At 39.5% G+C, this 72,089-nt stretch overlaps 2 protein-coding genes across 8 annotated transcripts; one reads left to right on the top strand and one right to left on the bottom strand.

Moving 5' to 3' along the window:
• On the top strand, positions 31,595 to 40,913 carry LOC109229353 (long chain acyl-CoA synthetase 4). The gene is made up of 19 exons (XM_019394769.1): positions 31,595 to 32,049; positions 34,069 to 34,132; positions 34,243 to 34,332; positions 34,809 to 34,865; positions 35,496 to 35,544; positions 35,791 to 35,867; positions 36,316 to 36,355; positions 36,443 to 36,537; positions 36,986 to 37,153; positions 37,245 to 37,355; positions 37,426 to 37,513; positions 37,636 to 37,702; positions 38,002 to 38,077; positions 38,164 to 38,281; positions 38,516 to 38,761; positions 38,853 to 38,992; positions 39,337 to 39,519; positions 39,780 to 39,899; positions 40,717 to 40,913. The coding sequence occupies exons 1-19, from the start codon at positions 31,898 to 31,900 to the stop codon at positions 40,747 to 40,749; spliced, it is 1,974 nt and encodes a 657-aa protein (XP_019250314.1). The 5' UTR covers positions 31,595 to 31,897; the 3' UTR covers positions 40,750 to 40,913.
• LOC109229351 lies at positions 47,632 to 52,284 on the bottom strand. 7 transcript variants are annotated; one of them, XM_019394761.1, is made up of 7 exons: positions 52,001 to 52,284; positions 50,960 to 51,114; positions 50,564 to 50,781; positions 49,366 to 49,975; positions 48,413 to 48,937; positions 48,228 to 48,325; positions 47,632 to 48,120 (listed from the first exon to the last, which is right to left on the bottom strand). In XM_019394761.1, the coding sequence occupies exons 1-7, from the start codon at positions 52,168 to 52,170 to the stop codon at positions 48,097 to 48,099; spliced, it is 1,800 nt and encodes a 599-aa protein (XP_019250306.1). In that variant the 5' UTR covers positions 52,171 to 52,284; the 3' UTR covers positions 47,632 to 48,096. The 7 variants fall into 7 exon arrangements, with proteins under 7 accessions (XP_019250306.1, XP_019250308.1, XP_019250310.1 ...); XM_019394763.1 differs by having other exon boundaries at positions 48,192 to 48,325; positions 52,001 to 52,178; XM_019394765.1 differs by having other exon boundaries at positions 48,203 to 48,325; positions 52,001 to 52,178.

Genomic DNA, 72,089 nt, shown 5'->3' with positions numbered 1-72,089 from the left:
GGCGCTGGAGACAAACAAAATGGAAAAGCTGAGTCCTCCCAGGTAAGGGACGAGGAATGATAATATTGACCCCCCAAGCTCGGCAGGCAATTAAAAGAGACCAGAAAGTCAATAAGGGCTGCTGATAGAGCTGATTCCCATTCAGAGGGAAGTGAGTATTTTCCCTCCCGGGAGGCGTCTGATTCTGAGTCAGTGCCGGAGTATATGCCTGATTTCCCGGAGAGGGTGTGATTGAGAGATGATCCTACCCCTCAGGGATCCCCCACTACTCAAGCTTCAATTCCAATTTCTTCTGAGTCGTCTGAGGGCTCAGCCGAGAGCAGTGACAGTGCCTCTTCTACCTCACCTACAGCTTCACCACCCGGTGAGGATCCCGTAGAAGAAGAAGGAGGGGGTGAGCCCCAAGTAGGAGGGGTGTCCAGAACCAGAACCAGAAGCATGGCAAGATAGATTTGTGAGTGAAGTGGTCTACCACAAGTTCAGAGAATGGTGGTCCGAGAGTAAGTTGATACCTGAACGGACTTTCATCGATAGAGACCTCTTTCCTCACAACCCAATGTGAGGAGACAGTTCAGAGAGAGAGTGGGCTGGGACTACTTCACAAGCAATGTTGAGGATGCAAATGAGCACCTAGTCAAGGAGTTCTACACTAATGTTGTCCACATCAAAACGGGCACGAAAGTGACTAAGGTGCGAAATCTGACAGTGAAATTTGATGGGAAGACAATCAATGACTACCTGGGCTTCATAGAGGAGGATGAGACATTGTACTTAGAGAAGGTAGCATTGGGGGAGGATGCCCGTCCGTGGTTAGCAGAGTATTTGGCAATCCCAGGTACCACCCCAACATGGTTGACAGCGGGAGTAAAAATTCTGAGGAGAACCCTGAACTTCGAAGCAAAAGGGTGGGAGACATTTGTATGCAACAGGCTAGACCCCACCACTCATGAGAACTCTCTTCCTATCTCCCGGGCAATTCTAGTAGCTTCTATCATGGCAGGGTACCCGATCAACATCGGGAATGTGATGTCTAGGGTGATCATACGGGTGGTCAATGAAGGAGATAGGTCGTATCCTTTCCCAAGTTTCCTGACTATGTACCTGGATGACTTGGAGGTGGAAAAGAGGAGGTTTGATGTGAAGGTGAAGCCAAAGGCACCTTTTTCCTGGTACAGCCTACAAAGTGACGACAACCCCAAAGGCAAAGATCCGAAAGGCAAATCCACTGTTTCTACTGGCCAGTCTGAAGATCCAGTAGTAGTGGTAGCTCCTACTCAGCCTGCTTCAGCTACCCCAGATATGCCCCCAGGACCCTCAGCTGCCCCAGATATCCCCTCATCTTCAGCCTACCCGTTGACTGCCCGCCGCTTGAACCAAACCCTTGCCAGTATCAACAACTGGATGCAGGCAGCCACTTCTAAAGCTATTTGTGTTGTCTACCTCGGTGGAAGCCCATTCTGTACCACCTCAGCCACAGGTCCCACAGTTAGTGGAGGACACTCTCAAGGAGCTTCTGGACAACCAGAAGAAGCTCCAAGAGAACCAGCAATTAATATTGGATGTTGTGGGTTCTCATGGAAAAGCATTGAAGGAGCTCACCAAAGAAACCAAGAAGCTGAGGAAGACTCGAGCATCCAAGGAGTCGGTGAAAGAGTTGAGGGTGAATGTGGAAAAATCGAAGGCTGATCAATTGCCTTTGGAATTTTTATTGCATGACCCGGTTCCATCAGCCCAACTTGAGCCAGAGCAGGAGACAGAGAGGCCAGCAAAGAGGAGGAGGGTGATTCCCCATGCTGATGATGCTGTGATAGAGTTAGAGGAGCCGCAGGAAGGTTTCTCTAGCCAGCCTCAGGACCCAATGCAGGCCCAGGACCCAATACAGGCCCAGGTCCCAGTGCAGACACAGATTGCAGGGATCCAGTCACAGGTTCCCGAGCAGTCCGAGGACCCAGGGACCCAAGCTCATGATCCCATGCAGACGGAGGTCCAATAGGGAGTTTTCTCTTTACTCTCTATCTTTTATTGAGCTTATTTTGGTTAGTTAGCATTGAGGACAATGCTAGCTTTCATTTGAGGGGGTAGCCCTATTTTGATGACACTGGGTTGTATATATGATACTACTTTCTTTTTATGCTTTGATTTTCACTTTTGGTATGTACATAATTTTAGCATTTTAGTTCACTTTTCGTACTTTTGCAACTTTGGGTATGTATATAAAGTTACTTTCTGATGTATATATTCATTCTCCCTTATGTATATTCGACTAAATCCCCTCTTGTACATATTCATTTTACTTTCCGCATTTTTTTGCTTCTGTACTAGCTTCTTCTTTTTAGTTTTTGCGTGCAATAAGCCTTTGGTTTTCTTAATGTCACGGTTCTTTTCAAAGGTAGAATTTGTGTGAACCGGTTGGCTCTTCCCGATGATGGATGGCATGACAACCTTCTTAAGGGTTTGAGTCTATTTTCATTTTCTTTTTATGTAAATAGTAGCTAGTGAGTAGTGGTACCTCAAGCAAAGCTTCCACTTGGGCCTAACACATTTGCCTTTGATCCTATGGTCAAAAACAAATTGTTGTGTATAGGATGGTGAAAGTTGTGACCTTGAGACTCTTATGTTGGCCGATAATTATCAAGTGGCTTTTCGGTACCATTGTGCTGCTCAAATCTTAGCTAAGGTCGTTGTGGGCCCCCGACTCTGCCTCGTTAGCAATCCTATAGCTTGTGTGGTGAGAATTTGAATTGCAAGTCCAAGTCCCGTGCCATTAGTCTAGAACTTGCCCTGAATGTTTGTCTAGGCGAAATCCTACGTGTAGTTTGACTTGAGAAGTGATTATAGGCTCTCCTTGATCCAAATGATATCTTGAAAGCAACCATAGCTTACCAATGATAATATCCCTAGTCAACCCCTTTGAGCCATAGCCCTTTTTTCCTTCAAAAAACCATGATACAAGCCTTTACCCGTTTTGAAAAGAACCTCTCTTGGCACCCAATCTTTCCTTAGCACATGGCAAAAACATAAGTTTGGAGGAGAGAGACGAGGAATGCAACAAAGGGGTAAAAGGTACAAAATCAAAGAAAAGGAAAAGCAATGAAAAAGAAAGAAAAATCAAAAAGTCAAAAAGAATGAGCAATATAGAAGAAATGAAGGGATTGAATAAAAGTAAAGTGATGAAAGGCGTGGAAATCCTAAAAAGGAGAAAAAAGGTTTGAAATGAACAAGAAAGAGTGACAGTGTGTCTCTCTAACCCCTAAGAAAGAAGTAAATGACTTAAAAAGTCAAGAGAATGTGTGCCAAAAATGAAGCAAATGAGGTGCTAAAGGGAAGATGGAACCTACTTAGACCAAATATTTCCTACCTTGAACCAAAAGCCTTCACTATATCTCCACAAAAGCCCTATATGATCTTGAGTTGAATGAAGCTTACATTAGTGGTGACTCACATAAGGGGCAAGCTTATGGTACTTAGAGCCGGACTTGTGACATTTCCTTGAGAGAGATGAGTGTGTTTCCACTATCCTCGTTCTGAGTGCTACAATCTAAAAGTGAGGTTTGCTTAGGGATAGTTGAGGATGTATGAGTTTGGGTTCCACAATGGCCAAGGTAGTAGAAAGAGTTTCTTTGGTGAGTCGAGTCAATCCTTGATGCTTTTGTGTCGCACTAAAACCATGGTGTTTAAAAGGTTGAATGTTGTCAATGATTCATTTGATTTGAGGGTAATTGCTAGTCCCAATAAATGCTAGATGAGGTCACTTTAGGTCAGCTGAATTTTCTTGGTTTTACTCTTAAGAGGTGGGTCTTATTTTGTTTGCTTGAGGACAAGCAAAAGCTTAAGTTTGGGGGAGTTGATAACTAGGGATTCTAGTTCATTTTACACTCCTTTTTACTTGAGTTTTGATTAAAAATGTATACAAAATAGTCCCAAAGGCTTACATGTCGTACTTGTTTGCAGGGTTTGGCCAAAAAGGTGACAATTAGTCAAAACCAGATCAAAAAGGAGTGTAACATGCACAAGTACCAAGGACAAGTCCAAGCACAGTTGAAACAGATCCACAGCGGCCGCAATCCATTTGTGCAGTCCGCAGTGATGAGATTCAGAGAGGTGATGTTTTGGGTAACTCAAGCACTGCAGCCGCAAACCATTTTGTGCGGACCGCAGTAGCCTCACCCGGCCGCAAACCATTTTATGTGGTCCGCGGAGATGAGATGTAGAGAGTTATAAAAAATGGAGATTGAAGCCAGCGCGGTCCGCAAGCCATTTTGTGCGGACCGCATTGAAGCCACCGCGGCCGCGGTGTATTTTATGCGGTCCGCGGTGGCCAGATTCAGAGAATGCAGAATCAAGCCAAAAAGCCTCAGCGCGGTCCGCGGTACATTTTGTGCGGACCGCATTACCTCGTCAGGAGTATTTTTGTTCAAAAAATTCGGCCTAGTATAAATACTTTCTTTTCACATTTTTAAGTCATCTTTTATAATCTGACTTTGAGGAGAGCACGTGAACGACTCTTTTGTTCCATTTTGAGTAATTTGTAGCTACATTTACGTTGAATCTTCATTATCTTAGTTGTAATTAAATATTATGAGTTATTCTTCATCTAATTTCTTGTTTTCTTCCATAATTATGAGTAGCTAGACTCATTAGCTAAGGTTGTGGCTCAACCTTAGTGTGGGTATTTGATGGGTCTTGTGTTTTAATGCTTAGATGTTTATGGGTGGTTGATATTTGGACTGATTTGTGTTTTGTATGTTGGATTAGTGGTTGCAAACATTAATTTATGCCTAAGTGACTTGGGCTCTTCTTGAGAGAGAGAGCTTAAGTCTAGAAAATCAGTTGTTAGCCCAAGTTCAGGTGAAGTTTTGAAGAATGACAAATGAACTCAGTCATGGACCAGGTCCATCATGTGAGACACAGTGTCTATCAACCTATACATGTGAGATACACGTGAAGGAGATAAGTCTCAAGGATAAAGCAGAAATATCTCCTGAAGTGATCGAAAAGATTGCATATTAGATGAGGAAAGAAAGTATCCTCATGGGAAGAGGACACAATCCGGATAAAGGATAGGGTTGGAGTTTGTATTGTTCAAGGACTCAACTTCGATGGAAGATCAGCAATTGAGCCTCAATCAAACTCTGATTACAAACTCATTAAATAACAGTGATTGTTCTCTTTTACAGGTGTTGCACAAACGCAGAAGTGAAACAAAATTGAGAGCAAAAGAGCGAGGCAATTTTGCAAGCAATTTATGTGAGATTCAAGTGTGCATTCCTGAAGCTACTTGGACAAGATAGAAGAACCAATTCCATTGTGTTTATTCTTATTCTAGTTCAATTATAGTTGGTGGTTTAAAGTTGTACCTTTCCAGCTTTCATAGAAGCAATTGTATTAGGTACTTTGAGTATTCAAGTTAGAGTTAACTTGAAGGTGTCGCAACAGTTGAGACTGTGTGCCACACTGGGATTAGAGTTTAATCTTTAGGTTTACAAGAGTTTTGTAAATGCTGTTTTGGCTCAGTGATTTTAGTGGAAGTTTGGAAAAATCCTACTGAGTAGTAGGTCGTGGTTTTTTTCACCTTTTGAGCCAGGTGTTTTCCACGTAAAAATCTCTGTGTTCTTTATTTTATGTACTCTTAATTCCACAAACAGTAGTAGTAAGTACACCTAGAAGAACTAGGTTCTTCTAGAGCAAAAATTAGGTACCACACAAATCAACCCCCCCCCCCTCTTGTGTGGTATTAACGTTTAGAACATCATCAGTCCAACACGAAATTGGGGTGTACTCAAGAGATTGATAGCCCCAGTTAAAGGTTAAATCTAGATATAGTAACAGCCGACTTGAGACTGCATTGCTTGCTTAATTTCGACACCCAATTGGTCTTGAGAAAGTCAATTCGGGCAAAGTCACTCAAGCTACCGAGAGGTATAGAGTGAGTAGTGTCGTGCAAATGGCTATATCGCGATCCCAAACATAACATCCTTACTTTAAACTTAGGAACCCGTCAAGTATTCACCTAGGGGGAAGTCACTTCCCTAGTGCCTCGTTACCTATTAGACAACCCTTTAGCAAGTATTCTTAGTTAAATTTAGCATCTCATAGTATAAACAAATAGAAGTAATCAAAAGAACAACTATGATTGGAAGTGTAATTAAGAGCATTACACATTGCTAGTTTAGATAGGAAACCAATTCCCAAATATAGCTCCTTGTGGATTCGATCACGATCTATTCGGGTAAAAGCTGCATCGACCGCTCTCGCCGCTCTATAGTGGTGCAGGGTTGGCATCGATCAGCAGTCCCGCCGGGTGTTGTAGCACAGACCGGTGATAGAGCAGCTATGTCTTCTGATGCCTTGTGGAGATTGGACAGGTTCAAAGCTTTTCACTACTACCTATAGCGGTACATCTTCAGAGGATCCCCGAGATTATTTGGACAGTTACCATGAGGTTCTACGGAACATGGGGATAGTGGAGACCAATGGGGTCGACTTTGCTGCTTTTCATCTGTTAGGTTCCGCCAAGAAATGGTGGAGAGATTATTGTTTCGCCAGACCAGCTGGATCACCAGCTCTCACTTGGGACCAATTCTCGCAGCTATTCTTGGAGAAGTATCTTCCTATCTTTACTTCATTCTGTTTTATTTTTCTCCAAGACAGATGTATATTTTTCTTTCAAACCAATACTTGTAGTATTCGTAGACTGTTCGTGAGTTGTAACACCAGTTTTTGGGTGGTATCTACTTCTATTTTTCGTTAATAGTATAAGTGTAACTAGTTAAATCAAGTAATTTCGTTTTTAACTCCGCTAATTTAGATCTTGTTAAAATTTTAATATATAAATGATAAAGGAAAAAGGCGTAATACTCTGTAACGTTGGCTTGCCTAGCGAGTGCAACGTTAGGCGCCATCACGGTCCCGAAGGTGGGAAATTCGGGTCGTGACAAAATATAAAGAAATAAACTCACCAAGAAACCAAGGGGTGTCATTATATAGTATATATACATATTTTAAAAAATAATCACCGAACTAAACGGTGTAATTTTCCGACGAAAGGGTTGTCGATTGACACCCCTTGGGTGCATGTGGCTCCGCCACTGTTCCTGGGTGCTTGCTAGCACGCGTCTTATATCAGTTTTCTTATATTTTTATATAACTATACATAATTTATGTGGAAGTTAACGAGTGCTAAAGCACCTAAAATTTATACATAGATCCGCCCCTGATTATATACGAATCTAAAAGGTTGAATCTGATATAGCTAGCTAGCATAAATACTGGATCCGAACTTGTTGGGACTTGTTGCAAAGATTCCAAGTTTATTTTATTTTTTTGTAGAGGAGATAGGTGATGTACTTTAACAACCAATGCATTACATAGTGTTGTGGTTTAGCTGAAAAATTATGTAGAGAGCACAAGATTTGTGTTGATTTGTATTAATTTTGACGGATAGTGTTACTCGAGACTTACTCTGGTGGGAGGCAATTACAAGCTGAAATAATTAAGGGACGCACGAACTGATCCGAACATGACTACCATGCATTATTTTTTAAGAAAAGGAACATATATAGTTGGAGTAATATGAAAACATTGGACAATTTACTTTACCATTTTGCTTGGTTTTTTGGTTGAGCCTTATCTCGCCTTGTTTTATGCAAGCTAAACTCTTATACAAGGAACTCAGGATTCAAAACCCAACGTGACAAAAAAATCGCTAGGTGACTTTTCTCACCTGCTTGAACTTTGATCAGTAGTGTTACCAAGGCCGGCTCCATAGTAATGAGGGGTAAGGCGTGTGCCTTAGGTCCCAAATTTGGGGACCCATTTTTTAAAAATAATAAGTTTATAAATATTTAAACAATAACATTTAGTATTTTTAATGCAAGAATAGAGTTTTTAATATAAAAGGAAAGAAAACTTTTTAGATATATAAATGAGGTAATAATCTGACTTACTTACAAATGGGTAGATGTATACTTTTCCCAATGCTTCAATTTCCGCTTTTTACACCTTCATTAAAAATTTTGCTCTCTCTTGAATTGGAATTTTTTGGGTAGAAGCTAGGGATTTCGAAATTTGAGAATTTAGACCTAAAATTGAGGTCGGATTTCAAAACCAATTGTATATTCGGGCTCGGTGGTGAATGGGTAATTGGGATTTGGTCCGAATATCGGGTTTGGACCAAGCAGGCCCGGGTGCTGACTTTTTAAAAAATGGCCTAAATTGAATTCCTTGCTATTGTGGGTAGTTCATAAGGCTTAAATGGAATCGTTTGGTTGGTAATTTGCTAGATTCTATTGGTCTGAGGCTTGTGTGAAGGGAAAAGCTGTGATTGAGCTTTGAGTTTGTCCGTGGGATCGAGGTAAGTGTTGTGTCTAACTTTGACTCAAGGGATCCTTGACTTAATTGTTGTGTGAAAATCCATGTGAGTGGCATATAGCTGAGGTGACGAGTACCTATGCGCCGTCAATTTATCTGTTTTGCCTGTTTTCTCCCAGTTCTTATTATATTGTCTTCCCTGCCTTAACAGCTACATGTTTTACTAGTGTTTCCGTACTAAATTGCTACTTGTCAGACATTGTTTTTTTCTCATTGTTGAAGGTATTAGCTATCTCGTAGTTTCATTGTCTCATATTATTGGCTTAAGTTGTTTTATGGATGTTTTATGGTATATTTTGGATTGGTTTCGGTGAGTAGCATTATTTGTGTGAAGTTTCATAATGTACAAGCTTTCCGTTTGCTTTGGTTTGAGGTTTAAAAAATGTGAAGAGTTTTGAGTTAATTTGTAAAATTTCTGTACTTGTTGAGTAATTTATGTTGATATGGTGGAATCCGGTTGCGCGCCGCAACATGAGGAATAAGGGTGATATATAAAGGAGGAATAAGGGTGAATTGCTATTATATGGTGGGATCGGGTTGCATGCCGCAACAGGAGGAATAAGGGTGGATTGATATGGAGTAATAAGGGTGAATATTCATATTGACATTGATATATGGTGGGATCGGGATGCGCGCAACATCACTTTATGTGTCTATGTATCTTTCTTCTACTGTGTAAGTTATTCGGTGGCCTTGCATATCACTTAAGGTTTGTTATAGCTGGATACTGTCAAGACACTTGAGTTCTGTGTTCATTGCTTGCAAGTTACTGCTTTATATTATCCTGTCCTTCTTTCTGCTTCTATTACACACTGTATGCAGGTTATTTTGTAATCGCCCCGCCGTAGCCTCGTCACTACTTCGTCCAGGTTAGGCTCGGCACTTACCAGTACATGGAGTCGGTTATACTGATACTGCACTCTGTACTTTCTATGTAGATTTTGGAGCAGGTAGCGGTTGATCGAGGGGTCGATTGCAGATATTTTCAATTAGGAGACCCAAGGTAGTCCTTGCTGGCGTCCGCAGGCCCTGACGTCCCCTTACACATCTCTATATTACTGTTTTCTTTATTTCCAAAAACAGTTATAATTTTCTTCAGATTGATGTTTGTAGAAAATCATAGTGTGTTCGTGAATTGTGACACCGGATCTCTGGGTAGAAGTATTATGTAAACGAAACCGATATCTACGCATCTTACTTTTAATTCGCTTCATTTTGCATGTTTAGTGATGATTACTAAAAATGAAAAGAAATGGCTAAATAACCTCTAACGTTGGCTTGCCTGGCAAGTGTGATGTTAGGCGCCATTACGGTCCCGACAGTGAGAAATTCGGATCGTGACAATCTGGATCCAAATCAATTTGGTTTCCAGCATAAACACATCTTTGAATCTAGTGTTAACCACACTGCCCATAAGGAAACCAATAGCTAGTGTTTTGGCATGCACAATATTTTCATTTATATATCTTTAAACAAATGCAATAGCTGTGGCACCACGTGTATTTGTATTCCCTGTATTAAAAGTAGTTGGGCAAACCTAGTTATTACTTTAACTACTCATTAATTCTCAAGCTATTCATCATTCAGTGCTGCTGCTCTCTGGAGAAAAAGAAAAAGGCAATCAATGACTCATTAAAATCTTGGCTTTGTTTTATTTGTTGAAGTTTAGCAGTACTATTATATGCCTTGTTGCTGTAATAGGCAATCATACATGCAATTGTGAGGCAAAATAAATTAATGCTATCTTCAGTAGTGAAAAGAAAGGTTGATTCTACTTCAACATTAATCAATGCATTTCTCCGCACGAGTTATGTTTTACTCCCTCCGGTTCACAATAAGTGTCCAATTTGCTTTTAACACGCCCATTAAGAAAATACTAAATCTTATACAAAATTACCTAGTATGACTAAACTATCCCTAATTAAACATTTAATGTGAGGAGTAAGAGAACTTTTTAGGGATATGTACATATGGGTTATTTTGTAAAAATAAATTGAATTTTTTCTTGATTACATAACTGGACACTTATTTTGAACCAAAATGAAAAAGCAAATTGGACACTTATTGTGAACCGGAGGGAGTAATTAGTAGAACAAATGATGTTGAGTTCGGGCGACCGAATCCAATAGCGTTGGTACAAACTTTATATTTATTTTTGAGAAATTCATTAAATATGAATAAATTATTAATTTAAAACTCAATAACTTAAAAAGACTAAAATCTCGAATTCATAAAATTCAAATCCTAACTCACTTTTGGTTGAGATCAATATTTGTGTTAGAAAATGTCTAGATTTTATGATATGCCTAAAATGGTGCAGAGTTGGACTAATTTGAAAACATTGGCAATCTTATTTCTACTCCATCCGTTCACTTTTACTTGGCACGTTTTGACTTTTAACATCCATTAAGAAATAATAAATGAAGTAAATAATTTACCATGATACCCATATTAATTGATGCATATTTTATTGGATTTGAGAAAATGATTTAAAATGAGCAATAAATATTGTGGGTATAACAAGAAAAAATTTTATCTTCTCTTGATATGCGTAAAGTGACAAATAAAAATGAAAATCTATTTTTAGTATACATGTCAAGTAAAAGTGAACGGAGGGAGTACTTATTTTGGTTTTTGTCTTGTTCTTTCTTGTTTTATTTAGGCTAAACTCATACATCAAGAAATTCTGTTATGCCTTATTTATTAGTACCAAGTATTTTCTCTCTTTTTCTCATGCTTACTTGTTTGCACCTCTTGTTTGCATAAAATTAAGCAATTTAATGTAAAGATGAAAATTAGAGTGACGATAAAAATTACTTAAACACGCAAGATACATATTACTCCTATGTATTTATCGGTCCATGCAAACTTTTCTTTTTCGTTTGAGAATTTAATGTTAAAATACAACCAATAACAAAAATAATCGTGTTTGGCATGCATATCTTCAGACTGTTGAGGACTTTTACTTGCACTCACTTTCATTTATGTCTTCAAATTAAAGTTCAAACAAATATACTCCCTCCGTTCATTTTTACTTGGCATGCATACTAAAAATGGATTGTTATTTTTCCTTGTTACTTTATGCATATCAAGAGAAGATAAAAAAAAATCCTGTTATACCCACAGTATTTATTACTCGTTTCAAATTATTTTCTCAAATCCAATAAAATATGCATCAATTAATATGGGTATCATAATAAATTATGCACTTTATTTATTATTTCTTAAGGGGCGTGAAAAGTCAAAACGTGCCAAGTAAAAGTGAACGGAGGGAGTAACAGTTTGGCACCACGTGCATAATTCATTTGTTGGGTAGACCTAGTGACCGCTTTAACTACTCCACCCGTCCCAATTTATGTATCGGTGTTTGACCAACACGAAGTTTAAGAAAAAAATAAACAAAAATCAAATTTAAGTTCTAAAACAAATCATAAATATTTAGTTTATAAATTATTTCATTAAGGATAAAAAGAATTTAATGTTAATTTATTTTTAAATAAGAAAGTATGATATTATTTTGGAACAGTGCGACACATAATTTGTCAGAGGGAGTAATTAATTTACAAGCATGTTCATAATTTAATGCAGCTGGGCTCTGAAAAAAGGTACTGAATGGCATATCACACATATTAAAATCTTAGCTTGGTTGTATTTGTTTAAATAGTTAGAGGCGATAGGAACAATGTGAAATGAAGTTTTAAAAAAATCCCATACAGATTGAGTAAAATAATTATATCTCTAGTAATCTATTTTAAAGCTCGGTTGTAGTAGGCGACCTATCTTATTTTTCAAGTTAATCAATTACCATAAATATTTTTGAAATGATCTAATTGAGTAATTTTTTTATACTATATCAATGCATCAACGTTAAACTCTTAAAATAATATGTGTGTCATACTAGAATTTATCATAATTTAACTATTATAACGTTGGTTATCAATATCTCACCACATTCAACTTAGGGGTGTCGATTGATACCTCTTTCGCCGAAAAGTTATACTTTATTGTTAGATAGATTTTTCTATTTTATGTATATTTATTATATGTTGACTCCCCTTAACTTTTCGGTATATCTAATTTTTTTTTTATACTTTGACACTCCTTAGTCAAAATTCTGGCTCTGTCACTAAACTTAACCTTATCAAAACATGGAATATGCTGCACTTCGCATAATAATAGCTTTTTTTAATCGGTATGTACCACGATTACTTATTAATTTATTAGATACGAGTATTTTTTTCTGGTCAAAGTATTATTTTTTTAGACGTCAAAGTGTTTTTATGCTAACAACCAAAATTGAGGGGATCGCACGTCTACACAGATGGCATAAATTATTAAATTATTACTTAATTAGTCGTGTTATTATCTTGATTTTTAGGCTTCTTGTTGGTTAGCTAAGTTTTCGTACCTTCGAATAGTTTGAATTGCAATTTATATTTTGACTCATCAAATTCGCGTGAACTCATATATTAATGTCCAGACGGAAAAACATATCCCAACTATCAATGTCCCTATTATTTCTTTTACCGTCAATATTAAAAAAATAGGAATTAACGACGATTAAATTCTGTAGCTAAACAAATTAACGACGATTAAATTCTGTAGCTAAACATCAAATTCATTGTTAATCCTACTTAGAGCCTGTTTGGCCAAGATTCTCGGAAGTTAAAAGTTCTTTTTTTTTTTTTTTGCCGAAAAAGTACTCATTTTGAAATATGAGATGTTTGGCCTAAACAGAAAAGTAGTTTTGAGCCGGAGCATGAGCAGAAGCAGTAAAAGCTACAAATTCTAGCTTTTTTCCAAGAAGCTGAAGAAGAAAAAGTAATTTTTCAAGACAAAAATACCCTTACCATAAAATTATATTTTTGTCAATTAAACCTTTAATTTTTATCTCTACCATCCCTTTTTTCTCTTTTTTATTTGTAACGCATTTTTATACTTCTTCTCTTATTCCTATTTGGAATAATCTCTGTACTATAAATAAATCTCTTCGTTTTTCTTCCGCCATTTCAACTTTTTTGTCTCTTATTACTCTTTAAAATAATAATGTTGATTACCATATTCAAGCACTTTATTCATAAGGTGGTTTCATTTTTTCTTTTCTAGTATACCAATGTTATTCGATCTCCAGTCAGTTTTATTTATATTTTTTTTGACATGCATGTATATAATATAGGTGACATAATACAATACTACCTAGTTTGTTGATTTCTCAAGAATTAATAATGCTTTTCATATTGTAAGCATATATGTTGTTACCAATATTATTGCTTTCATATACTTATATTTTATAGATTAAAATCTTTAATGTATATTACTTTATATTTTATACTTTAACGACATAAAAATAAAAAATTAAATTAAATTAAATTCTTTTATAATAATATTTAAAAAAATTTCTCTTTTAAATAATGCTAATTGTAAACTAAACTTTTATTGTCCTTTATCATAATTTGATACTCAAAAGTACTTTTTGGAAAGATTGGTCAAACATAATTTATTTACCAAATATCGCAAAAAATACTTCTCAAACGAATTGGCCAAACACAAACTGCTAATCTCCAAAAGTACTTTTTCGAAAAGCAGTTATGAATAAAAGTACTTTTCAAAATAAGTAATTTTTGACACCTTGGCCAAACGGGCTCTTAGTGACAAATTAATGATAAATTATCAAAAAGTCATATTAGCTACAAGTGATTTACCAATAAATTAATAATGATGTTTATAGCTAATTCTAGTTTTTTTGGTAGTGTATTATCCTTAAATCCTTTTTAAATTACCATTATCTAATGTTGAAATGAGTAGTTGTTTACCTTGAAAATGGTAATGACAATTATATTTGATTTAGTGGTTCTAAAAATACGTGATTTATTTTAATACTAGTTGTTAGGCAATAGATGCTAAGTGAGAGTAAAGAAAATAAAAAATGCAAACCCAAGCTATTGCAAAACCGAGCCTCGAGCTGGCCGGAGCAGGGGCTTCAAGGCTTGCTTAGGGGAGTTGATAGTGAGCTTATTGATGAAGAAACAATGATAATGAAGCCTCAAAGATGGCCTTTTGCGATTAATAATGAGCAATGAATGAACAATAAATGAACAATGAAAGAGTAAGCAATAAATGTGTAGAACAATTGTGTAACGACCCGACCGGTCGTTTCATGAGTTACCGCTCCGTTTTCCCCATTTCAGCTTCTTTATATGTTGTTCAGCGGTATTTCATCGCATCGTGTTGGTTAGTTTGGGTTCGGAGTGGTTTTGTAGAGATATGAGACACTTAGTCTCTTAAGTTGGTCTTTGTGTTGGAAAAGTCAACCGAAAACTGAATTGTGAGTAAACGATCTCGGAACTTGGTTTTTATGATTCGGATAGCTTTGTGAGGTGATTTGGGACTTAGGAGCGTGATCGGAATGTGTTTTGGAGGTCCGGGGTAGATTTAGGCTTGAATTGACGAAATTAGAATTTTGGTGTTTTCCGATTGGTAGAGGAAATTTTGATATAGGGGTCGGAATGGAATTTCGGAAATTGGAGTAGGCCCGTTGTGTCATTTGGGACGTGTGTGCAAAATTTCAAGTCATTTGGACGAGGTTTGATAGACTTTTTGATCAAAAGCAGAATTCGGAAGTTTTGGAAACCTAGGGCTTGATTCCGAGGGTGTTTTGATGATTCGATGTTGTTTTACGAGTTCCGAGGGTTGGTACAAGTTTGAATAGTGCTATGTGACTTGTTGGCGTATTTGGTTGAGGTCCCAAGGACCTCGGGATGGATTTGGATGGTTGACGGAGAGTTTGGATTTTTGGAGTGTGCTGCATATTTTCTGCTTCTGTTATTTCCGCACCTGCGGATTGGGGACCGCAGGTGCGACGCCGCAGATGCTGGGAGGAGGTCGTAGAAGAGGATTTGGATCAACTGGAGTTTGACCGCAGATGCGGCGCGTTGGGCGCATCCGCGGGACCGCAGGTGCGATTCCTGGACGCAGATGCGGCCCTAGAGGAATTAATGAAGAACCGCAGATGCGGTGGTCTTGACCGCAGGTGCGAAATCCCTGGTCCAGAACCTATATAAGGTTTCCTTCGCGATTTTCAGCTTTGTTTCACCATTTTTAAGTCGGAGTGAGAGCTTTTTGGGAGATTTTGAAAAGGGAATTCAAGGGAACTTCGTGGAGGTAAGATTCTTGGAACTAAAACTCAATCCTACATTTTCTTACTGATTAGGCTTGGAATTTATGGAAATTAAGGGTTAAAAATTTGGAGAACTAGGGCTTGGAATTGGGGACTTTGATTTACGGATTTGAGATGTCGTTTGTGGTCGGATTTTGATGTAATTGATATGTATGAACTCGTGAGAGGATAAGAATTCTATTTGTATGACTTTTACCGAAATCCGAGACGTGGGCCCAGGGGTTAGGTTTGGCCAATTTCAGGATTTTTGAGTAAATTTGATTATTTTTGCGTGGGCTTTGTTCCTTTAGCCTATTTTGATGTTATGATTCTGATTTTGGATAGATTCGGGGCGAGTTGAGGCCGATTCGAGAGGCAAAGGCATCGTGGTCTAGAGTTTGGACCGGATTGAGGTAAGTAATGATTGTAAATGTTGTCCTGAGGGTATGAAACCCCGGTTTTCACATTGCTATGCTATTTTGAGGTGACACACATGCTAGATGACGAGCGTGGGGTCGTGCACCGTTGGGGATTGTGACTTGGTCCATCCCGTACGACTATTGAGTCGCGTATTTAATTGGAAACTGTTTGATATTATTATATTTTGGAAAGTATTACTATGTTTGGGGCTAAATGTCATGTTTGGGGCCTTGTGCCGACTGTTTGGACCCTTAGGGGCTTTTTACTTATGTTTCCTCACTATTTTTGATAATATTTACACTCGGTCATGATATGCTTTCATTGATTTCATAACTCGGATTTTATTTACTCCTTTGATTTTATAAATGATATTTTGAGCCGAGTACCTGTTTTACTGTTAGCGCGAGGGGCCTGAGTGAGTTCTGACTGAGTAAGGCCGAGGGCTTGTGTTGTGAGGATATCATAGGATCGGGCTGCGCGCCGCAGCAGGTTGTACTCATTTGTGAGATATGATATATGAGAGGCCGAGAGCCTGTTTTATTATGCCACGAGATGGCTTGTGATAGCGCTTGGGTTGTTGGAGCCCCTCCGGAGTCTGTACACCCCCAGTGAGCGCGGGTACCCAGTGCGTGTGATGTGATATTGCCCGAGGGGCTGTTGTTGTTTCATGTTGTTGCCCGAGGGGCTGATACGAGTGATTGTGAGGTAGCCCGAGGGGCTGGTTCTGTTGATATTATGCCCGAGGGGCGGTTTATGGAAATTGTTTTGCCCAATAGGGCTCTTTACGTTTCTATCCTTTTACTCTCTGCTTTCATCACACGTTTGAAACTATTGAAAAATGTTTTTAAAAAGGTTTTACTGAACTGGGTTGTTTTTACGAGTTTTATTACTTTATTGCGTTGTTCTGGACTTATACTATTTTGTTGTAGCGTTATGACGTGGTTTACGTGTTTTCTTACTGTTCAGATGCTTTTACTTTTATTACTTGCTGAGTTGGCATACTCACATTACTCCCTGCACCTTGTGTGAAGATCCAGGAGTCTCGGGTCGCGATAGCGAGTGCTGATTAGCCTTCCACCGGGTCTCCGGAGTTGACTAGGTAGCTACTTGGCGTTCGCAGCCCAGTGCTTCTCCTTCCTATCTTATTTAGCTTTGTGTTAGCATTTGTTTAGACTATGTTGTCCTTTTTTATTCCGAGACGAGTTATAGTTGCTCATGACTGGTGACACCCCGATGTCGGGCTGTGTTATGTTTCCGCATTGTATATTTTGACTTATTTTATGGAATTTTTATGCTAATTAATGACTTTGAACGACTTATTATGAATTCCTGGTTGGTTTGGGGTTTGTGTCGGTTGTCCTAATTTCATAATAAGCGCCATCACGACCGGGTCCGTTTTAGGGTTGTGACAAATTGGTCAAGCAAAAGAAGAGAATGTTGTATTGTAAATCAATGTATCGTGTTCGATAATAATACGAACCCCCCTACAAGATGACAAGGGTCCTCTTTATATAGGAGGGGGGAATCCTAACATAGTACATGTCTAATAATGATGGGAAAAGGCTATTGGTACAGTTGTATAATGGCTTAGCACGGATTGGTACTATTCTTGCAGACCTGGTCAGCTCTAACCACATGTTCTTGGGAGCTTTCCCGCCTTTCCATGACGATCATCGATTTGTACTACTCTGAGATTGACCTTCGATGTGCTCCCTCGAGGGACGCACCTCGGGGTCATACTTTAAATTCTACTTCGAGCTCCTCGAGGTTGGGCATGGAGTGCTACAACAACCCCAAAGTCGAACTCTTCCGATTTTGGCAGTATACAGATAGTCCCCGCATTTCTTAGAATGAAATGATAAGAAACGGTTTTGAGTTCTTGACTCCTCGAGACCCTCATTGTGACGTCAGCCACGTAAGGTCATTAAATGTTGTGACAGAAAAGCTGTACAGGGATCTTGTCAACATGGTTCTCGAAAAGCCCACGAACCGCTACTGGTCGCCCTTTCAACTCCTCCAGTTTACATATAAATACTCCAATTCCCTATCTTTTAAACCTTTGCAACATCTTCAGATCTTCAAATTTCTGTTAATAGTTTCGTGTGTTCACCCTTCTTCTACGTTTACTTTTTTCGCCATCTTGCTTTGAAACTTCGTTATTACCATGGACAAAACTTCTAAGACGGTACCCCAAAAAGGGGAAGCCCCTTATTCGTCACGCTCGTCTAAGAGCAAAAGGGTAGTGCTTTCCAGAGTTGAGGAGTGTGTTCCTGGGTCCTTCGATACATCCTCCGATTTCAAAATTGACAAACCTTCTTCGATACCAGGCCAATGCGAGCCCATGTCTCGGTATGTTAGTTTAATAACTGACATAGAGAAGGTGAAAATAGATTGCCGCTGGGGAGAGGCGGTACACATAGAGATCCCTTCTTCGGAAGAAGATATAACCACACATAAACCTGGTTTTCTCAGCGTGTATACGTATCCTTTTACTTTAGGCCCTGTAGATTCTTCTTCTCCACCGATAGACCTGGTGATCCTCGATTTTTGCCGAGAATATCGAGTGACACTTGGTCAAATTTACCCCTCTTTTTGGAGAATCGTCTATTTGATTAGACATTTCTCAAACATGATTGAGGGGATGTCTTTCACCCTCGATTGTCTGATCAGATTATATAGCCCTCGCCTCTATCGATGGGGCTTAGTCAAGCTGCGGCATCGATCTGCCAAAGCATTTTTTGCAAATACTGACGAAGATAAAGACCGGGGATGGATGAACCGCTTCGTTCGAGTCAAGACTTCGGACCTCATCCCTGCCGAGAAAATGCCATTCCTTGAGGAATGAAATTGAGACGTAAGTGTCGTTACACCGAGCATGCTTAATCATCTGAATGTCCTCTTTTCTTCTTTCAAACTAACTCCTTTCTTTTTTCTTTTTTGAATTGGTCCTTCTCTGGTTGCGCAGCCACCGTGTGGTTCCTTGGCGTGGTCAAGAACCTCCCGGGCTGGGTTAGACTTTTAGACTCCACCTCATCATATGACAAGTGCGTTTGGCATGATTTGGCCAAAACTCGATGGGAGGCCAAAAATCATGGTACGCCTTCTCCTCCGTCGCTTCTAAATCACTTATGAATGGATTTCTTGGCGGTATGTTTGACATTTTATGCTTGTGCAGGCTCGGGGAAGCTGTTTTTATGAGATCGCCTCCTCCTGGCGAAGAGGAGACCCAAAAACCCGCAAAGGGTAGAAAGAGAAAGAAAGAGACACCGGCGGAGTCCCCGACACCCAAGAGAGCTAAGGCTCGAAAGCCCAGGACTGATGCTACGGTACTAACTTCGGTAGCGGCCGAGAGTCTTCGTGCTGAAGAAGACGACGGCTGCCCACTAGTTCATAGGGCAAGACGAAGCACTGATGCTTTGACGGTTGCCGGACAGAAGACTACCGAGTCAGAGGTGGCCGATGCGGTCCCACCTCGTATTGAGGAGCCCCTCGAGGAGGGTTTGGATGCAGTTCCCAAGCCGATCACTGAATAGGATACAACCTGCGCTGATGAACACTTGGTTGGCGCATTCGGAGGATCTCGCTCTAAGGCCCCTCGAGGGAAAGAACAAGACTCGATAAAGGTTGATGTCATAGGCGGTCTTCAATCGAGCCTGTCGTTTTCCCCAGGGCAAATACGGGATGCCCAGAACAGGAGGACTCCCGATGTGGGGCATCCCGGGAAGAGGGTGATGCATTTGGAGATTTCTTTGTCGGTGTTGAAGAGGATACCGATCTCGATGCTCCAGTCATTCTTGAGGAGGCTGCGAAACTTCAAAAACAGGTGATTTTTGACATAAACTTTGCCTTGAGTTTTGATCTTCGCTTTCCTAACTGCTTTCCCTTCGTGTTATACGTTATGATGCTGTATGACCAGGCCTTCTCCAAGTTACAAGCTGAACTGACTCATTGTGAGGGTGAGTTTGGGAAGCTCGCTTCGGAGTCAAATGAGCTAAAAGCTCAATACGCCCGAAGGGAAAAGGAACTGAACAGCCTTCGAGCGGGTTCGGAGAAAATGCTTCAAGAGCGGGCCAACTTTATTGAGCAGGAAGATCGGTAATCACGAGCTTACCTTTTATTTTCATAACTCGGTGTTTATTATCTTGACTTGGCATTTGCAAATTGAGCAAAAGGATGCCCTAGCGGGGCAACTTCGAGAAAAGATCGCGGCCAAGGATGCGGAGATCTTTGAGCTGAGGCGGTACAAAGATAGCGTGGCCCTGGATAGGGATGCTCTTCGAGGAGAGCTGGCCTCGACTCAGAGTCTTCTTCTCGGTGCTAAAGAGGAGGCTCACAAATTCGAGGCACCTCATTCTGAGTCAGCCGCCGCGTTATCCTCGGCCAAGTCGGAAGCCGATGCACTCATATCCTCATATCGGAAAGATGCTGCTGCAGCGAATGCTCGAGCCAGGGAGATATCTAACAAGGCCGAGCTCAAGCTATCTCGTGCCCATACATATGCTCTATTAGAGGCTAGGAGTCAGGCCTTTGAAGAATTGCACGCCAAGGGTTTCGACCTCTTCGTCGAGATCGGAGAAGAGAAGGCCTTGGAAGAGGAGTCTGCAGCTCCGACTACTTCGGACGAGGGCTCTTCAAGTAGCTCAGGGAGTAGTGAAGATGAAGACTAGGCCACCTTTGCTCTTTTTACTTTTTTTTGTATGTGGACTCCTCGTGCGAGTTTTTGTAATGCAGTTTGTAAATATATTCTTGGAAATGCAAAGGATTTTCTTTTTTAACGTCTTCAGAGTTTTGCCTTTTAGTGTTCATGCCAAAGTCAGGCCTTGACCTTGAACTTAACTCCTTTGAGCTTGATCTCGGAATGACAAAGACCCTTGAGGTCGAGTTGTTCTGGTTTCGGTCACACACCTTCCCCAGTCGGGTTGATAAGGAATCGATTTGACTCCTCGATCCCTCGAGCACCGTGCGATGGCGTCATTCCTGCGATATAACTGTGAATTGACCGAAGTGGCCCCGTTGGTGCATTTTCCCAGAAGTTCATAAGTGCTTTGTCAGAGCTGATTGGCTATCAAAGTTAATAAATAGTCGCCGCTCTTCTTTATATATACCCGCTTTCTTTTCATTGAGGGCTTTGCCGCTTTGTGCATCTACCTTTCTCTGCGGAGTTCCTTTCCTGCTAGTTCTAGTGTCGCGTTAGATCAAAGATTTCGCCTAAGTTTTCATCTTCCCTTTCCTGTTTTGAGGGAGCCATGTCCATCACACCCAAATCCACTTACCAGAAAGAGGGAAGCCCTACCTCTTCTCCCCGTCCAGCCGGTGGTACACCGCCGGCGTTTGGCGAGCCAACTTCAAACTGTTTCATCACGACGAGAGATTTTATGATAGAGAAACCTCTCGACATTCCGGGCCATCGAGAACATGCATCGAGGTTCATTTGCTCAATAGAAGAGAGACACCTTGAGCCTGTGAGGAGAGACTACGGATGGGGAGAAAAGGTGAGGCTGCAGATACCCTCCGGAGAAGAGGATATTATGGCCCACGTAGAAAGGTTTCTGAATGTATATGTACCCTTTTACGTTGGGACCTCTCGACCAACTCGTTCTCGAGTTTTGTCGAAGATAAAGAGTTAATTTGGCTCAGATCCATCCGTCTTTCTGGCGGATCGTATTGATTATGAGATTCTTTGCTGAAAAGGTTGGGCTCGAGTTCAGTCTCAGCCACCTCATCAGATTGTATTGGCCCTTGCGTTATCAAGGTCTAATTACTCTACGACGTCGATCCACCAAGCCTTTTATTGCTAGCGATGACGAGGACAAGGATCGGGGGTGGGTGAGCCGGTTTGTTCGAGTGAAGACCGTCGATATTATTCCTGCGGAATTCCTGTCGTTTCCTGAGAAATGGAATTTCAAGCGTAAGTGGCATACTGAACTCTATTATTTTTGTTCTTGGTGGAGCCAGACCCCGTAAGGACGTTTTCTTTCCTTTTTCGCAACGATCCCGTGGATGCCAAATGAGGTCCCCGATCTTGCGGACTGGGCTCGCAAACTGGCTGCCTCTTCGACTTATGATGAGCGCAAGTGGCGGGATCTGTCAAAGGGAAAATGGGAGGCTAAGCACCATGGTATGTGCTATGCAGTCCTTCTCTCGAAGAGTTCTTTCTTTTACGTACGCTAATTTCTTTATTGCAGGCATCAATGAGTTTTCTGAGGTGAGACCGTCCCCTTTCGAGAAGGAGGAAGAACCTTCGACTTCTGAGATAAGGAAGGACAATAAAAGAAAGAGATCCTCGAAGGACGAGGGTTCTGATATTAGGGCAAGACTCGCCCGGGGGTGCGAGGAGGACGTTGCCGCTGATGACGATCTCATATTTATCGGTTCTTCTGTGGACATCAATGCACCCTAAGAGGATGATTTTACATTGATGGCTCGGACCAGGAGGCCTCCCGAGACTGCCGATCCTGCTGGGCTCGAGGCCCCTAGTCTCGAGGAAGAGATTCCCTAACAGAGGAGGGGCGAAGGTCCTTCTTTACCTTATTTGACGGCCGGTTCTCGGACGTCGAGGGATACTCCGAAGGAGATGGGCTTTAACGTATCTCCGCCCAATTAGAGCACCTCGGGTTGCTCTACCGAGGCCGATGAGACCGAGCTGGTGAATGCGAAATCAACCTTCGAAGAAGCTCAGCGACTCTGATCAATGGTGAGTTTTGGAGTCATTACTACTTTTTCCAACTTCGTACTTTCTTCCTTTCAACTGAACCTTCCTTCTTGTAGGCCTTCGATAAGCTCAAGTCTGAGCTGCTTGCTGTGAGTCTAAGCTGCGTAAAGCCTTGAACGGGGAGAAATGCCTCAGGATTCTTTGTGTTAAGAAGACAAGAGAGCTGATACATCTTCGATCGGAGTTGAACCGAAGTAGTGATTACGAAGGCCACCACGAGAAACCGGTAACCTCTATTTTGAGGGATTACAAGTTTCTTCTCCCATCTTCGGGAACTAAAGTTTTGGTATCTCAGTTGTAGAGAAAGATAGAGGCATTGGAACTCCTACGGGGCGAAGCCAACCAGGTTAATTCCGAATGCAAAGAATTGAAGGCACAGATAAATGCTCATGTTGCGGCCAAAAGGAACGCTTTGGCTAGGGCCTCCGCTCTCGAGATACAACTTCGTAATGCTCGAGAAAACAACTTGGTCCAGACCAGCAGGATTGCTAAACTTGAAACAGATCTTTTGGAGATGAAGGCCGAGGTTGTAGACGCTCGGGCCGAAGCCGAAAAGGTCCGAGCAAAAGCCGATAAGAAGGTGGCCATCTATCTGAAAGATGCTGTTGAAGCTCGTACGAAGTTGAGGGTGGATTTTGATCGAGAGAGGAGGAGAAACGAATATGTTCGGTGTAGATCCCAGAGGGAAACTCTCGAGTGGCAAGGGCTTCGATCTCTTGGAGGAGATAGAGCAGGCAAAGGCGGATGAGTTCGACGCCAAGTTCCTCGTTTTCGATACTGAAGACAACGAGGAGGAGGCCGGTGAGGAGATGGTCCCGAGGGAGCCGATTGAGACATAGTCCCCGAGGGGAAAGGCTAAGTTCCCGAGGGTAGACTAGGTTTTTCTTTCTCGTTCTTTATATCGGGCTCTATGTGGGAGTGTTGTAAAATGTATCCTTGCACCATTATTTATAATAAAAAAGGAACTTTTATAAATTCCCACTTGCTTGTATCTTTGTTTATGTTTCGAGTTTCGATGCCTGTTAACAATCAGTCCGATACGTTGGACTTTTAGATAAGAATCCTTAGGTTGCGTTCGATGAACAATCGATAATAGTTGAACGTTTAGGGCTTGGTCCTCGAATCAAGTTTTGACTCAGACTCGTAGACCCTTAGGTTTTCAACATATTAGCCCTTAGGCTTTTTGGGCTGGCCCTTAGTCTCTTATCCATTGTCCCTTAGGCTCTTTAGGCTAGCCCTTAGGCTCTTACGCATTGGCCCTTAGGCTCTTTTTAGATTGGGTCGATGCGACCTCTAATATGGCTATAGTTTTCCCTCATTTTGGCTAAAGACTTTTGAAGTTTTGATTATGCCTTGGAATGTTTTATGTTCGTCCGACTCTTCGACGGCTCAAACGAAAACCTCGATTATGAGTTGATATGTGACGATAGCTGAGTACCTTGGGAGGCTCGCTCGAAGGTTGAGTTTTCGAAACCTTTTCACTGAAGGCTGATTGTTTTCGAAGCCTTTTTATTGTTCGGAGCTGATATTATCGAAGCTCCTTTGCTTATGCCGAGGGTAGCCTGACTAACCGATTCTTTTCGAAGTACTTTCGAAGTATTTAGAGGCCTTTAGTTTTATGGCGGCAGTCGGACGTCTCCGAGCCGCGTTAATTCAGCCGTAGCATTTTAGTTCAACCGTAGTATTTGTGTTTGTCCATAGCCTTTAGTCCCCGTGCACGGTGACCTCGGCGTCTATATTGAGGGTATGCCTTTTTAGGGGTCATACAAGTTCGAATATATAGCCTTGGCCTTAATATCAGAGGTTATGCCTTTTTTAAGGTCTTATAAATTTGAGCACGCCTTGTTGAAGGACTTACAGATTTGATGTTGCCTCGGTGAGGGCTTATGAGCTCGAAGTTTCCTGATCAAGGTCTTACGAATTCGAGTTTTTGATAGCTTGATGAGCTGACTGTCGAAGACAGTCCCCAAGCGTTCGAGAGTTTTTGGCTCTTGGGCCGTTTTGCGCGACAGTAGTGAACTTCTTCGAGACCAAAGTGTCTTGATAAGCACAGAGGCTTCCTCAATTACTTGATATATGCGTACACGTTTTCTGCTTTTGGAGGATCGATTATTCTACATGGACACGATTCATTTGACCGTTTGGCCCAATACAACATTCTCCTATCGAGGTCCTCCTAGGCATAGTTTGATTTCTTCAGGTGACCTCCTGGGGTGATGCCCCCCCAGTATTTGAGGTTGATTGAAGAGAAACCTTGAATACTTGATGAGTTCTCCTTAGGTAGCATATGGGTGTCGCCTCATTAAAAACCTCGCCGGTAAAACCCGTTCGGGGTAAAACCCGGTCCAAGGGAAAAAGAGTGCAACACATGCTTTAAAACCCAAGGTCTTTGATCTGGAGGGTGCTTCGATTCCTTTCAATTGAATACCTGCAATTGGTTAGTATAAAACGTAAATGAAAAGGGGGAGGGTTGTACCTTAGCAATGATAGCATTCGAGCCCTGATACGTTGTAATTGCTTGCTCCGAGGACGCGGTACGGTTCTTTGTTCCCTTATTAGGATGTAGCCGAGAATGTCGGTTGTGGTTGCTATCCGGCTGTTTGCTTGTCTTTTGGCTTTTTGGGGGCATCGATGTCGGTGCCATGTCGTGTACCGCAAACATCTCTCTTGCTGCATGCTGCTCCCCGTACACTATTTTTACTCCATCCTTGGTTGGAAATTTCATCATTTGGTGGAGGGTTGATGGCACTGTCCTCATACTGTGTATCCACGGCCTTCCAAGCAAGGCATTGTATCTCGTGTCACATTCGATGACATGAAACTTGGTATCTTGGATTATACTAGCTACATTGACCGGGAGGATGATCTCCCCTTTCGTCTTCTCGCTCTCCATGTTGAATCCATTGAGGACTCGAGAGGCGGGTACGATCTGGTCGAGCAGTCCGAGCTGCTCTACCACCCTCGACCGGATTATGTTGGCCGAGCTACCTGGGTCCACGAGCACACGTTTAATTTGAAATTTATTCAAAATAAAAGAAATTACTAGTGTGTCATTATGAGGCCGAGACAAGTTCTCGATGTCCTGTTCGTTGAACGTGAGAGCATCCTCTGGTATGCGATTTCGAGTCCGCTTTTCCCTGGTAATGGATATTTCTGTTCGCTTGACAATGGGTCTCTACGGGGTGTCGACCCCTCAAATGATCATGTGGATGACGTGTTGTGGTTCTTCTTGTTCGCCTCTCTTTCCCGAGATTGGTTTTTAGCTCGATCGCTGAGGAACTCTCGAAGGTGCCCTTCGCTGATCAGTCGGGCTACCTCTTCTCGAAGCTGTCTGCAGTCCTCGGTCCTATGACCGTGAGTGCCGTGATATTTGCATACCAAGTTAGGGTTCCTTTGTGAAGGGTCTGACAGTATGGTTTTTGGCCACCTGATATCTTTGATTTTACCTATGGCCGACACATTGTCCGATACATCGATGTTGAAGTTGTACTCGGATAACCGGGGTGCCTCTACCGGCCCAGCGTGCCTATCGAACCCGGCTTTACTCATGAGTCCTCCAGAATTTTGACCCCGATCTATCCTTAGATCGCCTTGAGGCATGTTATGCCTTGGTGCATTTCTTCGATCTTCTACATACGGCTGGTGTCTTTCCTTGTTTGATCTTGACTCCTTTTCTGTAAACCTTTGTTCCTTTGTTAAGAGCCTGCTGGGATATACTGAGCCCGAGGGGGCTTCTAATTGGTCATCTTCGACCTTGATCTTCAACTGATACCTGTTGTGCACATCCGCCCAGGTCACGGTGGGATATTCGATCAAATTTTATTTTAGTTGCCTCGAAGCTACCGAGCTTCGTTCATTCAAGCCCTGAGTGAAGGCCTGTACTGCCCAGTCATCGGAGACTGGTGGTAATTCCATTCGCTCATCTAAAAACGAGATACAAATTCCCTTAGCATCTTGTTATCTCTCTGTTTGATTTGAGGACATCGGACTTCCTGGTGGCGACCTTGATGGCACCAGCGTGTGCCCTCACAAAAGAGTCTACCAACATGGCAAATGAATCTATCGAGTTTGGGGGTAGGTTGTGGTACCACATCATGGCCCCCTTCGACAATGTCTCTCCAAATTTCTTCAGCAAGACGGATTCAATCTCGTCGTCCTTCAAGTCATTTCCTTTTACAACACTAGTGTAGGCGGTAACGTGCTCATTGGGGTCCGTGGTTCCGTTATACTTCGGGACATCGGGCATTCTGAATTTCTTAGGGATGGACTTCGGAGCCGCGCTAGGTGGGAATGATTTTTGTATGAACTTCTTTGAATCTACGCCCTTCAGGATCGGAGGTGCGCCCGGGATCTGATCGACCCTCGAGTTATAAGTCTCCACCTTTTTATCGTTATCCTCTATCTTCTTTTCTCCTGATTCAATCCTTTTGGTGAGGTCCTCGAGCATCTTCATAATAGCGGGGTCTGTTGCCGACCCGTTTTACTCAATCTTTCCGGTGCCTGCTCGATTCGAGGAGCCATCTCCGGTGCTGCTATGCTTGGAGTTTTTGGTGACTTTGTAGCTGAGCAATAACCACTTGTTGTGCTTGCAGCATTTCAAAAATGACTTGAAGACTAACGTCTCTTTCCTCATCGCGCACACTTCCGTCGGTAGCAGAGCTTACATCGATATGTACAGCGTTCCGTGAGCTCACGTCGATGGGGATTTGTGCTGGTGACTCCCCTAGGTTTTGCGGTGGTACACCAGCATCTGCCGGTGCTATCCCTGGGTTTTGCGGTGGTACACCGGCGTCTGCACCGTTTTCTCCCTGGAGCCCAATACCGTTGTTTTCGCGTGCATTTGCTGAGTTAGACATTTTGACCTGAAATATGAGATTCTTGGACAAGAAAAAGTGTGAAGAATAACTTGTGTTTTCAGAGAACTAGCACCAAAACAATCACTATTATTTTTAGCCTCACAGTGGGCACCAAACTGTTTACCTTGAAAATGGTAATGACAACTATATTTGATTTTGTGGTTCTAAAAATACGTGATTTATTTTAATACTAGTTGATAGGGAATAGATGCTAAGTGAGAGTAAAGAAAATAAGAAATGCAAACAAAAGCTATCGCAAAACCGAGCCTCGAGCTGGCCAGAGCAGGGGCTTCGAGGCTTGCTTAAGGCAGTTGGTAGTGAGCTTATAGATGAAGAAACAATGATAATGAAGCCTCAAAGATGGCCTTTTGCGGTTAATAATGAGCAATGAATGAAGAACAATGAATGAACAATAAATGAACAATGAAAGAGTAAGCAATAAATGTGTAGAACAATTATTTAAGCAAGAGCAGAGAATGTTGTATTGTAAGTCAATGTATCGTGTTCAATAATAATGCGAATCCCCCTACAAGATGACAAGGGTCCCCTTTATATAGGGGGGGGGGAGGGGGGGGATCATAATATAGTACATGTCTAATAATGATGGGAAAAGGCTATTGGTACAGCTGTATAATGACTTAGTACGGATTGGTACTATTCTTGCAGACCTGGTCAGCTCTAAGCACGTGTTCTTGGGAGCTTTCCCGCCTTTCCATGACGATCATCGATTTGTACTACTCCGAGATTGACCTTCGATGTGCTCCCTCGAGGGACGCACCTCGGGGTCATACTTCAAATTCTACTTCGAGCTCCTCGAGGTTGGGCATGGAGTGCTACAACCACCCCCAAAGTCGAACTCTTCCAATTTTGGCCGTATACAGTAGTTAATGACTATGTGTTTATATGTCTTTTCGCAACATAAAAGTAATATTTCTTTGATTTTCTAAAGTGACAAATATTTCTTGCTCAAGTAGCAGATAAAATAACAAAAGGGAGCACATAAATTTTTCATTTTTGACTCCTTTGCTTTATAAATTTATCTTTTCATCTTATATTTATAGTTGTTTTTCCTTACCATGATGTCCGTACTGTCCATAAAATTGAGAGAATAATTTATATTTTGAGATAAAGTTTGAGATTATTATTAATTATTAACGTATAATAAGAAGGGAAGAATAGTACGTTTTGCAGGAGAAAGTCAACTAGAATACTTTTCCTTGTTGGTGTTAAAGTATAGTAATTAATTCGTAGTCCCCTCGCCCTTGAATGTAACATGCAGAAGACCGAGTTCGTGAGGTGGAACACGTCCACGTTCTAGACTTATGGGATAATTATTATTCGCATTTAAATTCTTGAATTTTATAAAAATTGGTAATTCACTAAAGTTATGGCCCTCCATCTAGAGAGTTTGATTAGTCATTAGTTCAAAAACATTAAAAGTAATAGTAGTTCTTTTTTATTTGTCATGAGACGCGAATTCAGAATTTGAAATTTATTGGTTCCAATAGCGATCTTAAGTAAATATACGATAAGCAATTGAATTCACAATCAAATATTTAGTGAAATTTTTAATATATATATTTATACAAGACATGTAAAAGCTACTAGATTCACGCGAACCTATATCTATTAAGTTCCGCCCTTATTTGTCACGTAGTTGACAATTAATGTGGAAAACTCAATTGCGTATCAGAAGGTCATAAAACCTAGGGACGGAGCTAGAAGCCCAGCTACGAGTTCGGCTGAATCCAATAGTTTTTGTTCAAATAATATATTTTTGTTAAGAATTTCATGAAATATATGAAAATATTAAATTTAGAACTCAATTATAAACACTTAAAAATGTTGTTCTAAAATCTAGAACCATAAAATTGAAATCCTAACTCTGCCTCTAAACCATTATTCAATTTCTATTATGACTTCATGATTCACTGAATTGTACTCTTGGAGACACAAAATGGTTTATGATGTACATTAAAAAGAGAGAAACCAAAAAAAAAAAATACAAAATGGTTATGATAAGAATAAAAGATTTAAGTTAGACCGTAACTAACATATAGTGTAACAATATAGTAGGTTTAATACTCCAATCCATATTAACTATAAGAAGTTACATGTTCTTAGCGTAAAAATTGCACGGGCGCCCTATTTGGTCGCTCCCATTTAATCTGTACCCACTTTTTAAAAAAGTTTTAATTTGCACCTACTGTTTAAACAACTTCAGGCCTCTTTCTCCTTCTCCTTCTCCTTCTCCTTCTCCTTCTCCTCCTTCGTTTTCTGAATGCTGAAGCTTGAGATATTGTTATGCGTTCTAACCTGATGATTCATATATATCTGCTTGTCCCATTATGTTCAGTTTGGTCTTATTCACAATAATTTAACCTCTTAGATATTTTAGTTTTACAGGCACATTGATTTTTGGTTTTAATTTATCAGTAGTGACTTGTTTTCATGTCGAAAATATTTTTTATTCTTTAATCTTTGAAATGAACAGCATCAATTGCTGCTAATCATGATTTATTAAATTCATTGTTGTTTAGAACTTCAGCTCTAAGAATGCTGAAGTTCAGCAAATACAAAACAAACTTCAGCTCTAGAATGCTGAAGTTCATCACAAACAGAATAAAGCTTCAGCTAAAACATGCTGAAGTTCAGCAAATACAAAATAAAGCTTCAGCTAAAACATGCTGAAGTTTAGCAAATACAGAACAAAGCTTCAGCTACTAGAATGCTGAAGTTCAACAATTACTAACAAAAATTTCAGCCAAAACATGTTATAGTTTTATTGAACTGAAGTTTGCCATTTGCACGATGAACTGAAGTTTGCGTATTTTATGTCTTTGCAAGTCAGGCCAAACTTCATTTAAAAATATCTGAAGTTTTGCTACACTTCAGGCAAAACATTCTGAAATCCAAACTTCAGACATAAATTTTTGCTACTTCAGGCCCGTATGTCTGAAGTTACGCGAAAAGTGGGTACGCTTGCTATTTTTTTTTTTTTTGCAAAGCTGATATAAGTTAAAAGGTGACCCAAAAAACGGGTATAGATGCAAATGCCCCGTTCTTAGCTCTTAAATAACTCGATAATGTAACATATTCTGAAAATCTCATAATGTTTTGAAAGATTTACAAGGAAATTAAAACATCGACTACCTCGTCAATCCTTTATAAAAAAAAAACAAGAATTTTTGAATTCTGATACATCACTTTCGTGTTAGGGTTAGCGATCACTTTACTACTATAATAATACGTCACATTAAATATGAATTGATGTTCAACGAAAATGTTAGGCCATCTAAAACCATAGGGTTAAGTTTGGCAAAGGGGTGAATAGGACCAAAAAATAAACAATGATGGAGTGAAACCAAGGTAAAAGAATTTAAGACACATAATATAGAAGGTGACTACTATAAATACTTTAATTTAGAATTATTCGATAGCGATAATAAGGAAGATTGATAAAAGAGTAATCTTGCTTCCAATATTATCAAGTTTTTGAGGTGAGTTATAATTTTATTAATCTAAGCATCCATGTTTTCGTTTAATTTTTGCATTAACCGTATCAAATTACATACAAACATAATTTTATATAACTATTTATTAGATAGGGTGCAGCATTTATATATGATAAAAAACAATCCTCAATCATTCATCAAAGATAGAATATGGATCAATAACTCGAAAAATTTGACAATCAACATAAAATTATTAACACAATCAGTTTATATAATTTATAATTTTTAGATGATCTTATTCCTAGTTACTATAGACGTTGATCTTGATTTAATTTATCAATAACTTGATCATAAAACGCTAACATTAAATCATATTGGAAAATCATGAGAACCTAATATTTCGGTTTCTTTTTATCTTTCTAAGTCTTGATTATGAACAAATTTACTAGTAGAAGATATATCGGATAAATAATTGAAGTAAACACCGCTATTTTTGTGTTGAAAAATAAGAGTAAAGTATTAAAATCAGAATATAAAAAAAGGAGAAAATATAGGGTTGGAACTTGGAATAGTCCAACAAGCTACCTGTATTTATTTCAGAAATTAGCCATTGGTCAATATTCACTGTTAGAAAACCAGTAGTCCTTTTCTCACTTTAGTCAAGAAAAGGCCAAAAAATAAAGAAAAATAAAGAAAAGGCCAAAACTCAAAGAAAATTCCTACAGCCTATACAACTCTCTCATTCTTTCAAGTTTCAGCTTACCCAACACCACTCAACTACCAACCCCCCACCCCACCCGGGCTATCCCACCCCCACCACCCCAAAGTAAAGACACCCATTTAATCCAATTTTCTCATACACATATATTCTGTGTATATATTTGACTGTATTTTGGGTATTTGTAGAAGAGAAAAAAAGGGATCAAGAATGGCGCAAGAGAAGTTCATAGTAGAAGTTGAACCAGCAAAACCTGCCCAAAATGGAAAGCCATCAATGGGTGCTGTTTATAGAAGTCTTTTTGCTAAAGATGGGTTTCCTCCTCCTATTCCTGGACTTGACAGTTGCTGGGATATTTTCCGGTTAGGACTAAAATAGTTTTATTTTTTATTTTGTTAATACTTTGCTAAAGTTTTGGGTTCTTGTCTTTTTTTTTTTAATTTAAAATTTTGATCTTTTTTTGTTGAATCTGATTGTTTGTTCGGAATAGTAGAGGTGGAGCATTTTTGTTTTATGTATTTGATCAGTAGAATAAAGTTCAAATTTTTCTCTTACTTTGATTTGCTATTCTTTTGGGTTCTTGTCTTTTTTATTTTTAATTTAAAAACTTGATTTTTTTTTTGTTGAATCTGATTGTTTGTTTGGATTAGTGAAGGTGGAGCATTTTTGCTTTATGTATTTGATCAGTTAGAATAAAATTATAATTTTTCTGTTACTTTGATTTGCTGTTCTTTTGGGTTCTTGTCTTTTTTGTTTTTAAACTGAAAATTTTGATCTTTTTTTTTTGTTTGTTGAATTTAGTTGTTTGTTTGGGTTAAGAAAAGGTGGAATCTTTTTAGCTTTATGTATCTGATGAGTAGCTTAAAGTTCAAAGATTTGATTTTTATTTTACTTTTTTGCAAAATATATAAATTTGATCTAATTTGTAAATGTTCTTTGCAATTCTTATGGGCCTTCAATTTTTTGGTAAACTTGGTTTTAATAATATTTTCTTAATCTGATTGTAAATTTGGCTATAAAGGGTCTAGTATTCTAGCTTTATGTGTTTGATGAACAAGTAGTTCCAAAAATTGATTTTGACTTTTACTAGCTTTTTCTGCAGAATATTGGCAATTTCTCTAATTTTTCTTTAAATTGGATAAAAATTGATTTTAATTGTTTTTGGATCCAATTGTTTAATTCAGCTACAAAAGATCTAGTCTTTTAGCTTTATGTATGTGATGAGTAGCATTTTTTTTTTGTTGAGAATGAGATGAGTAACAAAAAGTTCCAAGAATTGATGTTGACTTTTGGGTTTTTCTTTTTTCTGCAAAATCTTCACTCTTGCTACTTCATATGATTAAAAAGTCACGGTTTTCGGCAATTAATTATGTACATAAGTTACATGATTTCACTGGTAATGCTATGCCTTTACCTTTAAGACATTGTACATTTGTACTGCCTTGAGCATGAATATAGGAAATACATCTGCTTACTCTTGCACTAGAAAAGCCAAATGGATATGCATGTAATTGATAACTTCAGAGATTCTAGGATCTTTTTGCAAATTTGCGCAAAAAACCTTTGAAAGGATTTTCGATATGGTTTTCTGTAACACTACTTTAGAGTCATAACACACTGATGCCCCCGGGCTTTGGTCTAGTGGTAAGAGCGACTCATGATACATCGTGATTGGTTCAAATCCAGCTGCAGACAGAAACCTGGTGGAGTAGTATTTAAGTGGAGAATGATAGAGCGGTGGGACCATTATCCACTGAGTTTCAGACTGTGCGCCAGTCGGCGCTTGGAGATTTCTCGGTTATAAAAATAAAAGATAAAAGTCATAGCACACTGTTTTGCTCTTTAAGAGTGAATATCTTTAAATAAATTAGGCATAATTCTATAGAGAATATAACTTCAAAATGGGCCTGTATGAAGCAGAATGGATGGAAAGGATTCATATAGTTGACCCCCAAACTATTAAGTACAGTTGATTCATTGATATCACTTCAATGTAGGTCTTCCTCCATTAGTAAGGAAACGTATTAGATTTTCGAGCTTTATTTATTTTTTATTTTTTGATAAGGTAAGTTAAGTATTGCGAAAAAGTGGCACCAAATAGGTGCTTGGGGCGTGTAGATTTTTGAGCTTTATTGTGCTCCTCTATTCAGGATAACTTCATATACAAGCTTGCTCTCGGACTGTACAAGCCTAAACTTTGACTCCACCAGTCCTCATTGTCCGTGTTTGTTCTAATAAATGTTGATCTGGTAGTTTGTTAGAACATGCAGCTATTTCTTTTAGTCAATAAATGCTTGTAGATATTTGCCAGTGTGCTCAAATGACTAATTCCATTATTATCCAATAGCAGATCTTACAGGCATTTCTTGTCTATGTCACAGTTTGTCAGTGGAGAAATATCCTAACAATCGGATGCTTGGGCGCCGTGAGATTGTAGATGGAAAAGTAAGTTGTCACCATAGTGGTTTTTGCATATGTTGTAATTCCTACCTCCGTTGAGGTTCTCTTTTTCTAAATTGATTTTGGCTGATTCGTGTATTTGTTATTATTTTCAGCCTGGCAAGTATGTGTGGATGTCTTACAAAGAAGTATATGACATTGTGATTAAAGTAGGAAATTCCATCCGGAGCTGTGGTGTGGACGAAGTGAGTTCCTATATTCTATTTGATTTACTTTACTGAAAGCTTGGTTGACTGCGGGAATAATGCCAACTATAAGTTCTTATTTACCTTCTAGTGTTTGAGTTGTGTCATCAAATACTGCAGATGGTGATCCCTCCTCTGTGCAGTTTAGCTACTCATTTGTTGCCTAGTTCTATTAGAGCTATGAAAAGCTAGGTTCACTTCTGTTCTTTTTTTTTTGATGGGTAAACAAAAAGCTTGGTTCAGTTTCTTCGATGGTTCAGTTAGGCTCTTTAGAATTCACTCCCTTAACAATGGAGAGATTTTATTGTTGAATTATATTTCACTTATTCTTTTTGAAGTTAGTGTGTGTTCTCTGCCTTTTGTTTACTTGTGTAGACTCGTGTATAGGACTTTTTAGCTAGTCTCTTATTGCTTGTTTTCCTTGGTTATTTGTACATTCAATCAGTATCTCACTTCAATTTGACTTCTGATGCTAGGGAGACAAATGTGGTATCTATGGTGCCAATTGCCCTGAGTGGATAATGAGCATGGAGGTAAATTTTTCTTTTCCTTCTATTTTTTTCGATATCCTCCTTTTGTCTGTTTGATGGTCTTCAAACAGAATTAAGGACTTCCACTACTATTTTTTGGTTGTATTTTATTCATATAATTATTTCCCAGCTGATGAAGAGGTACATAACATTTAATTTTAGATGTATCGATCATAGCTAGTCTGATTATCTTCGGCAATCAAAATGTTATCTTTTCTTCTTCTATGCTACTCTCTCTCGGTTGAATCGCTGGCCTTACACTTTAAATTTAAACAACCATATATTTGTTTCGTATATAACACCTAGTTAAATATGACTAATAGGAGGAACCCTGGTTTAATGAAATAGTTAAGGTTGCCTATGCTTGAATATTCTTGTAAACACTGTGTGGGTTAGGAGGTCGGTTGGCCCAACCGGGTTGGGACTCATATTGGCATGTGCCTTCCTTTTCACCTCTAAATGAGGATATAGATTGGCTTAGTCCACTTTCTATCCTTCTTTGTATCATCCTTTTGATTGTCCTGTTTTCTGCTACGTATCATAATTCATATCAACCTCTCGTTTTAGGATATTTTAGAAATTAAGCCTTCTCCTTAATTGTTGTTAGCTCTGATAACGACTCTATCATTGCAGGCATGCAATGCTCATGGACTTTACTGTGTTCCTCTGTATGACACCTTAGGTATGCACCCTCCTCTGGTTAGAATAGTGGTTTGAGTGTCTTCCTCATCTTTCTAATGTTTTTTTTTTTTTTTTTTTTTTGTAATTTATCATTCTTGGTGTTACTTTTATAGATAGAAGGCATCTTCTTGGATTGGTTAAACAAGATGCGTTTTTCATGTGGCCTTCTATTCTATGTTTATCTCTGAAAATAGAAGGAACCTCATGCTATGTAATGACCGAAAATAATCTTCTTTGTGTGCTTTAGGTGCTGGTGCAGTGGAATTTATCATTAACCATGCCGAGGTTAAAATTGCTTTTGTTGAAGAGAAAAAACTTCCTGAGGTATGCCTGTTCAAAATTAAATTTTTTGATTGACGGCTGATTTATATTCTGAGACGTCTGACTCCACAGGTCCTCATACTTGGTATAGAACAGTCATGTCTCATTAGCCACGACTTATTAAGAGCTTAATAGTGGAATCAATTTGACTCACCAATTCAGTAATAAGACTAATTTGTTTGAGCATCAGTGTGCTGTTTTAAAAAGATACGCATAATTCAGATTCAAATATCACTGTTCCATAATAATATCATGTTGGGTAGCGCATTATATTCTATATTTACCTTGACATCAATGTGTTTGAGATGGTTCCTTGGAAATCTATTTGCGAAGGCAAAAATTATGGTTTCTAAAGGTTGTTGCTTCAGATATTTTACTATTATAGGGAGGCTGTGCCTTTTAATATCTAGGGATGTACTTTCTTACTAAAATATGTGCTCATCCCTTTCAGCTTCTGAAAACTTTTCCAAATGCAGCAAAGTACTTGAAGAGTAAGTCGATTATAAATTCAGCTCCTATTTTAAAGTGAGGATCGATGAAATGGTATAACAAACTAGTTTCCTGTTTGTGATCACCAGCTGTTGTGAGTTTTGGGAATGTCACTCCTCAACAGAAGGAAGAGGTTGAAAAGTGTGGGGTGGCTCTATACTCGTGGGACGAGTTTCTACAATTGGTAAGATTTCTCTTTACTTCTATAGTTATCAGATTTGTCTGGCGTTTTGTTAGACATCATCATTAAGGAGTGTTATAACTTACAATTTTGATACTGAGATTGTGGTTTTGAATATGAGACAAAATGGGGAATAAATTTTTTTGATTTCTTAATCTCATATATTGAGTTACATGACTCGAGTTTAACTCAGATTTGCACATTTCTGTTTAATCTTGATTTTTAATGTTTTTTTGCTAAATTTCTGATTCCACCTTCAAATTCCTCTTTCCATTGTAATATTTGTTTTAGGCTCGTACAATGCAGCCAGTGATGTGACTGGAAAAAAATATTGATCAAGTTTTTGGAATAAGTTTGTAGTCTTGACATTTACATGGAATGATCTGCTGATGACCGACATGAAACTGTGTATATGCCTTTTGAACTAACACGCAAACTCCTCAATGTGCAGGGAAGTGAAAAACAAATTGATCTTCCAGTGAAAAAGAAGGAAGACATTTGTACAATAATGTATACTAGTGGAACGACTGGAGATCCCAAAGGTGTGCTGATTTCAAACAATAGCATTGTTACTCTTATAGCTGGAGTACAGTGTCTGCTTGGGAGTGTGAATGAGTCGGTAATGAATTATTTGTTCTTTATTTTCCTGCCTTTTGACATAAAGCGCAGCTACATTATAGGCTTGACGATCTGACCTCTTGACGTTGCAGTTGACAGTGGATGATGTATATCTTTCATATCTTCCCCTGGCACATATCTTTGATCGGGTTATCGAAGAATGTTTCATTAATCATGGTGCCTCAATAGGATTTTGGCGAGGGGTAAGATGTTCATATCTTCAGCTTAATCATGGTACAGAATATACTTATGCATTCCTAATCGTGTCCGCAGGATGTCAAGTTACTAACCGAAGATATTGGAGAGCTGAAACCAACTATCTTCTGTGCTGTACCTCGGGTACTAGACAGAATATATTCAGGTAATAACTTTGTGGTCCAATTATTCACATTCTTATCTTCTTGGTGTACCTTTGACTGAGTGTCTTCTATGTCTTGTCGAAATGCTGGATATTTTTTGACTAGTTCATTTAAACATTCTCAGGTTTGCAACAGAAAATTTCTTCTGGAGGTCTGCTTAAAAGCACATTGTTCAATCTTGCTTATGCTTAGTAAGTGCTGTTCCATGTTTTCCATGTCAAATGAAGTAAAATATGGCAACTTCTTTTGGAATATAAGCATTTGTGTCCGTAAGCTAACAGAGGCTTTTTAACATGGATAGAGGAAATAATATTTTCTGTTTCCATACATGCTTTTTTGCACTTAAATTTAAACTGATCATTTCTTTCATGCTTTAGGTTGTATATTGGAGAATTTTTGTTGCGATTTTTGGTTAGCATAAAAAGTAAATCTTAGTTTGAGTTATTTTTAGTGGTGGAGGCTGTTACCTAAACTTTTTGAAATTCTACAGCAAACACCACAATTTGAAAAAGGGACGTAAACACTCTGAAGCTTCTCCGCTTTCTGACAAAGTTGTCTTCAGTAAGGTATTGGAAATGCCCTTGGAGCAGCTAGCAAATCCATTTTTTCCATCTTCCAGTTAGTCCGTAACTCCTGGTGTTCTTTTGCTTAGGTAAAAGAAGGGCTAGGAGGCAAAGTACGCCTTATATTATCTGGAGCAGCGCCCCTTGCAGCTCATGTGGAAGCTTTTCTGCGAGTTGTGGCATGTTGCCATGTTCTTCAAGGATATGGTATCCCATTCTTTCAATATATTTTGAGTTCAGCTGAAATATGGATGAAGAAATTGTTGGCATTTAGCTTTTATCTCAAACATAGATGATATAATGTAAAACCATCTCTTTATAGAACTTGAGTGATGGGAGCATCTCCTAGATCTTCACTAATGAGCCAACAAATGTAACAATTGCAAGACTTTTTCTCTAGTTGCTGGATAATGAACGTCGCTTCTTTCTATTCTCATTTAGGTCTGACTGAAACATGTGCTGGTACATTTGTCTCACTACCAAACCAGTATGATATGCTTGGTACGGTTGGTCCCCCGGTGCCCAATGTGGATGTGTGCTTGGAGTCCGTCCCTGAAATGGCATATGATGCTCTATCAAGCACGCCACGTGGAGAAGTATGTGTGAGGGGCGACACTCTTTTTTCAGGTTATTACAAGCGTGAGGACCTAACAAAAGAAGTCATGATTGATGGGTGGTTCCACACAGGTTTGTTTTTTCGTGTCGAAGTTGAAATGACTAATATCTGCTTGTCAGATAGAATTTGAATGGACATCGTATCCAACATTTCTTTCTTCAGGCGATATTGGTGAGTGGCAACCAAATGGTAGCTTGAAAATCATTGATCGCAAGAAGAACATTTTCAAGCTATCACAAGGTGAATATGTTGCTGTCGAGAATTTGGAGAATATATATGGCAATAATCCTGTTATTGACTCTGTAAGTATCTACCTTAGATGTACTGGCCTCTTAATTATAAGCAAAAACATGGTTCAGAAGGTGTACTTTTTGTTTTCCGTGGGTATCTTCAGCGACTTTGTCTGTGCAATTTCTGCTTTCTACATGATCAAGGTTGGGCAATATTCATCTTTAATGTCGACTGTTATGGTCTAGCTTCGCGGAAATCTATGCTTTTACGAAAGAGGATTGTTATTCAACCAGAATGTGTTTTTTCATGTTGATTTTCTTGGATTAGATACTCTGGTTAACTGGTGACGTAGTCTGTTCATGTTAGACATGAACTGATGAGAGTGTACTGATTTCTTTTTCTACCTCGACTCCAGATATGGATATATGGAAACAGTTTCGAGTCTTTCCTTGTTGCTGTTCTTAACCCAAACCAACGGGCAGCTGAACAATGGGCCCAACAGAATGGCGTATCTGGGGATTTTGATTCCCTGTGTGAAAATCCAAAAGTGAAGGAGTACATACTTGGAGAGCTCACAAAAGCTGGAAAAGAAAAGAAGGTTAGTTCTCCTCATTGCAGTTGCTTTTTCTGATAGTACATGTGTTGTACTTTGATAAAACTTGTGTTGCTCAGACTCTCCGAAAATGTCTCCGGGTGCATGTCGGATCCTCCAAAAGTAGCATATTTTTGGAGGATCCGTTATGGGTGCGGCAGCATTTTGGAGAGTCCCTGCAACATATGATAAAACGCATGGAAGAGAAACGCTCCATCCTATGGAAATATTCCGAAACTTATATAAATATAATCAACTTTTTGCAGTTGAAGGGCTTTGAATTCATAAAAGCTGTACACCTTGATCCTCAGCCATTTGACATGGAACGAGACCTTCTAACTCCTACATTTAAGAAGAAAAGACCCCAGTTGCTCAAATACTACAAGGTAATTTCTCTTTGTGAGCAATGAACTTCTCCATATTTTTTGATCATTCATTTTCCATTTTTATTCCTTTTCACCTTACTATGTGCGCGTTGCATGCCGAGGGTCTACTGGAAACAGCCTCTCTATCCTCACGAGGTAGGGGTAAGGTCTGCGTACACACTACCCTCCCCAGATCTCACGGTGTGGGATTATACTGGGTATGTTGTTGTATGTGTGTGTGTGTTGCATCCAAGAGATGTTACTACTCATTATATGCTTTATTTTCATGTTGCCGAAAATTCTTGTTCTACAGGTAACAATATAGTCTTAGTAGACATGAATTTTGTTGTACTCTTATTAAATTTTTTTGTAAGGAAATTCAAATTCTCTATGAACATACATTATATATTATATCTACAAGAGAAATGCCTTGGTTTTTGTCAAAACGTCATCGACTAATCTGGATGCCTATACTTGTTTTTGAGGCCTTTAACTCCGATGCTAAGTTACCGATTATTAGTTAATAATGCTATCTATTTAAGAAGGGGAGCCTCGGCGTAGCTGGTAAAGTTGCTGTCATGTGACTAGGAGGTCACGGATTCGATCCGTGGAAACAGTTTCTTGCACAAATGCAGGGTAACACTTCTTACAATAGTCCCTTGTGGTCCGGCCCTTCCCCGGACCCTCCCGTATAGCGGGAGCTTCGTGCACCGGGCTACCCTTTGAATGCTATCTATTTAAATAGGAATATATCTATCACCATTTGATTTCGTGTTGATTCTTGTTTACGGAGTATTTGTTTACATGTTCATGCCTGATGTAATTTTACATTGTGCAGGACGTGATAGACAACATGTACAAGACCAAATGAACCTAACGGCTGAAACTACTTGCCCCTTGTTTTACATTTGATCTTTCAACCTTAATTTATCCTTTTGTTTTTGTTTTTGCACTGTATATATTACATGAAGACTATGAGATTGTTTTATCAAATTGGATTTGACTGTTATACAAGCAAAATTATTTATTGTGTTATTAGTGCTATTTAAATAGCTCAATATTGCAGTTTTATGGTTTAAAAGGAAAATAATAAAATCATAGGAGTGTTAATAGCATCCCCCTCAAATAGAGGCGGATCTAGGATTTGAAGGTGGCGGGTGCCATAATTTCTTTTAATGTATACCTTGAAATGATTAATATGAAATTTGTTAGGAATGTTTATTTGGGTCAACTTAATAGGTACTATTTTTTATTTGCAAATAAAAAAATTACATCTCAGATATTAAAATAGATGTAATTAGCATTTTGAACAAGGAATCATACATTTATTATACCAACACATGTAAAATCAACATTTCACTAGGAAATTATATCTTTTTCTGTATATTAAAAATAAATTTATACAAGTAAGACATTTTCAATAAGGGAATTACATCAAGCAGAATGAGAATTTTTTTAAAAATATCTTCAATATATAAATCATACTCCATAAGTATAGAATTAAATAAACTACAAGTTCTCAAAAATCAAAATCACAAATCTCATCTTAATTTTTGTCATAATTTAATAGTAAAGAGATTTAAATTATATTAAATAACCATAGAATAACACAAATTTTTATGATATAATAAAAAAAAAAAAGAGAAAAATTTTTGATCTCAATCGAAAATCCCATTAAGACCCAACTTTTTCGGATATGAAAGAAGAAAACTCATAAATTTGATTAACAGGAATGAAAACTCATAATTTGAGATTAACAGGAATGCTTATTTTATAATTTTGGTGTCTCTTTTTTTAGTGTTCTTGTTAGAGACCACATATAAATAATAATAATAGAATAAAGAAAAGAAAAATATAAAAAAATAATGAAACGATGAATAGAAAATTGTGAGGTAGCCGAAAAGGAAAATGATTGGAACAAAAAAATAAATAAAAAGCACATGAAAAAGGAAAGTCGGACAAGGTTCAAGATAATTCCCAACTTGAATTTTACACACGAAAAAATCTTTCAAAAAGATACCAGTCATGGCACCTTTGTCTAATTTACGGCTGCGGGTGGTAAGATCAGATATTTAATCTCATTTAAGAAAATTTTAACGTAGGTATATAAAAAATTTATCATCTTAGCGGGTGCCATGCAACCCCATTGTAAAGGGGTGGATCCGCCCCTGCCCTCAAATACTAATATCAGATAAATTTACGTCATTACTCAAGCCACTAGAGACAACGTTGTTTTATTCGAGTTTTCCTGTCACTATTCTTATTGGTTTGTAATATTTTGAGTCGTAACAAATTGGGTTGAGTAAGTATATCTATTGTTATGGTTTTTTATCGAGAGGGTGGATTGAAATGATTGAATGAAGAATTGAATAGAAATAAAGCACTTCCTCATCCGTAGGAAGGAGTGGCAAACGGGTGGTTCCGGTTGAAAATAGGTAATGAAAAAATGGATAAATTATTTGTGACGATCCAAAGGGGTCATCACCTGTATTCCTACTCTCTCTGTACTTCTGAGGCCCTGTAAACCTTATTTAGGGTTGCCTCGAGTTGTGTGCGCAGTCCGGGCACGTAGCCGGAAAGTTTAAATATGAAATTTGTCAGAAAAATTGTTAAATCTTGTTATTTAAATTAATTAAGTTTGACTTCGGTCAACGTTTTGGGCAAACGGACCCGGACCCGTGATTTGGTGGTCCCGGAGGATCCATAGAAAAATATGGGACTCGGGCATATGCCCGGAGTCGAGTTCCGAGGTCTAGAGCCCGAGAAATGAACTTTTATGTGACATTGTTTTTCTGAAATTATTAAGAAAATTGGAGATGAAAACTGATTAAAAGAATGTGGTATCGGGCTCGTATTTTGGTTCCGACGCCCGGTACGAGTCTCATATATGGTTTACGCAATTGCTGTAAAGTTTGGTTGAATTTGGACGTCGTTTGACGTGTTTTGAACTTAAAGCTCTAAACTTGATGTTTTATGAAAATTTGAAAGGAAATCATGGGTCATCATTTGTGTCATTATTGGAAATCACGGTCGCTCGTTCTTCATTATTGGAGCGTATCCGTGATCGGCAGTTTGATGATCCCCATTTGTGTGTCCTGAGAGACACGGTGCAGCGTGGAGGTGCCACGAAGGTGACCTTAGATGATGATGGTGTTTTGAGATTGCAGGGGCGAGTTTGTGTGCCCAATGTCGATGGGATTCGAGAGTTGATCTTAGCGGAGGCCCATAGTTCTCGGTATTCTATTCACCCGGGCGCCCCGAAGATGTATCAGGACTTGTGGCAGCATTATTGGTGGCGTAGGATGAAGAAAGATATTGTTGCATATGTGGCTCGATGTTTGAATTGTCAGCAGGTTAAGTATGAGCATCAGAGGCCTGGTGGTTCGTTTTAGAGGATTGAGCTTCCCGAGTGGAAGTGGGAGAGGATTACCATGGATTTCGTTACTGGACTTCCATTGACTCGGAAGAAGTTCGACTCGATATGGGTTATTGTTGATAGGCTGACCAAGTCAGCGCATTTCATTCCTGTGGTAGCCACCTATTCATCCGAGAGGTTAGCTGAGATCTACATCAGAGAGATTGTTCGCCTTCATGGTGTGCCGGTATCTATCATTTCCAGTGGGATGGTTTGAGCCGGGAGAGGCTCGGTTATTGGGTACCGATCTAGTTCAGGAGGCCTTGGATAAGGTCAAGATCATTCAGGACAGGCTTCGTTCGGCTCAGTCGCGGCAAAAGAGTTATGCGGATCGTAAGGTTCGGGATGTGGCTTTCATGGTTGGTGAGCGGGTCTTGCTCCGAGTGTCGCCTATGAAGGGCGTGATGAGATTTGGGAAGAAGGGAAAGCTTAGCCCTAGGTACATTGGGCCGTTTGAGATTCTTGATCGAGTGGGAGAGGTGGCTTATAGACTTGCGTTGCCGCCCAGCTTACCAGCCGTGCATCCAGTTTTCCATGTATCCATGCTTCGGAGGTATCACGGTGATCCTACCCACGTGTTAGATTTCAGTACTGTCCAGTTGGACAAGGACTTATCCTATGAGGAGGAGCCGGTAGCTATTCTGGACCGCAGGTTCGTCAGTTGAGATCCAAGAGTATTCCTTCTGTTCGTGTTCAGTGGAGACGTCAGCCTCCTGAGGCATCGACCTGGGAGTCCGAGTCTGATATGCGGAGCCGTTATCCCCATCTTTTCCCCGACTCAGGTACTCCTTTCTTTTGTCCGTTCGAGGACGAACGGTTGTTTTAGAGATGGAGAATGTGACGACCCAAAGGGGTCATCACCTGTATTCCTACTCCCTCTGTACTTCTGAGGCCCTGGAAACCTCATTTGGGGTTGCCTCGAGTTGTGTGCGCAGTCCGGGCGCGTAGCCGGAAAGTTTAAATATAAAATTTTTGAGAAAATTGTTAAATCTTGTTATTTAAATTGATTAAGTTTGACTTCGGTCAACGTTTTGGGCAAACGGACCCGGACCCGTGATTTGACGGTCCCGAAGGGTCCGTAGAAAAATATGGGACTCGGGCATATGCCCGGAGTCGAATTCCGAGGTCTAGAGCCCGAGAAATGAACTTTTCTGTGAAATTATTTTTCTGAAATTATTAAGGAAATTGGAGATGAAGACTGATTAAAAGACTGTGGTATCGGGCTCGTATTTTGGTTCCGACGCCCGGTACGAGTCTCATATATGGTTTAAGCAATTGTTGTAAAGTTTGGTTGAATTTGGACGTCGTTTGACGTGTTTTAAACTTAAAGCTCTAAACTTGATGTTTTATGAAAATTTGGAAGGAAATCATGGGTCTCGAGGCCTAATTTGATGTTAATGATGTTGTTTTGGCGATTTGATCGCACGGACGAGTCCGTAGGGTATTTTTGGAGTCATGTGTATGTTCGGTTTGGAGCCCCGAGGGCTCGGGTGAGTTTTGAGTAGGTCCCGGGAGGTCTTAGACTTAGAAATATCAATGGTTGCAGGTTCAGGGAGTTGCAGGCCCCCAGCGCGCCCGCGGTCGATTTCGCGCGGTCCCCGCTGGAAGCCGCACGGCTGCGGTGCATTCTTGCGCGGTCCGCGTGGCTAGGTTCAGAGGGCCAGTGGTTCAAGTTGACCAGCGCGGCCGCGTACCAAAACAGTACGGTCCGCGCTGGGTGGGTTCAGAGAGGGTAGATTACCAGCTTCTCAGCGCGGCCGCGGTGCACTTATGCGCGGTCCGCGCTGAGCCTTTCAGAGGGGTATATAAGGTCGGGATTTTCAGTCATGTTTCACTTTTTCAAAACCCAAAACACAAGAGGCGATTTTCCAAACGATTCTTCTTCTCCAAAACGATTGGTGATGTATCTAACTCATTTTCTTACTCCTTAACATCTTTAAACATAATTTCAAACTTCAAACACAAGATTTTAATGGGGAAATTGGGAATTTAGGTAGAACCTAGGTTTTCTAAAATTGGGGTTTTGGACCTCAATTCGAGGTCCGATTCCAAAATAACTTACATATTTGAGTTCATGGGGGAATGGGTAACCGGGTTTTGGTTCGAACCTCGAGTTTTGACCACGTGGCCCGGGGGCGTTTTGGGAAATTTTGAGTAAAACTTTGGAAAATTCACTTTTCATGCATTCAAATTTATTCGATTAGCATTTGTTGATACATTCAAGTAACTCGTAACTAGATTCGAGCGGTTTGGTGGTGAATTCGAAGGGTAAAGCTATACTAGAGGCTTGAGTTGAGTTTGGAGCATTTGAGGTAAGTGTTTGATCTAACTTTGGCTTGAGGGAATAGGATTAGAGTATTATTTGCTAATTGCTAAATGTTGAGTACGGTGTATAGGCATTGGTGACGAGTATCTTATACACGGTGTCTTAGCATGACGTGGGTCTTTATTTGTGCTTAGTCGGGATTCTGTTAGTGACTCTTCCTTGTTAATTGATGGCTTTCTAACATTATCATGGAAGAGAATGAGAAGGAAATATGATGTGTAAACTCTTTGGAGCGTTGGCTCGATTTTTGACCTGATTAAAAAGTAAGAAATGAACGTAAAAGAAAGAGATGTGATTATTCCCTTGCCGGGACGTGTAAGTTATTGTTGTTGCTCCCTTGCCGGGATTTAACTGCTTAGTCGTATTCTCCCTTGCCGGAAAACCACTTATATATTATGTAATGGGATCGTGTGGCACGCCGACCACTTATATATTATGAAATGGGATCGTGTGGCACGCCGACCACTTATATATCATGAAATGGGATCGTGTGGCATGCCGACCACTTATATTTGCTGAAATGGGATCGTGTGGCACGCCGACCACCTAGTTATATATTATGAAATGGGATCGTGTGGTACGCCGACCACTTATATAGATTATGAGATCTGATGTAGTTTCGTGTTTACTTCTGATAAGTTGTTTTCATCTGTATTTCCCCTAAGCATGTCCCCTCCCCGCCTTAATTGGTATTTTCTGCTGTTATTTCGTTGCACTTGTATATACATATATATCTGCACAGGTTGTTTTTTGTAGGTCTTGTCTAGCCTCGTCACTACTTCGCCGGGGTTAGGCCAGGCACTTACCAGCACATGGGGTCGGTTGTGCTGATGCTACACTCTGTGCATCTTTTTGCACAGATCCAGGAGCAGCTTTTGGGCCTCAGCAGTAGGATTTGATCGGGAGCTGACTTCAGTCCAGGGAATTTCGAGGTAGCCTAGCTGACGTCCGCAGGCCGAAGTCCCTTCTATGTTATTAGTTTGTTTTCCTTGTACCGAGACAAACATTGATGTACTTCTATTCAGACATGTTTTTAGCACTCTTTAGTAGTTCGTGAGTTAGTGACACCGGATCTGGGTAGAGTTGTATTTAAACTTCCGCATTTGGTTTTCAGTTATCTATGTTTTTTTAAGACTTCCGCTTTTATTTAAATGACTCGTTTTATTTATATCGTTGAGATGTTATCAGAAAATGTTTTAATGCTTGGTTTGCCTAGCTCCGACAGTAGGCGCCATCACGACTCCCGATGGTGGAAAATCCGGGTCGTGACATTATCCAATCCGACTCATATTTAATACGGATAGAAAACGGATTAACGGATAATATGGGTAACCATATTATCCATGACTTGTTGCATATGATCACTTTTGGGGAAATTCTTAGTCTCCCTAACTTGAGAAACCCCCAATTTGAGGCTTTACAAAGTTAGACTCATTGGTTATCCATTGGTTACCTATTGGTTATCCATTTTCTAAATGGATAATATAGTTCTTATCCATATTTGACCCGTTTTTTAAAAGTTCATTATCCAACCCATTTTGTAGTGGATAACATGGGTGGTTAACTGTTTTCTTTGAACCATTTTGCCACCACTATATGTAGGCATTGCACAAAAGATAGATCATGAACCTAAGCGTTCGTCTCATAAAATCCTCCAATCCAACATTATTACCATCCATGGAACCATTTTAGTTCTCTTCCCTACTCGAGAAGGGTGATCTATTTAGTGTAAGAACTAACTTGTAGGCAGTTTGGAATGAATTCAAAATACAAATCAATTGACCTAAATGAGTTTATTGGAGTCAAATAAATCAAACAATTGAGTAAACATTGTTTAAAATGAATATAGCTAATGTGGGTATTACCTGAAAATGCCAAAAAGATCCAGTTACAGATTCTATTTTTACCACTTCTCTTACTCTGTCAAACAAAATGTTGTATAAAAGCTTTCTCACTAGAGTTTTCCAGAGTAACTCCTTATGTGATGCTGTAGCAGTCATTTCTTTTACTTCTTATGTAAATTTGTGATCCATATCTCAAAAATGATACTTCAAGGTTTGTACACATTATAAATAACGTTCCCAGAATGACCACAACACGTAAAATACAATGAAAGGCTACAAAAATGACCAGAATCATAACTACACACACACAACTTTACAAAAAACTTGGCGATTATCCAACAAATCCAGTCCTGAGTTGCTTGGGATAGCACTTCTCCTAAGAAATCTTGTTCCTTGTGTGTTTCAAAACTGTTGGTAATTTGAGTCAATATAAAATCTTATACGAATCCACGAAGCAGCAGGATGTGTAAATATTGCTGCTTAACTGAGCTTTGCCAGATCAGAAGTTCCGCAACTTGCATCAAAAAGCACTCTGACAATTTTGTAAGGTCATTGGGCAGAAGCACATGCCACGTAACTGAGACAACAAGCCAGTGGAACGTTACGACAGCCCTAACATGGCCTGGGCTTGTACTATTTACCATCCTGAGTCACTCTCTGCATCATTCATAAAAGAAATATTAAAAATTCTTACATTGAAAAAGAAGCTCAAGAAACAGAATACATGCATGAACTGAACCCAACAAATTTTATCCATCACTTGCAAGCTCATGAGGTATCAGATCAACATTATCCCTGGAATTAGGGGCAGACGCGGACCTCAGTGCAAATAGTTCTTCTCTGGTGTACTTCAGTCTTTGATCTAGTTTGAGATAATGAAAGAAGTAATATCAGACAAGACAGATACAAGCATAAACTTTAGACCAAGAAAAGTTTGACAATGCCTCACCAAGGAAACTGTCTCTGTTAGATCTAAGGGGAGATGCAGATGGCCCTCCCTGCTTATGTTTGTGTAATTTGGTCCGTGAGGTGGTCACTTGGGACAAAGATGAGTGAATAGATAACCTTTTGACCAATGCAATACTAAGAAGATCATGCCTTACTTCAACTTGGCGATGCTTTTGCTGAAATGACAACAGTGCATCCTCTGTCAACAGCCAACACCCCCTGATATCAAGAATCGTCATAGATGGTGGAGGGTTGAATACGATGAGCCCAGCATTAGTGAGCACGCCGTCACGAATCCCTAGTGTTACCAAGCTTCTAATAGATGACAATTGATGCAAAGAGGTATCAGTAAGGGAACCACTCCGTAAAAATAAATAGCTCAATTTACGAAAGCTCGGCAAAGGAGCCAAAGCTGAATCCTTGATTCGAGTCTCCTCCAAATCCAATCTCTCCAAATGATCAAGATTACATAACCCAGACAGCGATGAAATGCAATTAGGATCAGAATCCACCTCGTTGACCATACCTGGCATTGTGGCAGATTACACAACCATGTGAGTGAAGAGAGAAGAGACTAATGTTGTTCTAACCCTACAGGAAAAGAAGTCTCCTTCAATAGGCAACTGAACTGCTATTTTAAGTTCCACTCTTAATTAATTTTGGTTGGATAAGGCATAAAATGCATCCATCTGTGATGACATCTGAAAATAAATTTAAAGCACACTTGGATATTTTGTAAATGATTTTCATCACAAATTTGAAATTCTACAAGTGTGTTCATCGTGTAATAGTCTAGCCTAGAAGTGAGATACATATTGACATTATGGTGTTGTCTTTAAGGATTCAAGCATCCTCTACACCTATCTAGTTTCCAATAAAAGAGAAATTGAGGACCACAAAAGAAACTAAATGCAAAAAGTAAAAGGAAGTTTTGAGGAAAAGAACATGTCATACCTCTGATATTTGTACCACTTAGATTGATACTTTTTAACAAAGGCATGGTGCTCATGAAGGGGATAGCATAATCGTCAATGGCTGTGTAAGATAATAATAAAGTTTCAAGCTTGGGAACAAAACCAGCTAAGATTTCCAGTCCTGCATTGCTTAATTTTGTCCTGCTGAGATTTAGATGGCGTAAATTTTGACCTATAAATGCAATGTGTTCAACTGACTCATCTCCTGCAGATGTACCCCTGAGATCTAAATCTGATATAGCACTCATATACGGCAAAAAGCAGTAAGAATTAAGAGATGAATTGGAAAGATCCAGGAGAGAGAGGGAAGAGGTTTCAAGGTGTTGGAAAGCTTCAGAGACATCTCTTATGGTTGATCCAGACAGAATAAGCTTTGCAAGGGGAGCTTTCCGTCCTTCTCCTTCGAATGAAGAATGTATCGTGCAATTGCTCATATTTAGGCATGCAAGAGAAGGCAGACTTGGCAACATAGTGACCTTGGTCCAGGCCAAATTCAGAGAACTCAATCTTGGGAACCATTTAAGATAAGATGCTCCTTTGTTTGATACTTCACTCCCCCAAAGATCCAAATGTTGCAGCTTTTGGAGAACCTACCCGAACCATAAAACATGTCATTTACCTTGAGTAAGTTCAATCATTCTAAATAAGTACAATTAAAGGACTAGATGGTTAAAAGAACAATCCATAACAGTTTAGTCCAGTGGGTAAGCTAAACAAGGCTAGCTCAAGCCTAAGACACTAAAGCAACTGCTTTAAGCCTTCAAGGTAACTTAAAGGGCACAAGTGGACCAAGCCATCTTTTCATTTCAAAATAGATTTGAATTATTCAAATGTATGAAATTGTGACATTTTACTTAGCGAAAGAAACATCTACAGAGCTACTTGTTTTTTCAAAATAGATTTGAATGATGAAATTATTTTCAGCGTTCTACTTAGTGGTAAGAATTGAGATTTTAAGGTACTGAGAATTTTAAGAAACATTATTAACCTTGAATGTTTCCTAAAACATTACATAGGTCTTTGTGAATGGATGAGAATTTCTCATAACCCAAAGCTTAAAGAAATAAAACGTTTAGTACGCCAAGAGGAAAGGGTGGGGGAGAAGAAAGACAAGATCTTAAAGACATGTTAACAACAGATGATCTACCTCAAAATTTCCTCATAAAAAGAGGATTTACCTTAAGATTATCCAAAGCCGAATCAGACACAGGCAGGCCTCCCAAATCTAACACAGATAACTTAGTTAATGAAGACAGGAGTATCACACCATCATTTGTGACACCTGTTTCTGGAATCCACAACTTTTCCAAATTTGGGATGGATGTTAGATGTCTAATTCCACCGTCAGTGATCTTTGAGCACCTGGAGAGGTCAAGCTCCTTTAAGTTTGTCATTCCTGAGGAGAACAAAAGCAGACCTCTGTAAATAAACATTTAGAGTGTCATGTGATATTTATGAACCAATACAAGTTAACCAAGGGGAAAAATAAAGAAATAATGGTTAGAGGAGAATATAACGGAATATGAGCTAGGTTAGTTGCATTTATCTGAAAAATATAAGAGGTCAAAGGTTACCTGTAATAGCCCAAATGGCTGAATTGTTAATTTTGTTACAATCTGATAAATTTAGAGAGCGCAAGTGATCAAAAGCACCTATATATGCCATCCATTCTGCATCCACACAGCTCTCCCCCCTTAAGTCGATCTCCTCGACACAAAATTTAAACACTCTAGACAAGAAAATATATATCAGCTTTTGGAGTAGATAATGCATGAATCCAACACACAGAAGAAAGAAGTCAGCAGCTTTAGGTTTTGATGTTACACTACTGTAGATTTAGTATAATAATGGGAAAACATCAACTTTGCAATCAAATAGCTACATAGTCTCTCAAATGTTACGGATGACAATACTATCATCATTGCATCACCTAAGTCCAAGACTTGGAGCCTTATTTCACTGAGGAAGCAATACAATTCAATAATTATGCAGCTTCAAGGATGTGAATAACATTTCAAATACTTGGACAACCAATACCCTGCAAAGTGCAAACATATATGTATTTTTCTCAGGCCAACGCAAATATGGTGCTCATAACTTTGAGAACCACTACCCAGCTACCACATTAAACAATTGTAATTTGACTATAACGCTTAGCCTCAATGGTTGAAGGGCCCATAACAAAAAGATATGACCAAAATATAACAAGTAATTCAACTCCTTCACTTGCATCAATACACTCTCAGTTACTTTTGTTCTCCCATTTTTTTGTTAATTTTTTTGACAGGCCATTTTGTTCGTCAATTATCTACAAACTAAACTACTCCTTTTAACCTATTCCGTTCAGCATTTTCTCATTTCAACTATCAATCTGACCAAATTTCTGAAGTCAAACTACGCACAGATTGATTTTGACTTTTAAAAGTTGAGATGGTTATTAAAGCTGCAAACTGTTCATATGATTTTTCCAAAATTCACTTTAATATTACAACTCGAGCTGATCCATAACCGCTAGATTATGAAAGATCACATTTATTTGTAATTTCAGGACAGTGGCAAATTATGAAATGTACTGAAAAATAAAAGAAATGAGGTGATAATTAGGATATACTTACTCGAGCAAAGAGGGGAAGAGGAGACGGCGGCGAAGAAGGCGGTGAATGAGAGCTTCGGCGAGGTGAGATGGCATGCTTTCCAGTGTCCGCCGCTGTCTCCGCCACGCTTCGACGGCGTCACGGCTCTGCGTCGCCGATTCCATGCACATCTCAACCAGTTGTATTTCCATTTTCTGGATCGGATTTGATCGGTGTTCTTATTGAAAGTGGTGAGTTCTATAAAAGACCAAATATACGTGTCCACCAAGATTTTATGTTAGAAGTCCAACTCAAACTTTGTCATTTTTAATTGATCTCTTCTCTTTTCTCTTTTTCTTTTTAACTAGTATACCTACCCGCGTTGGGCAAAAAATATTAAATAGTATTATTTTTATTAGAAAATATTATTTGAAAACTGCGGTAGACACAAAGATACAAATGGAATTATTTTATGAACATATAAAGGTACTGGATATACATACATTCAAGTCATGAAGTAATATTTTGTTGTAAACAGCTAGTAAGGACAACATTAATAAGAAATGCAACCTTAAATGGTTGTTTATTTTTTATTGTAGGACGTTAATCTGATCAACCAAGTAATCCATTAATTAGTCAACTCCCACGATATCAAGCCTATGCAGGAGGAGTAAATCGTAGTTACGATGGATGGTCCCACCAACTGAGTTATCTCCCAAACAATAGCATTTAATAGAGACAGTTAATGGAACAATCAAAACATGGTTCTCTTCCCCTCAAACAAAGAAGCATAGAGTTTAGATTTTAAAATGTTAAATTCGATGCTAACTCCAATCAAACTGCTTGACACAAATTTTAGGACGTCGTTCAGTTCAAACCTAAAAAAAATAATAGATATACTATGACGTTGTCCTGCTACTGCCACAATTTACGTCAAATATCATGTCATGCAACTAAACATATGAATTTTGAAATTTTGCAGCAATCGGGTTTTTCCTTTGCTTAATCCAATCTGTATGGTGCAAGGAAGAAAAGTAAGAAATGATTATCTGCTTTTTATTTTTTAATTAATGGGTAAGGACATGCACCCGATTATGTTAAACAACAAAAGGGCAGAAGTGATGATCTACCTATATTTTTTTTAATTTTCCTGCACGCGATAGAGTTTTTACTTGTAAAATAAATAATTTCAATATTGAACTAATCTAGTCATTAAGTAAAAAGGAGATGATAAATGAGCCAGAGCATCTTAGCTTACAGAAATGTGCAGAAGAAAGAAAAAGATAGAGCAGACCTTAGTTGTCAGGTACTATCGTAGCGTTAGTAAATAATTTTGATACTTATAGTAGATGTTTCTGCACCTCGGAGAGTAATCCTATTTCACATGAGCAATCATAGAAATGATATGTTTTTGACATTTACCTTTCGAAACAGTAAAAAGTTGATCCAATGTTATCTCCCAAACAGTAGAAACAGTTAATGGACCAACCTCATCATGGTTCTCTTCCCCGCCGTTAAACTCAAAATGTATGGTCAGTTGTTGAGTCCATAAGTGAGGCTGCATTACGAAAGAATATAACCGTGAAGAACAATGTAGATATAAATTGTCCCTATCATGCTGCCAAAACTACACTTATTTTAGAAATTAAAAGAGAAAACCTTTTCCTTAAAAAGTAAAACTATACCGGAAGCCAAAAATATCACGAGCAAAGACAATATCACAATTCTAAATGACCAGAAATATATGAAACTCGAGAATTGGTAATTCAACAACAATCATACTCTATTTGATATAAGACATATCTTAAAATGCATTCCTTGGCGGATAACCTATTAAAGAGTAAATAAACAGAGATTAGCTTCACTTCTCACCCTTCAACCTATAGTTACTTTCAGAAACTCCTCTAAATTCAAATAAGTGAAGAGGGAAAAAATATTAATTGGCTAAAGAAGTCTAAAAACTGACTTTCGAAATTTTTTATCTTAATCCTCATAAACTATCCTAAATTTAACTGGACTTGTAACTTCTAAGATGCAGGTTGTCTCTTTTCAAGGTCTTCCTCTTGCTTAGTCATAATAGAAGTCTCTGGCGAAGGAATTGAAAGAATAATGAAATTGCAGAAAATTTAGCTATCACAAAGGAAGAAAAATGTGCTCTTAAATATTTTCACAAGCAACAGGTTAGGAAAAAAAGAAGGCAAAATCAGTAGTGAGGATGACTAAATAACTCTCTTGATGTCATATGTGTGAGCTGGTTCAAACTGTTTGGTCAGTTATTGAGTCTATCAGTTAGGTTGCATTTGGACAGAATATAACTGTTAAGCACCATAGAGACATAAATTGTCCTTACCATGCTGCCAACAAATAGCCCGGTAAATGCAAGTGTCACGCGAAGGAAGGAAGAATAAGGAGATTGCAAAAAATTAAGTTATCACAAAGGAATAAATTGTGTTGTTAAATATTTCCAAAAGTAACAGGTTAAACATAAAAGAAGGCAAAACAATAAGTGAGGATGACAAAAACTCTTTTCATGTCATGCGTGTGAGTTGGTTCTTTGGACCTTTGTCAGCAAAGAATGAGCCAATAATGAATGCACAACCAATTATGAAGCAGATATCAATTTTCTGAGGCATCAGCAGCATGACAGGAAGAAACATAGTGAAGGAATTTGATTGTTCGATTTTAAAGGTCAACATTATATTTAACACAAAGGAACTGAATCGTATCCTAAGAAAGAAGCAAAACATAGACGGAGTACACATGCAAAACTACTTTCATTTCAGATAACAGCAAGCAAAACAAATAGGGTAAACTATTGAAATTAATTTGCGCATCGTAATTTAGACAATGTCGGTTATCGAAAGTATAAATATATTTTACAGAACCTTATTGTACATGCATAACTACCCGAACAGATTCCTTATTAGTGTACAATTGTGAAGCAAACATTAAGAGACAGAAAGAGAAATACTTGTGCAACTCATATACAGTGGCGAAGCTAGGAATTTCCCCAAGGGTGTTCAAATTTAAAAGAAGTAAAAAAAATTCCGACAAAGAGTGTTCAGTATGTGTTATATACTTCTAAAACGTAATATTTTACCTATATACACAGTGCAATTTTTCGACGAAGGGTGGTCAACTGACCACCCTTATCACCATGTGGCTTCGCCACTGCTCATATATAAACTATTTCATATATAAGCCTAGTTTCTGTATGTTCATCCGATAATAGTCTAAGCAAGGTCAACCAAATCTAATATTTGCCAGATATCTATTTCTAACATAATGGATGTTATTAACTACAAAATCAAAATAGGTGAATTTTAATTAAATCCTACATAATAAGGACTGTCACACCTCCTTTTTCGCTACTACACCCCGTGAAGGGTATAATAAAGGAGTTTTTCCAATTAAAGGACAATCAAACGGGATTCGTTTATATTAAGAGATTCAGAGTCGCCACTTGGGAGATTTATGGTGTCCCAAGTCACCGGTTTGAATCCCGAATCGAGGAAAAGGTTTGACTTTGTTTAACAGTCGCGAACCAGAAATCCGAGTAAGGAATTCTGTTAACCCGGGAGAAGGTATTAGGCACTCCCGAGTTCCGTGGTTCTAGCACGGTCACTCAACTGCTATATTTGGAAAAAATCTGATTTTAGTACATGTTATCCTATTACATTTTTAGAATTATTTAACCGCTTTTAGTTAGAAATCTTTTAAGAAAGTGAACGTCGTTTCAAAACGTATTTTCGGATCACGTCACATGAAATGCACCCGGATCCTCGACACATTTTTATCCAACGTTTTGGGATTTGGATTTGGGTTGCATGAAATGCACACCCGTATTTAGGAAAGTAAGATTATTAAAAAGCGCGCCTAAAGCGACTAACGTGTTATTATCTTTGCGGGAGGCCGTGAAAATTCGCTAAACGGCACGTCCCGAATTCTAAGTATTTTAATATAAGCATTTAATGAGGGCCCCGCAATTTATATATTTTGTGCGGCGAGGCTCGTCTCATTTGTATTTAAAGGCCATCCTAAAAGAAACTACGATTTTCTATTAAAGTGTTGTCTCTAAAAGGGCCCTAATTAATTAGCATCATTAATTACCATTATTAGAGGACCTTTCGCGGGATTCGAGCTTCAAACTCAGGTCCACACTTGAACAAGAGGAAAGCCTCCTAATTCAAATATGCTACCTAGCTCGGAAGGCCCAAAACCCGTATTATAAGAATTAATCTCACAAACTTAACACAAATTCAAACTTTCAGCATTTTTGGGCTTCAAAATTAACCCAGGAAGAAGGAAAATACTGCTGTTTCTACTAGAATTTTTGCCCAGCTTAGGGCTTCTGATTTTGACATTGGCCCAGTTTCATAAACCAAATGTGAATAGACATGCTGCAGAATGAATGCATAAAAATAGATTGGGCTCCAGATGAAGCTAGGCCCAGGGGTATGCTCATGAAAGGGCAGAGATTATAATTGGGCCCTCGTTAGGCCTGGTTCTTACGATCCGACTGGCTTTTACCCAAGACACCGTAGTATGGGCATAATTGATATTAACACATAAGCATGAGGTATAATTAACAAATTTGAATTATGAATTAAATCCTTTGACACAAATTAACTAAACCAGAGACAAATTCATTTCAACATGCATATTGACCCAAATTTGTCGTGACTAAACAACGATCACAGTGTACTAATTATTTGATAAAGAGCTGCCCAAAAAAAAAAATGCTTGAACATGCCAAATAATAGTAATTCACTCATCCCTGAACAACCTAAATTATCAACACCTTATACAGCCCTTGAATCCTAATAGTAAATTTATCAGTAACAATGAAAACCCACATAACTCACAATTTTGAGATTTGTTGAACCATAAATTCATTACTTGAATCACAGTTCTTCAATTACACACATATCTCGCAGATACTCTGATTTGGGATATAGGGATGGGTGAATCATGTAAATATAAACTCAGAACACTGAACCTCTTTTGACACATCAATTACAAGAAACTTAACTCACATTAGAGCTGAAATGACAAAGCAGAGTCCAAACATCTAGTGAGTCTAACAGTCCAGCATTAATTACAACATAAAAATTTGCTACTTAAACAGAATTAGACTAAGCTACATCATAACCCAAATAATAAGATATGAGCATTATGAGATATGCACAGATCATAGCATAATATTGCCTTCATTTCATCTTCGAGTTGAACCTTACATCATGAGATATTCAGAACTTGTACCTGGAAAAATGAAATAGGAAAGGAGGAGGAATTCAGCGATGAACAGTAGCAGGAACAATATTCAGCAGCCCAACTCGACCCAGGAATAACCACAGTAAACTGACTTTAAATCAGATTTGGACCGGCAATAGTATCAAATAAACCCATAAATCAGAAACACACCCAAAACCTGAACCAACTACTTGAATGCCAACCGAATTCAACTCATTTTAACCCCTAGTTGTTCTGGAATTGTTTCAGAAGTGAGAACCTTTAAAAATTATCAGATTTCTCAATGGAACAGTATTTTCCTAGCCATTTTCAACTGTTTTTGATTTTCAGAATTCCTTCTCTCTTCAAGTCTGCCTTGAAAGGCAAGGTTAGAATGCCTTTATAGGCAAGCAAAGTAGGGCATCTCAGATTTCAGTTTTGCATTTCTAGTCCCCCCCCCCCCCCTAAATTCTATTTTTTGCCAATTGATCCCCCATTTTCTGACTTGGTGTCCAAGTAAAAGCCACTACAATTCTGAAATTCAATAAAAATCCCCACCCCAGCTTCCTAGAAGCTTCTATTTCAGTTACACTGAGATTCCCTTCTATTCAATCTACCCAAAATGCCCCTTAGCTACCCTGAAATTACCCCTCAGCCCAACACATGACCCCAACGTCTTGGACTAACTGGGTCAGCAAAGTCTATGGCCCCTTGGGCCTTTTGACCTTCTGAGGCCCAAAATGTGACCCCAAGCTATAATTACCCAACGGATCCCCTCACCCAAATTCCAACTAAATTAGATAACTAACATAATTAGGCAGGGATTAGCTAAGTTGTCAAATATGGCCTAATTAAGCTAAGTAATTAAAACCAAATTCAGACAAATTGGCAGGAGTCAAACAAATTCAAGCAATTGTGAACCAAACATCTAATTCAAACAAAACATCTAAACAATCTACTTAAAAAAATCCTAAACACTGACTTATGAAAAAAGAAAAATGAAATAATTTTAATCTTTTGACGAAATTAACAGGACTCAATTCAAGAACATGCTGCTATGCGAATTGAGATGCTGAGCAACAAAACATGAAAGAAGAACGAAAAGAAAACCCAAAGAAAGAACAGAAATGGAGGAGAAAACAGGAGAAAGTAAAGACGAACGGGGAGTACGAAAGAATGCCTCTACAATCCGCGAACAAAGCTGACAAACCCTTAACAAATTCTGATATGATCCAGAACAAGTATCAACCGTATATTCTCGATGAAAACAAATTATCGATACCCGTTTCAAACCCTATTACTCAAAGAAACTTGAAGGCTTGACAGATTCGCTTTTTTTTTAATTTTCAGATTCAGGAACAAAATCAATTTGGTGAAGATTTGGGGAGAAAGGGTGGTGGATTGGGGTTAAAGGAAGGGCGAAGGTTGCATGGCTGAAGTTTGGGGTTGAACAGGGGTGGCGCCGCCACCAGAGAAAATTTGGGCGGCGCTAGGGTTTCCACGATTTGAGGCTATATAGTGTGATTTGGGGGGAAACGGAGTTTGGTATGGGTATGAGGGAGGGAAGGCGAGGTTGTGGTGTGAATTTGGGCCCGATTGGCCGCCGGCCGCCACCGTGAGGCGATTTCCGGCGGCAGCGTAAGGCGGAGCCGGTGAGGGGGTTTCTCTGGGGGTGAGAGAGACGATGGATTGGGGGGTAGGGGGGTCTCCGACCATTTTATATCAAGGGGAGGGGACTTCTCAACCGTCAGATCAATAAACATAGACGGTTGAGATTAACCTCTGGGCTAAACGGCGTCGTTTTGGAGCGATGGGATCTGGACCGGGTTTTCTGAGATGGGCTGGGCCAATTTTCGCCGGATTTTGAGAATAAGGGCCCAAAAAATGAACTGGCCACTTTCCCTTTTTCTCTTTATTATTTCCTTTTCTTTTTCTCCTTCTTTTTCTTTTAATTTTTTTCTACTTCTTTTAATTCTTATTTCCAAATTAAACTAAAACCCTAAATTAATTCTAAAAATTAAACTACCAAATTAAATTAATTAACTCTAACAATTATCACAAACTAATCAAATATCAAATTAAATGAAAACTAGCAAAATTCAAAGCTACAATTTAAACAATGCCAAGACAAACTAATTTTGTGATTTTTGCATTTTTTGTAAGATTCCTAATTACGAATTAATTCCAAAATATGTCAAATTAAACCCTAAATGCAATGCATATTTTTTGTATTTTTTATATGAATTAAAATGTACGGACAAAAATGCAAAAAATTAACATAAAATGCAATTAGTTCTTAACATTCAAATAATAAAAGAAAAATCCTAATTCTAATGAATTTTATCGGAATATTTGAGCGCGACAAAAATCACGTGCTCACAGCTGTCCCTCTTTGCTCGGAAACACGAAGAGTTTTTATGCAAAGATAAGCGAGCAAATACGAGCGATTTTTGCCCGTTTGAATATTCCGTGTGAAGTATTTTTGAAAACCGTCTGACCGAACCCTGCTTCAAAGGTTGCCTACATATCCTTGGCTAAAAAGGAATCAGGTCAGTGTAGTTCGGGAAGGTTTGGTAGCTGGGACTACCATGAAGCTGTGGTTTCACTGTTGCTGCTGCTGCTGCTACTGCTCACTGAACCCCCTTATTACATCATGTCAAAAATAAAAGAAACTAGACTAAGCTATGGTCTATGAATTACAAAAGATCCTATCTATATCTTCAAACTTGCTCTTATGGTCCTTATTGCATTGTTGACTTGTATTCTTCCGGTGGAATTCTTGCCCCAGTTTGGTGACTGGGCATCATATTACCAGATATTAATAAGAATTGAAAACTAAAACTTGAATTGTAATACATCTGTTCTCCAGGCGGGCTCCTGACTGCTGAAACTTGAAATGTATGCCTCTGTTCTCCAGGCGGGCTCCTGACTTCAACAAAATAGACAAAAACAAAGAAAATCTCTTGCCCCAGTTTGGTGACTGGGCATCATATTACCAGATATTAATAAGAATTTGAAAACTAAAACTTGAATTGTAATACCTCTGTTCTCCAGGCGGGCTCCTGACTGCTGAAACTTGAAATGTATGCCTCTGTTCTCCAGGCGGGCTCCTGATTGCAACAAAATAGACAAAAACAAAGAAAATCTCTTGCCCCAGTTTGGTGACTGGGCATCATATTACCAGATATTAATAAGAATTTGAAAACTAAAACTTGAATTGTAATACCTCTGTTCTCCAGGCGGGCTCCTGACTGCTGAAACTTGAAATGTATGCCTCTGTTCTCCAGGCGGGCTCCTGACTGCTGAAACTTGAAATGTATGCCTCTGTTCTCCAGGCGGGCTCCTGACTGCTGAAACTTGAAACGTATGCCTTGTTCTCCAGGTGGGCTCCTGATTGCTGAACTTGAAAAGTATTCCCTTGTTCTCCAGGTGGGCTCCTGACTGCAGCAAAACAAACAAAGAAAATTTTCTGCCCCAGTTTGGTGACTGGGTACAGCATGTTATCAAATATTAAAAAGCTAAAAGCTAAAATTGGAATTATACTTCCCTTGTTCTCCAGGTGGGCTCCTGACTGCTGAAACTTGAAAAGCATTCCCTTGTTCTCCAGGTGGGCTCCTGATTGCTGAAACTTGAAAAGTATTCCCTTGTTCTCCAGGTGGGCTCTCAAATATTAGCTAAAATTGAATTGTACTTCCCTTGTCCTCCAGGTGGGCGCCTGATGCTGAAGCTTCTAAGTCCTATTATCCAGGGAGGTCCTGACAACTTCTAATAATTATGAACCTAAGTTATATCCTCTAGAGGTATTCTGACTGCTGAAACTTGNTTCCAAGGCAAGGGTGCCTATTCCAGTAGCAATGACTGCCGTAACACCGTTCCACACAAAAGCTATACCGTGGGACTACACAGCCGAGGCAAGAAGGAAAGAAAAGCCAAGTTCGGAGAAACAGATGTTCTCCAGGTGGGCTCCTGATTGCTGAAACTTGAAAAGTATTCTCTTGTTCTCCAGGTGGGCTCCTGACTGCTGAAACTTGAAACGTATGCCTCTGTTCTTCAGGCGGGCTCCTGACTTCAACAAATAGACAAAAACAAAGAAAATCTCTTGCCCCAGTTTGGTGACTGGGCATCATATTACCAGATATTAATAAGAATTTGAAAACTAAAACTTGAATTGTAATACCTCTGTTCTCCAGGCGGGCTCCTGACTGCTGAAACTTGAAATGTATGCCTCTGTTCTCCAGGCGGGCTCCTGATTGCTGAAGCCTGAAAAGTATTCCCTTGTTCTCCAGGTGGGCTCCTGATTTCTGAACTTGAAAAGCATTCCCTTGTTCTCCAGGTGGGCTCCTGACTGCAGCAAAATAAACAACAAAGAAAATTTTCTACCCCAGTATGGTGACTGGGTACATGGGTAAGTGTTAAACTGAATTGTTCTACCAACTATTATAAGAATTTGAAAGCTAAGTCCTATTATCCAGGGAGGTCCTGACAACTTCTAATAATTATGAACCTAAGTTATATCCTCTAGAGGTATTACCCCCACTATATTTGTTGTCTAAAAGGTCTTAAACTACTCTCCATTATCCAGGTGGGTCCTGACAACTTCTAGTTAAAAGATAGTTTTAACCTAAGTTATATCTACTGAAGGTACGACTCTCACTATATCTTGTTATCTGAAACGAACTTTAAAGCTACATCCCATTATCCCGGAGGGTCCTGAAAACTCCTAATTGAACCCTATCTTAAACGTGCAAACTTTGAAACCAACTTATATTCCTATTTATGCTAAATTATTCTACTCATGATTGTTTTGAAATTTAAACTAAGTCCCATTTTCCAGGAGGATCCTGAGGATTTCCCGTCGTACCTGTTTTGGGTGCTTGCTTTTTCCCTAAGGAGGGTTTCTCCGAAACCAACGAAAACTTTCTTCCCCTGTTTCAATCAAAGAAAAATCTTGTCAGTTTTAAAAATGTGGTGGTTGGTTTGTGGCCTTGAACTCTAAAGGCGATTGCTCCTTTTCTTCCCATGATCGCTGATTCCATTTGAAGACCTTGCTTGTTTGGTGACTAACCACTTTCCTCTGTCATCTTTACCCTTGAAAATACCTCTTCTCCATTCAAACCCAACACCCTCTATCTGTTGCATTCCTCATGAACTGGCATCTACCCAACCTTTGTGTCTCACATGAATCCCAAAGCACGTCCATTACCCCCCTCTGTGTATACGCTGTTCTTTCTTGACCTAACCACTGGCTTCGGCCTTGAGGTCTGTTGCTCCTTCATTTTGGTTTCCATTCGACGACCTTGCTCATTCCTTGACTAACCACTTCCTTTGTAAGCCTTGACCCGGAAAACACCTCTTCTCGTTCAGGCCCAATACCCTTTATCTGTTGCACCGCTCGTACCAACATTTACCAAACCTTTGTGTTTCACCTGGACTCCCAAGCATATTAATTGTTACCAACTCAGCGCGCATGTTGTTCTTTCCTGATTTGAATCAATGGCCTTGGCCTCGAGATCTATTGCTCCTTCACTTGCCATACTCCAACAATAACTTGATTTCTGCTTGGAATACCTCGCTTGTCACTAGTTCACCACCCTTTTTGTCAATCTTTTCACAGAAAATACCTTTGATCCGTTCACCAAGCAACCTCCATCTTGTTTCATTGTTCATGAATTGGTATGTACCAAATCCTTGTATTTTACACGAATCCCAAGGCATGTTGACTGTTACCAGCTCAGTGCGTTTGTTGTTCATTCCTGACTTAACGCTTTGATGTGTTCACCAGATCCCGTTTTGTTCAATTGGAAAGCTTGGTGGCAGATTTTGAAGTCATTTCTCACTTGTTTTGACCACACAGACTCAAGAAGAGGAAGTAAATGAAACAAAAGGAACAGAGTGAAGGACAAAGGAAAGAGATGATTCCTAAAAACTACGAGGTAGAAACCTATCAGGTGTGGATACCAACTCTAACGACCACGACATGCACCTGTAGATATTTTGTCAAGCAAAATCTGATGTTCAGCTCTTGTTGTACCTTTTCACCATGAAACTAGGCTTCAATGCTCCGCTTATCCAATCTGATTCACAATCCTTATTCGACTTGTAGTGCCCGAAGGGTTTTCACCATCAAGCCTCTCTCATTTCGTTCTTTCTCTCAACTTACAGTCGTCTCAAGGTGCCCGTGAAGGTTTTCACCAATAAGACTCTCTCATTTTTTATTTCTCTCAACTCACTTTGCCTTATGGTGCCCGTGAGGGTTTTTACCAATAAGACTCTCTCATTTTCCTTAATTTTCTGCTTGTACCGGAGTGTTGCCCCTGATATGGTTCACCTCTACTCGCTGGACTCGGCATCTCTCGAAGATTGATCAGAAGGTCTTTCTTTGGACCGTAATGCAGGCTTTTGGAAAGGGTTAGGAAGAAAGGGTATCAAAGGCTCAAAACAATTCAACATGAGTTCAAAATTACAACTTTCGGAATCAGATTTCTCACAACAACCACAACTTCTGCCCCAGTTTCTTTCTTGGGGACTTTTGGACTTTTATTTCGGTGTGACTGAACCTCGGAGAGAACTGAACCTTTCGGAATCAAGTCAAACGTAGTTCAGGTCATATAATTACTTCGTTGTTGCGGTCTTTCTTTTTCTCCCACTTTTCTTTTCTTTCTTTTCATTTCTTTCCTTTTCTTTCTCTTTCCTCTTCTTTTCTTTTTCTTTTCTCTTCTTTTTTTTTTCTTTTTTCTCTTCTTTTTTTTTCTTTTTTTTTCTTTTTCCTTTTCTCTTCTTCTCTCTTCTTTTCCTTTTCTTTTCTTTTTCTTTCCTTTTTCCTTTTTCACTATTTTTCTCTTGTTTCTCCACTTTATTTCCCCGCTCAGGCCTACGAGTTTTATTATTGATTCCGAAAGAGGGGTATGAAAGAAAATAACTGAGGCTCAAAGGGGTAACAAAGGATAAAGTGTTTGGATAGAAGAACAAAATGCCTTCGTCATTCCAATCTCCAAAACGTGCCAAGTACAAACTACACAATTAAACAAACATGGGGAAAACATACGTAACATCTTTTGATTGCACCAGAATTACTAACCATATCCACACATTTGCCTTCTACATTTGTCAATTACCTAGCACCATCGGACAACAATCTCGGTACCATGAACGACCCCTGTAGACTTGGGGCAAACTTGCCTTTGGTTTCAAGCCGATGTGGCATGATGCATTTCAACATTATTTCTTTATGTTCCGTCTGCCCCAGTTTCATATAATTTGGGCTCGAAGAGATTTCAAAATCCCTCGACTGTCCTTACATCTTCAACATTGTCTTATTGCTTCTGACTTTTAAAACCAGGCTGAGAATTATGCGTGCATGTCATGTCACCAGAACCAGCATGAAAAGAATTGCAAAAGGAAAAAGGAACTAGATAAACTAACTAGAAATTGGCGGGAAATAAAGAATTGCATTAGACTGACGGTGAAAGGGTTTAAACAACGAAACAAGCAAACTAGACTAGAGTTATAACCCTTGAACCAACCTAAACAGCACTGACGAGACAAACAAGACAAAGTGAAAGGATAGAAGGGTTTGAGTCACAAGACAATATCCGGATTACAACCCTGAAATAACCCGGACAACAGAAATGACAACAACATAAACCACCAAAACTCCAAGAGATGGAGCTTCTTCCCAATTACCAAGCACGGCGTCTTAGCCACTGAATTTCACACCAAGATTGCTGGAATTTTCACAAGTCTTCATCACGTTGTTCTGAGCAAACTGCTTCTGGGATTCTTCTGCCGGCTCATTCTCACGATCAATCATACCCACCATATGCGTCTTGTTGTGCACAGGGGATGGATCTTGGCCAATGTTTGTTACATCTGGATTTTGCATGACGATGTCGCCTGCATCAATAAGCTTTTGAATTGCATTCTTCAGATTCCAACGTTTCTCTATGTCGTGCCCCAGGGCACCTGAGCAGTATGCGCACTGTTGAGAAGGATCGAACTTCTTTGGAAGAGGGTTCGGCACTTTTATCTGAATCGGCTTCAACATGTCCAGTGTCCTTAACCGCTGAAACAGACTGGCGTATGATTCTCCCAACGGAGTGAAGGCTTTCTTCTTTCGTAACCTCTCATTCTTAAATGCTGGATTGGGCCGAAAACCTGATCCGGGGTGTTTTTGGGGAACTCGCGGGGGTAGATGGGCATTATTTTGAGCTGGGTACTGTGATGTGCGACTTTGGGATTTCTGTGAAGAGAAGTAGCATTGGGGAAGGTCATCTAATGCACAAGGATAACCACGGAGACGATGTCGAGGCTGGAAGTGTTGATCAGGAAAACCTATCGGATCGTCTTTTCTGTTCCTCTTTCTTCCAACCAAGCTTACTGGTACGTTCTGAATGGCTTCCGGACAACTCACGATTTTGCCTGACTTGATTCCTTCTTCCACTAGCTCCCCCATTTTTAACACATCATTGAAAGGCTTTCCCAGGGCCAGGATCAAATGACTGTAGAAGGTGGGTCCCTGGGCGTGTAGAAAAAGCTTAACCATTTCTTCTTCGCTGATCGGGGGACTGACTCGAGCAGCTTGCTCCCTCCATCTGAGCCCAAACTCATTAAAGCTTTCCTCCGGCCTCTTTTCCATCTTATATAACGAGGTGCGGTCTGGGGCAACACTTGATTTGCATTGAAAGTATCGAACAAAGTCTTGAGCCATGTCACCCAATGTAAGCCACTCATCGACATTTTGACGACCATGCCAGTCCAAAGCTGCCCCAGTTAGGCTTTTACTAAAATATGCCATCATCACGTCATCTTGCTCTCCAACAATCCTCATTGCATTGCAATAGACCCTCAGGTGGGCTACCGGGTCTCCACGCCTATCATACAAGTTAAATTTTGGTACTTTGAATCCTGCGGGCAAGCGGGCGACATGTGGTGCAATCAGTTCTCTGCAAGTCATGCTACCCTGGCCTTCCACTCTTCGCTTGTCCCTTAAGGAATGTTCTGTGCTTGTCAACTTCCTGGATACCTCATCTCGTCCTTCCTTTCCTGTAACCTTTTTATTTCTAGCATGGAGCTCACCCCGGGAGCTCTTCTTGTATGAATCAAGGACCCTGTGGGCAACCTCTGGAGGGTGAAATTGGGCATTACGAGCTTTGAATGGGCGTTCATTATTTGGGGTAATGGATATGACAGGAGGGCAATTTTGGGGAGAAGTGACTGAAGGATGAGCGATGGAGCTACTAGGGTAGTTGGGACGAGTGTGATAAGCGGGTGTATCTGGAGAATATGGAAGATCATCTGGTATTGTGTTGGGAGTTTGGGTAAGGGTAGCGTCCGGGAAAATTGGTGGTGGCGGAGGTGGCGCCTTTCCAGTCATCCAGGCTCGATACATGTTTGTCATGTGTTGTCTCAGCATCCGCACCTCTTCAACCAACCCATTATCCCGTTCCACCAACTGTTGTCGAGCACCGGTATCAACCAACTCAGTTCTCTTGTTGTTTGCCATTGCCTTTTGTCCTTGTGTTGTAAAGAAGAGTTACCACTTTCAAACCACAAACCAACCACCTTTCTGAAATGACATGACAAAATGAAACCATCACGTTAGCGTTAGGGCATTTAACATATTGGTACCCGCACATTTGGGGAGTGGATGCACCTAGGAAGTCAACAGTTCCTATTATGCTTTTGCTTGGATTGCATGCGTCATCCCGGCTTTATTTACCAAGCCTTTCCTTTAATCCTCCCTCTTGTTTAACATTGTTTGTTTCTTGCCTTTCCCTCTCTTCTTTGCTTTTCTCTCTTATTTTTCCTCTTGTCTTTTCCTTCTTTTTCTTTTTCCTTGGTTTTTCCTTGTTCCTATTCGCTCCTTTCCTCAAAATTATTTTCCGCTCTTTTCTCTCCTTTGCTCCCTTTTTATTTTCTCTTGTTTGCCTTTGTTTGGTTTCTTATTTCCCTCTTTTTTCTTTTTCCCTCTTTTCTTTTCTTTCTTGTTTTTCACCTCTTTCTTTTCATTCTTTTCTCGTTTTTTCATTTTTTCATTTAGTTACGGTCGAATCCTATGGAGATTGCCTACGTATCACGACCCCGCGTGAATCAGACCGAGCGTAGTTCTTTAAATAAATGCAAAAATAAATGCAAGAAATAAGAAACAATTTATCGGGAATTTTTAAATTTTCATTAATAACAACTGCGATTACAAAGCTGTTAGACTATTTGTTTTTCTTTTCTCGGAAAAGGAAAGTACAAAAACCAGACTCAAAAGCAGAAATACAGACTCGATTATCTAAGAATACATCAAAGCTTCAAATCCTGGGGCCCGCGGGGCATCACTCGGCATCGCCGCGGGCCTGCGTGCGAGACCCTTTTGCAACTGATCCAGATCATTCATGACCTGGCGAACAAATATCATCACGGAAGCAAAGAACGTGGTACGACCCATCCGCTCACCAGCCTGGCACTTCATGACAATATAGTTGGCAATGTTTCTGATTCTTTCCCTGATTTGGCCCTTTTCTTGGAGTAGCCGACTTATCTGTTGGGTACGAGCCTCTAGCACCTGAGAATCCTGGAAGTGAAGGTCTTGTAACGCTTTCATTTCCTTTTCCATTTCGGCAATTAACCCATAGCATTGTTCCCTCTCGGCCTGAAATTCTTTGTCCCGCCGAGCGGCCTTTTCTTCAAGAGTATTCATTTTCCTTTTCATGTTAGCAATGGTTCCCTCGTAGTTTCTCTTCATTTGTTGTACAAACTGGGCTATTTCCTCAGTCTTCTTTCCCCATTGTGCCCGAAGTCTTGCCATGTTCCCCTCAGACTTTTCCAATTCTTCCTGACTGTCCAGGACTTGCTTCTTTAACCCTTTTATCAATCTCTCGTCGGATAGACTTCTTTCTCGATTCCTGGCATCTATTTTCATGTGCTGAATTTGGGCCTTGAGAGCTTCATTCTCCTGGGCCAATTTCTTTTTATCACCTTCATCAGCTGCGGCTTGCAAGGTATTTTCAAACCGGAGCTCCTGAACCTGTTTTTCCAATGCTCCTATTCGGGCCCTGTACTCCTTTTCTTTGGCTAACCAATCCCATTGCACCTGGGCCTTGTTAGTGAATTGTTGTACGTGTAGCCTTTTGGCGGGTCTCTCAGGAATTTGAAATCCTTTACCAAACCAGACCAAGTATTTGGGATCTTCCTCACCTCTGGCTCGGTCCTGTACTATAGTCTTGGGTTCAAGGTACCTGCACTCATTCCATATCTTTCGAATTCTGCCTTCAGGGAATGCAGCTTTCGGGCCTAACTCAATGACTTGCTCACTCAGGTCTTCATCGTTGTGCACTGTCTGGAATCTTCCAAATTGTCGCAAAACTCAGTAAGGAGCATAAGGCTGTATGCTTCGAATACCCATCAAAAGAATATAAGAGACCTCTGCTGATGTGTATACAGCTTCAGTAGCAGGAAGCCATCAATAAGCCCATTCAACTTTATCTGCGGTCAGGGATCTTAAGCATGGCGACCAGGCTTCAGTACCCTCAGGGAACTCAATACCTAACACCCGGGTCTCGAATTCTGCAATACAACTCAATCCAGTTAAACCGTAGTTCATATATCCTGTACGGTGACTACAGAGGTGTTCCTGTATCCACAATTGTAAGAGCAAATTGCAACCTTGAAAGAATTTCTCCCTTTCCCGACATTTGGTCAAAGCTCGGTACATTTCTGCTACAATCAGGGGAGCCACTGTGCTAGTAGGTTTTTTCATGGCAACATCTAGCATCCCTACCAGGCCAAGGTCTATGTGACCATCTTTTCTTGGACAAATTACCACTCCCAAAAAGGCTACCATGAAGGCTAATCCCCGTCGGGCTTCCCATTTGTCTTTATTTCCAGCATGTGTCAATCCTGTGTTGGGTTCCTCGAAACCTTTGGGGTTACCATACCGGTGATATAAGAAATGCAATGTACAACACCCTTCCGCCAGATACGGGTCTTGAATATCCCGGCTGATGTTCAACAAATCCAAGAACCTATGAAGGGTTACCGGTCATGGGGCCAATGGGTATCTACCTCGGAGGTTCCCGTTGAGACCGGCGTATCCGGCAATCTCTTCTAATGTAGGTGTGAGTTCAAAATCTGAAAACCGGAATACATTACGGGTCGGATCCCAGAATGGTATCAATCCCTCAATAATATCTTCTCTTGGTTTGATGTTCAGCAAATCGACGAGACCACCCAAACTTTTGACCACGGTATCTCTGCTTCCTTTTCCCAAATCATGCCACCACATATGGAGTTTCAAAGGGATCTCGCTCAGGACTGAGAAGGTTTCGATGTTACTTGAATCCATCCTGCACATTTATTAGGGGACTTTAATGACTTATTTTGAAAAAATGGCTATTTGTGCAAAAATTCTTTATTTAGAAAACAGGCCTTGGATTTGCAAATACGGCCTTTCAGCACTTTTGGGAGGAAGATTTTAAGGCTGTGCCCGGAAACCATGTAAAAAATGACTCAGGGTAGCTATTCTTGCAAAAACGGCCTTCCGGCGTCCTTTTAGGGACATTCGGCTTATTTTAGACAAGAATGGCATCACCCGACTTATTTATGACAAAAATTAAAATTTGATATTTTTGGGCTATTTTTGCAAAAAGGGAGGTTGGACCCAATGAGGGTTGCCTACGTATCTCACATCCGGTGAGAATCAAACCGGCGTAGTTCGGGCAGATAAACCTAACTATTTTTGAAAATAGGACTCTTTTGTTTTTGTCGGCAAATACACTATTTCTGAAAGCAAAATTTATTTTTTATGTTTTCTTGTTCAGTGGCAAATAAACAAACTAATTTGAAAATAAAACCCTCTTTTTTTTCGTTTTTCTTTTCCATTGGTAAACAAAACAAACTAAAGAAAACTACTTTCCTTCTTTTCTTTCTTTTTGTTTTTCAAACATCCGGCGGCATTTCGGCACTACTGGTTTTTCAAAACTAGCAGTTACCCTCACTTAGTCCCAACACTGCTTATTTTCATAATTCACTCATTTAGACAAGCCGGTCAACATGCAAGGCCGAGCAAATAAATGCGCAAGTAGCACGTAAGATGCATCAGGATGGTCCATTATTTCAGGTCACCTGTCTTAGACGGACCCAACCCCTGTGTTGAGTCCCCTAAGTCAAATGCACATGATGCAAACAAGCGTCCTACTAGGGATCCGGCATGAGGTTTTGTTCTTCTAGGTTTAAACCCTAGGTTTATTGGTCTTGACCTAGCTTACCCGAGCGGACAACTCGGGCCGAGGGGGAAGCAGCGTACCGGGGAAGCAGCGTACCGGGGATACAGAAGCTCCGCCGGCTTTGCAACTTATCCAAACCTCGTTCTAAATGGGAAAAGACTCTAAACAGAAGAGAAGCTACACGAAGTGCACCCTTCTCCATGATGTAGAAGACTCAGAGAGAGGAAGGGATTCGCGACAGTTTATATACAATTCAACAAATATCAAAGCGGTAAAACATTTAGCACATAGCATGGAAAATGTAGAAAAATCAGATAAAACCAAATATAACAATTAACTGAGCTCAAATTCTTGAACCCTGAACCGAAATTCTGGGTTCTTTTCCCCAGCAGAGTCGCCAGAGCTGTCACACCTCCTTTTTTCTTACTACACCCCCGAGAAGGGTATAATAAAGGAGTTTTTCCAATCAAAGGACAATCAAAACGGGATTCGTTTATTAAGAGATTCAGAGTCGCCACTTGGGAGATTTATGGTGTCCCAAGTCACCGGTTTGAATCCCGAATCGAGGAAAAGGTTTGACTCTGTTTAACAGTCGCGAACCAGAAATCCGGGTAAGGAATTCTGTTAACCCAGGAGAAGGTGTTAGGCATTCCCGGGTTCCGTGGTTCTAGCACGGTCGCTCAACTGCTATATTTGGCTGAAATCTGATTTTTATACATGCCATCCTATAGTGCAATTTTAAAAATTATTTAACCGCTCTTAGTTAAAAAATTTAAGAAAATGAACGTCGTTTAAAAACGTGCTTTTGGATCACGTCACATGAAATGCACTCGTATCCTCGACACATTTTATTCAACGTTTTAGGATCTGGATTTGGGTTGCATGAAATGCACACCCGCATTTAGGAAAGTAAGATTATTAAAAAGCGCGCCTAAAGCGACTAGCGTGTTATTATCTTTGTGGGNGGTTCTTACGATCCGACTGGCTTTTACCCAAGACACCGTAGTATGGGCATAATTGATATTAATACATAAGCATGAGGTCTAATTAACAGATTTGAATTATGAGTTAAATCCTTTGACACAAATTAACTAAACCAGAGACAAATTCATTTCAGCATGCATATTGACCCAAATTCGTCGTGACTAAACAACGATCACAGTGTACTAATTATTTGATAAAGAGCTGCCCCAAAAAAACGCTTGAACATGCCGAATAATAGTAATTCACTCATCCTGAACAACCTAAATTATCAACACCTTATACAACCCTTGAATCCTAATAGTAAATTTATCAGTAACAATGAAAACCCACATAACTCACAATTTTGAGATTTGTTGAACCATAAATTCATTACTTGAATCACAGTTCTTCAATTACACACATATCTCGCAGGTACTCTGATTTGGGATATAGGGATGGGTGAATCAGGTAAATATAAACTCAGAACACTGAACCTCTTTTGACACATCAATTACAAGAAACTTAACTCACATTAGAGCTGAAATGACAAAGCAGAGTCCAAACATCTAGTGAGTCTAACAGTCCAGCATTAATTACAACATGAAAATTTGCTACTTAAACAGAATTAGACTAAGCTACATCATAACCCAAATAATAAGATATGAGCATTATGAGATATGCACAGATCATAGCATAATATTGCCTTCATTTCATCTTCAAGTTGA

Source organism: Nicotiana attenuata, chromosome 7, assembly GCF_001879085.1.
Source record: "Nicotiana attenuata strain UT chromosome 7, NIATTr2, whole genome shotgun sequence".
Taxonomy (NCBI): Eukaryota; Viridiplantae; Streptophyta; class Magnoliopsida; order Solanales; family Solanaceae; genus Nicotiana; species Nicotiana attenuata.
The sequence above is the reverse complement of the archived record's forward strand: the minus strand, read 5'-3'. Positions and strand labels throughout refer to the sequence as shown.

Excerpts from the sequence above, each read along its gene's own strand:
- LOC109229353 (XM_019394769.1), top strand. The coding sequence starts at position 31,898 with ATGGCGCAAGAGAAGTTCATAGTAGAAGTTGAACCAGCAAAACCTGCC. Across the intron at positions 35,545-35,790 it reads TCCTCTGTATGACACCTTAG|GTGCTGGTGCAGTGGAATTT; the intron begins GTATGCACCCTC and ends TGTGTGCTTTAG. Across the intron at positions 37,514-37,635 it reads ACTAGACAGAATATATTCAG|GTTTGCAACAGAAAATTTCT; the intron begins GTAATAACTTTG and ends AAACATTCTCAG.
- LOC109229351 (XM_019394761.1), bottom strand. The coding sequence starts at position 52,170 with ATGGAAATACAACTGGTTGAGATGTGCATGGAATCGGCGACGCAGAGC. Across the intron at positions 50,782-50,959 it reads AGCCATTTGGGCTATTACAG|GAATGACAAACTTAAAGGAG; the intron begins GTAACCTTTGAC and ends TGTTCTCCTCAG. Across the intron at positions 48,326-48,412 it reads TAACAGAGACAGTTTCCTTG|ATCAAAGACTGAAGTACACC; the intron begins GTGAGGCATTGT and ends ATCTCAAACTAG.